Source organism: Pelodiscus sinensis, chromosome 19 (assembly GCF_052426305.1).
Source record: "Pelodiscus sinensis isolate ZL-2025 chromosome 19, ASM5242630v1, whole genome shotgun sequence".
Classification (NCBI taxonomy): domain Eukaryota; kingdom Metazoa; phylum Chordata; order Testudines; family Trionychidae; genus Pelodiscus; species Pelodiscus sinensis.
The window spans coordinates 9,357,450-9,427,057 of NC_143070.1; the positions used below are offsets into that span (position 1 = coordinate 9,357,450).

A 69,608-nucleotide genomic window follows, 5' to 3' on the forward strand; every position below is an offset into this window, starting at 1 on the left:
AAGAGAGTTAGGCAGCAGGTGCAGAATCCAATAGCCTGGACTGGGACCCAGAGTGGCGGGGATCTGGGGGTTGCAATATTGTGAGATACCTGCCCCTCCCCGCGAAATAACTATATTGTGCCACAGCCGAGTCATAAAGAAGACACTGAAAGATCCCTTCTCCCTCGGAGCTTTGCCAGAAAAAAGCGCCAGTCTAGAGACGGATCTTTCGGAAAATAAAGCCTTTTCCAGAAGATCCCTTATCCCTTATTTTAAGAGGGATAAGGGATCTTTCAGAAAAGGCTTTATTTTCCGAAAGATTCGCATCTAGACTAGCGCTTTTTTCCGGCAAAGCTCCGAGCCGGAAAAAAGCGGCAGCCATTTTTATGCTAATGAAGCGGAGGAGATTTAAATCCCAGCTTCATTTGCAATTGCGATATGTCTAATTTGCATCCTTTTATGAGAAAAAGATGCAGTCTAGACACAGCCGTTCTGCTTCTTCCTCTTTCGATTCTTCTGCTGCTGCTACTTCTGCTCCTTCCGCTGCTCTGCCTTCTTCTTCTCCTGCTGCTGCTCTTCTTCTGATGCTCATGCTACTTCTGCTGCTGCTTCTTCCACTGTGTCTGCTTCTTCTGCTTCTGCTTCTTGTTCTTCTGCTGTTTCTTTTCTTCTGTTGCTGCTTGTTTTTCTTCTTCTGCTGCTGCTGTTTCTTCTGTTGTTTCTTTTGTTGATTCTTCTTCTGCTGCTTTTGCTCCTCCTTCCTTTGTTGCTACTACTTATTCTGCTGCTAGTTTTCTTCTTCTGCCACGGCTTCTTCTGCTGAGTTTCTTCCACTGCTGTAGCTGCTACCACCTATTTCTTCTCTCTTTTCCTGTGCTGCTGTTTCTCCTTCTGCTGCTATTTCTTCTTCTCCTCCTGCCACATTTCTTCTGCTACTTCTCCTACTGTTTCTGCTGCTGCTGCTGCTGCTTTATCAGGTTCTGTTCCTGCAACGTTCCCTGCCCCAACTTCTTTTCAGGCTGCTTCTTCTGTTTGTTCTTCTGTTTCTTATTCCGTTGCATCTTCTACTGCTGCTGCTTTTCTGTTGCTGCCACTGCTTCTTCTTCTATTTCTCCTGATGCTTCATCTGCTTCTGCTCCTCCATCCTTTTTTGTTGCTTCTTCTAGTCTTGCTACTGCTGCTGCCACTTTTGCTTCAATCTGCTGCTGTCTCTTCTTCTGCTGCTGCTGATTCTGCGGCTGTTTCTTTCCTGTTTCTGCTTCCTTTTAATCTGCTACTGATTCTTCTGCTACTGATGCTTTTACTGTTCCTCCTTCTTCTGCTTTTTCTCCTGTTGCTGCTACTTTTCTTCTTGTGCCACTGCTGCTTCTTTTAATTTTTCTTCTTCTGCTACTACGTCCTGTTTCTTCTACTATTCTTTTTCTACTACTTCTTCTGCCCCTACTTTTTTCATGCTTCTTCGTCTTTTGTTTGTGCTACTGCATGTTCTTTTCCTGTTGTTCCTCTTTCTGCTGTACCTTCTGTTGCTGTTACTTCTTCTGCTTCTTCCTCTTTTGATTCTTCTGCTGATGCTACTTCTGCTGCTCCGCCGCCTTCTGCTGCTGCTTCTGCTGCTGCTTCTGTTCTTCTTTAGCTGCTGGTTTTACTGCTCTCGGGCTTGTCTACGCTGAGAGGTTTTTGCAGCAGAGAGTATGATAATGAGGGACTGATGTTTTTTGCGCAAGGGGGTTTTTGCACAAAAAGAAGCAGTGTAGTCATTTCTGTTTTGCTCAAAACCTCCTTTTTGCACAAGATCCTTATGCCACTCCGGATCATGTGCAAAAGGGCTTTATGGTGAAAAACGGAAGTGGCTACACTGTTCCTTTTTGCGCAAAAACCCCTTGTGCAAAAAAGCACAAAATATGCTAATGACATCACAACTCATGCTAATGAGTCATTAGCATACTCTCTGCTGCAAAAACTTGCAGCCTAGACTCAGCCTCACTCAATAAGGAGCAGCTAGAGCCCATGACTCAGGGATGCTCCCCATAGCCTGGTCCTACCTCTGTAGTGCAGCTGGCTCCTCAGGGGCTGGGCCTGGGCATCTCCTCTCAGGAGGCAGGGACAGCCCCGTGCCCAGCAGGGAGCTGGTTCCATCCCTGTGGCCGGCCGGGCCCTTGCCCTGCTCTGCCCTGGCAGGAGGAGAGGAGGGGAAATCAGGGGCTGAGGTTATAAGAGAGCATCTCCCTCCCTCCCTCCCATTTAACACATCATTGACAGCAACAGCAGGCTGGGAGGCGCTTCCAAAGAATGTCACAGAACTAGTTTCAGAGGGGCAGCCCTGCTAGTCTGTAACTTTAAAAGACAAGGACTTGTCCTGTAGCACCTTAGGGTGTGTCTACACAGCTCCCTGAACTCAAAATAAGAGATGTGCCAAAGATACAAAGATGCTAATTCCCTTGCCCATTACAATGATAGCTCCCCACTCATCACCCCCTGATTAGCCATTCATTAACAGCTATTCCCTCCCTTCCTCTCCCTCACCCCACCTTCTGTACTTAATCTGATTTGTCAGGTTAATAATGTGTTCACTTTTTTCATTCTGTTCCTTTGGTGTATATGGTAATGCCAATTGTCTTCCAGAATATGATCTGAGGAAGTGGGTCTGGCCCCAAGACAGTGAACACAGAGAACCACCAACCTTAGCGAAACATCTTCTTGGGTCTGACGTACTGGCTCAGACTTGCACAAGGACAAGGACCTGAGACTCCTCCCCATCAATGCCCCTGTCCTGCCAATCGGAGAGACTGAGGGAGGGCGGTGGAACATTCTCACCAAAGAGCCCAAAGCATGGCCCACATAATGGGGGCGATCCCCGTCAGAGCACTATTTCTGCCCCACCTTTTTGGTGTGACCTCCCGGGAGACCAGCTCTTGATGTGGGGTGGGGAGCAGAAGAGGACAAAAGAGGCAAGAAAAGAAGAGAAATGCGGGCGGGACGGAGGGAAAGAGAAACCAAACAGGAGAAACCCCCACGGCCCCAGTGGTTCTAAGGGACAAAGCCCCAGGTGGGGAATAAAATTCCGACCCTTTCACCCAGTGTTCCGTGCCTAGAATCCAGCCAGGACCAGGTGGATCAGACTGAGCAGTTCCCACCCCCTCGGAGGCTCTTACCTTCTCCGCAGGGATGTCTGGGTTGTAGGCAAATCAGGAGAAGGAGGAGGAAGCTCGACAGAGGCTCCTCCAGGCGCTCACGTGCAGGAACCAGGAAGCTCTGAGTCCTCAGAGAGACATCGCGAGACAGAGACTTGCCTTAGCAAGTGCCACAGGGGTCTGCGAGGTCATCCCGGCCTTGCCCCTCTTGTGCCTGGCTGATGTCAGCATCTCTCAGTGAGGTCACCACCTCCCCACCATCTTTGCCTAATATGGGGAGGGCCTGCCAAAGGCCTGTGTGATGTCACTGCTGCCCCCTCCCCCCAAGCTGCAGGATGAGTGTCCTGCCTCTGGCCACCCCTCGGGATGTTTGAGCCATTCCCTGTGCTCCCCCCACTCAATGCCTGTTCCTCCTAGGAAGTCAGCCGGCTGCACAGTCGCACCTCAGAAGTGTCACGTTATTGGATTTTGAGGGGAGCAGCCGGGTCACTGCTGCACCCATGGGGGGGTGTTCGCCCCAAAAGTGGCACAAAGGGGGCCATATGAGGGGGCAAACAAAAGCTTGCTTTCTTCTGATTCTGTATCTGCTCTTCACATATCTGTATAATGTCTGTGTGTGTAGTTAGGAATCTGGAATCTGTATGGAGACTGGAAGTCTCTCTGAATGTGGTTGAGCAGTGGGCAGAGCTCGGCCTATGGACATGCTGATTAGTGAGGCCCTGTGGGACAATAGCACTCAATGGGCCAAGGACACAGCTCGGGAATGGTGACCAACACCTAAGGGCTGCCAGCAGGGAACACAGTGATAGGCCACTGGCCAGGTGACCTGCTGCAGCCAAGAAGAGACCAGGAAGGATGTATAAAGATGCCATGTAGCTGACTCCATCTTGGTAATCAGCTCAGCACTTCATCCCAGAGGCAGCAGTGCAGGGATCGAAGAGCTGGAAAGAACTGAGAACCCGTTTTAACCTAGGATGTACAAGGACTTCCAAGCCAGCAGCTATAACATCTCTGCTAGAGCCTGCATCGAGAGCTGGGAGATGCAATGCATGTAGCGTATGATACTTTAGCACCCTTACTCTCATGATTTCTATCTGTTAGCAATAAATCTTTAGATGTCAGATGCTAAAGGATTGTCTCAGTGTGATTTCTGGTAAGATCCAGACGGTAAATTGACCAGGGATCTGTGGCTGGTTTCTTGGAACCGGACAGAACTTGTTCGGGGTCGGTGAAATTGGGTTCTAAGACCCCTCACCTGAATATGAGGCCCAGGGCCATCTGGGGCACGGATATTGCTGGGATGTTGGAGGGGTTTTGCTCGTGAGGCTTCAGGCAAGCAGCTGAAGCGCTCTGTGGGACTGATTTGCAGCCTGTTTAGGAAGGTCTCCAGTCTGGGGTCTGTAAGGAGCCCCAAAGTTGAGCAATTCGCCCTGAGTGGACACCTTCAACTGTGCCCGGGCCGGTCCAGTATGTCACACCCCCCTTCCTGAGACATCTGTCCGTTTTCAAGCTCCTGCTGCACCTGAATTCCCTCCCAGAGTTTACATCTCTCATCCCTTCTCACACCCAAATCCCCCATTCCCACCTCAGAGCCCGCACCTCCTGTCTCAACCCAGGGAGAGTGTGTAAGGGCCGGGGACAGCAAATGATGGAGAGGAGGGGAATGGACAGGATTGGGCCTCAGGGAAGGGATGGGTGTTTGGGGATGGTGGTGGGTGCTTGGAGTAGATCTTGGCTTACCCTGACATTGAAGAAGGGATCTTTGGTATAAAAAGGTTGGAGAGAACTGATAATGAAACTGAGAGGCTCATTGAATCCCTTGACTCTGGGAGCTGGGGCTGAAAAGCAAATGACAAAGTTCACAGGATGCATGAGAAAAAGACGACAAATGGCCACACAGTGTGCAGGGGGCCAATGCGAGAAGTAAATGCTCCTGTTCCAGTCACAGGCCTCAGGAGGCAGAAGGTGATTCCAAACACACCTAGAATAGCTGAAATTCAAAGCTGGTTCCGGGAAGAATTTCATGTTGAAAAAAAGCCGTTTTTTTCCCACCCGGGTCTCCTCCTGCCTGCCCCAGGAAAGCCAAGTTCACACACTGGGGCGATGTGTTTAGTAGCTGAGAAGCTGTTTAACGGGCTGTGATGCTTCAGGTGCAGGAGCAGTGATCTACAGTCCCCCCCAACTCCTCAGCCAGTTTTCATCTCTGTCCGTGTCAGGTGGTGGGTGCCAGGTAAATGCTGCGGCTGCTTTGTCCAGTGCCAATGGGATTATTTCACTCGGACATCATCAGTGGTGCCAGGGGAGGAGAATCACTTACACAGGGCTAGAGCTATGTCCACACTGGGGGGTTTCCACTGCCCCAGCAACACTTCCTGGTGCGGACCAGGCTGAGGGTGCTGCCTTGGCCCCCACTACCATAGTGATCACCTCCTGGGCATCGCTGTATTGACCCTCTCACCTGCCTGTGAGGCAGGGCAGGGCTATTAGCCCCGTGCTACAGGTGGGGGCAACCGAAGCACAACACGACTGTGGGATTCACAGAGCTGTGTAGGTGCCTGACACTGACTGACCTTAAGGGGAGTTGGGTTGGGAATCCCAGCCCAGTGACTTACCCCGAGTGTCCCAGGAATCAGGCCAGAGCAGGGAGCTGAACCCAGCTCAGTTCTCTAACCACTGAACCAGCCTTCCTCTGTCACCTGTGTCATGAATCATGGGTAGTGTGAATGGTTAGCACGAGTGCATGAGTGAATCAACAGTAAGTGAGCTGAAGAGAGGCCATGCTGAGGTCCAGGCAAGCGCCCCAGAGAAATATGGACTTGTTTGTTCTGGACAAAAACCCTGGAGGATTATGGACGTGTTTACAACTTTAAGAAGAAGGACCGTGGGAAATAAAAGAACTCTGTGTATGTGGCTGAGGCAGCATTTCCAGCATTGCCAGATAAGAAAAGTAACAAGAGAAGAGTCTAACCAAGGACAGGCCATTGTTTCTCACTAGTGGTGAGGCAAGTGGTGCAAAAAACGGATATTTCTGGATCGGTCGTGGACACACCAGTAAGAAGAAGGGGGTGTCGCTAACGGACATCACCCCACCTGGACTGTGGGCAGCCAGTGGATGGCATCCCACTGGCCTGGCCCCTGCCGAGGGAATATATACCACACCATTTCCCCCCAGGAGTTGGAGTCCATCGATTCGGCATATTGGGGTGATGTGCACATTGGACTTCCACCTCAACCAAATTAACCAACATTGCCTGGGGTCTGGCCAGCCCCAGAGGGTGAGTGTGTGTGAGTGTGTTAAATTGAATTAAGAATTAAGCTGCTAAATTGGGTTAAGGAGTAGATATAGATTGTTATTCCATTTAAATATTGCTTTTAATGCCTTTTAATGCTTGTGATGCCTTGTATTGTTGTTTTAATTGCTTAGTACTAAATATACAGGCAGTCCCCGACTTACGTGGATCCGACTTATGTCGGATCCGCACTTACGAACGGTGCTCTCTCGCCCCGGAGGTCGGGGCGAGAAAGCCCCGTTCGTAAGCTGCTCCGGTGCCCCTGGTCTGCTGGAGACCGTCTCCAGCAGACCAGGGGCACCGGGCGGGTTCCCGCGCTTCTGAGGCTTTGCCAGAGCAAAGCCTCAGAAGCGTGGGGAACCGCCGCTGCTGCTGCTTCAGTCTGGGTGCCTGTGGTCTGCTGGGGACCATCCCCAGCAGACCACAGGCACCCAGACTGAAGCGGCAGCAGCGGCGGTTCCCTGCGCTTCTGAGGCTTTGCTCTGGCTGAAGTAGATTCCTTCTACCTCCCTTGTCCGGATCTGTGAGGGGAGGGAGGAGGTTTCAGGGTAATAGAGAGGAGGAGCCAAGGGCTGGGTACAGGGGAGTCCTCCAGGGTCACAGACACTGGGGGGGTATGTCTACACTACAAAGTTAGTTCGAACTAACGTCCGTTAGTTCTAACTAACTTTCATAGGCGCTACACTAGCGCTCCGTTAGTTTGAATTTAATTCGAACTAACGGAGCGCTTAGTTCGAACTAGGTAATCCTCATTCCACGAGGATTAAGCCTAGTTCGAACTTACTAGTTCGAATTAAGGGCTGTGTAGACCCTTAATTCGAACTAGTGGGAGGCTAGCCCTCCCCAGGTTTCCCTGGTGGCCACTCTGGCCAACACCAGAGAAACTCTACTGCTTCCCTCCCGGCCCTGGACCCCTTAAAGGGGCACAGGCTGGCTACAGTGCTCGGGCCAGGTGCAAGCCTGCCAGCACCCAGCCAGCAGACCCTGCACCTGGCATGGCTCGAGCCACCCACCTGATGCCCCCCAGCCCTCCCCCTCTTCCCGGGACCAGGCTGGCGGCTCCCGGGAGCTTGCCTGGGACCGCAAGAGGTGGGCACCCACCTGGGCTAGTGCGGACATCGTGGACCTTGTCCACGATCTCCGCTCTAGGCACAGGAAAGTGGCCAGCTAGGGCAGGAGAGCTGCCAGCCTGGCCACCCAGGAGCAGGTGTGCATGAAAATAAAGGGGGTCCACTGAGACCCCCGACCCTGAGCCCTGAGCTTACAATGGCCGTCCTGGGTCAGACCAAAGGTCCATCTAGCCCAGTAGCCTGTGTGCCGACAGCAGCCAACCCTAGGGACCCTGGAGGGGATGGACCGAAGACAGTGACCAAGCCATTTGTCTCGTGCCATCCCTCTCCAGCCTTCCACAAACCTTGGGCAGGGACACCACTCCTACCCCCTGGCTAATAGCACTCCATGGACCCAGCCTCCATGACTTGATCTCACTTCCCTTTAAACTCTGTTCTAGTTCTAGCCTTCACAGCCTCCTGCAGCAAGGAGTTCCACAGGTTGACTCTTTGCTTTGTGAAGAACAACTTTCTCTTACTAGTTTCAAGCCTGCTACCCATTCATTTCCTTTGGTGTCCTCTAGTCCTTCTTTATGGGAACTAATGAAGAACTTTTCTGTATGCACCCTCTCCACCCAACTCCTGCTTTTAGAGACCTCTATCCTGTCCCCCCTCCGTCTCCTCTTTTCTAAGCTGAAAAGTCCCAGTCTCTTTAGCCTCTCTTCATATGGGACCTGTTCCGAACCCCTGATCATTTTAGTTGCCCTCCCCTCTCCCAGCCTCTCTCTTCCCCTCTCCCACCTCCTTTTCCCAGTCTCCCCCAGTTTTGTTCAATAAAGACAGATTCCATTTTTGAACACAATTGTCCTTTATTTTGTACATCAAGAAAAGGGGCTAGGGAAGGGTAAGTGGGAGGAGGTGAGAGAGGAATGGGGTACGAGCCCCCGATGGGGAGGACTGGGCTGGCTCTGCGGGCTTCTGGGGGTGGAAGCTCTCCTGCAGCCCCCCAATTGCCCCCTCTCCCCAGATGGCAGCCTGCGGCAAGTGCAGCCGGTCTGATGGCCGAGTGCTGTGATGTGCCCAGTGTGGGCACTCCGGGCACTCCAAGCCAGGACTGCTTTGCAAGCCGGGCACCCCTGAGAACTGTCTGTCCCGGGTGGGGGTCGGGACCCTTTAAGTGCAGCTCTCGGCTAGCCTGAGACAGCAGCTCCACGCTCTAAGTCTTCATCTGATGCCCTGCCGGCACTGCTTCCGGCCATCCTTAAGCCCGGTTCAGGGTCCACTTAATGTGGACATGCTAGTTCGAATTAGCAAAACGCTAATTCGAACTAGTTTTTAGTTCTAGACGCGTTAGTTCAAATTAGCTTAGTTCGAATTAACTAATTTGAACTAAGTTAGTTTGAATTAGCGCTGTAGTGTAGACATACCCGGGGTGTGAGGCCAGAGGCTGGTGTCAGGGGGACAGTCGGAGCTCGGTTCCCCCCAACACCCAGATCAATGGTCAGATTCTCTCCCCAGGGAGGGAGCCCGGCGGGAAAGTGAAGATCAGGACCTCGGTAGCAGCATCGATAAATGTCACCTGCCCCCGGTTACAGTCCAGACAAACCCGGATCCTGGGGGGGAGGGGGTGGTTCAGGGGCAGGGGGGTGTGAGGGTCAGTGAGAGCCTGGAATTGATCCTGCCACCACTGCACAGCCCAGACCTCCCTCTGGGGGCTCAGGCTGATCCATCCCTTCCTGCTCGCAGACTCTCTGGACACCCCCACAGCCCATTGGCCATCCCCCACCTCCACCTCCCAGTAATGTCTCCCCGAGGTGAAGCCCTCTCGGCCCAGCACACAGAGCCAAGTGGCAAATCTCGCCGGGGTGTCAGCCACTGGCTGCCATGTGTCTGCCCATGTCACACGTTTCCCATCCTCAGACGGGACGAGCCGGGGATGCGCCATATCTGGATCCAGAGTCACGTTGGCTGTGCGGGGGGGAGAATCAGAGCATGAGGGGCAGAGCTCGGCCCTGGGGGGTCGATGGCATCAGGGACAGAATCTGCCCCAGCTGGGCAGTGACTCAGGGACTCTCCTGCCTGCAGGGGCGCCCGGCTCTGAGTGGGGAGCAGCCCTGAGGTCTCGGCTTTCGCTCCTGAGGTTCATCCCACCGGCCAGTGACAGAGCGAAGAGATTTACTGCCCCCGATCTGAGACTCTTCCCCTCAGGCACCATCTGTCCCTGGGTGGGGATTAGTGGCCAGGGGCAGACTGGCAATCAAAATAGGCCAAGGAAATAGGCCCGGGGGAGGAGAAGAGAGGGTGGAGGTTGGGGGCGGGGGCACACAGGTGGGGGGGGACAGCCAGGCAAGGGGGGGTTCACAGGCAGGGGCGTTGCAGGGGAGAGAACACAGGCGGGGGTGGCTGGCCGCGGGAGGGGGGGCCACAGGCGGGGAAAGGGAGAGTTGCGGGGGAGCACACGGGAAGGGTTGTGGCCAGCTGGAGGGGGCTCACGGGCCAGGGTGTAGTAAAAACTAAGTGTGCTTCTTCCCCTCCATTGCTTAAGCTCGAAACAGCACGTATCATTTAGCTGATTGCGCATGTCTTAGATGCTGCTAAACTTTCTGCCAGGGAACTGAGTAAACTTGCAGTGACCAATCACGTTGCGACACGCTGACCAGAAGGAATGTGAAATCTATAAAAGTTTCAGCTCAGGCGATGCTCAAGGTCGACCTTGCTTTGAGCACTGAGCTCCTCGGCCGAACTTGTTTGCAAACAATAAAATAGAGTTGGACCCAGCCTGAAAGTGTGACTCTCTTCTTGAAGCAAATTGAACTAGCCCCCAGGGGACGAAACTAGCAATTTATGCAACAGGTGTCCCCTTTGGGCCCCGCTCCCAGGTAGAGTCGGCAGCCACAAGGGCTGGGTCAGTGTCTGGGGGTTCCCCTGCTGCTGGGTCCCAGGACAGACCTCCCTCCCCAGCCACACCAGGGCCGGTCCCAGGCTAGGTTGGGCCAGGGGAAGGGACACACCACAGGTGTGAGAAGACCGACCATGGCTGGGTTCAAGCCAGGTAGAGGGGTCTTCCCGGGTAGGTCTGGGCCTGGGGGCTCGGGCTGGGAAGTGGTGACCGGGCCATGGAAGATCCCAGCTACAGCAGGATTGGGTCCAGGGGGTGAGGGAAGGGACATGTCCAGGCACCCACAGGTCCAGGTGTATTGGCTGCAGCTGGGTTCCGGCTGGGAGCCCCCTAGCCCTTCCTCTCTCCTCTCACTCTGCCCAGCTAGGGGAGGGAGGAGACGCTCCCCTTGGAGCCAGAGTCCAGCCAGCCACCGACAGTCACTAGCTGAGCACCCGCTACAGCCCTCGCTCTGCCGGCCGGGCTATGGAAGGGCCTGCGGGGGTTGCCACTGAGCAGACAGCTCAGGTTTAATCCTCAAGCCCCAGCACAAACCCTGCAGCCGGGCACCTTCACTTATCTCCGCAGAAGCTCAAAGGAGGGGGGGGGGAGCCCTGTTAACTCTGGCTGGGGAAAGGAGACAGGAGGCCCCATCTCTCCCATCCTGGCTCTTTTCTTCTGTCACGGGCTGTGGGGGAGTCACCGGCCTGCACCCCCATCCGCAGCCAGACACGACTTTCACCGGCAAGTCGAACTGAAGGTTTATCGGTTCACAGGACACAGCGCAGCGCGGGATCTTTATTAACACAGGGACCAGGAGCAGGCAGGACCATTCCTCTCTGGGAAAAGGGCTCTGGGCCCGGCTCCCCCCTTCCTGCTCAATCCCCCTCCCTCATCCTAACCCAACTAAGACTGACCCTTCCCCCCAGATCCTCGTCACCATCCTGGAGTCAGCCCCGCCCGCCCCTTTGTTCCCCTTCCCGGTCGAAGGTCTTGTCTGCGGCCCCCTGGTCCTCAGGACACGAGACTCAGGACAGGAGAGACACATTCACCTCCACAGTGAGTCATGTCCAGCCTTCCCCTTCCTCGGCCAAGCCGTGTTGCAGTGCCCAGGGAAACTGAGGCATGCACACACACAGAGATATTACAGAACAGCACAGGACAGTAGACTCACATACAGCACCACCAGGCAAACAGAGTGAACACAGACCCCGCAACGTCACATCTTCCCTGCAGGCATCACAGGTGGACATGGTAAGAATCCGCACTTAGAGCCCAAGGCTGGGAACCACGTTCCCTGGAGGGAGGGGGGATCTAGAAAGTTCTCAGAGTGCAGGGGGGTAAACAGGCCGACACTGTGACATGTTAGGATGAGCTAAATCATCCTGCATCGGGAGGAGCAGGGACAGGGGTATCCAGAGGCCCCCAGACTGTGGATGGAGGCAGGAAAACCCACAAAAGTCTCTGCCTCACAGTATATTTTGCAAAGACAAGAAGAGGCAGCGAACAGCCTGGCAGAGGAGGGGAGGCAGGAACTCAGGCTGGGGGGGAGAAGGGACTGAACACTGAGAGGGGAGGGAGAGATGATTTCTGGGTTCCCGCTGTGTGTGTGTCTGCGGGGGCAGGGCTGAGGTTTCCATGCCCGTGATCAGGACAGCAGAGATTTCTCCCTGCCCGCTCCTCTTGGGAATGTCGGGGGAGATTTCGCTGGGGGTCGAGGTTCCGGGAATTCCCCAGCCCCCCTGAGTGCGGCAGCTCCCCACGACCACGGCCCCCTACCCCACTTACTGTCCATGTTCTCCTGGGTGCTTCAGGGAGCGTCTGACCCCCCGGCTCAGCTCCGGCTCAGGGCGGGAGGACTCCAGCCGGGTGTGGCTCCCCCACGGCCTGTGGCTGGACAGGACACAGCAGGGAGCGGTGACCCCTTCGCCCGTCACAGCCTGGCCCTGGGAGCCGGGTCTTATGTGGGAGGGTGCAGGGGGAGCCTCTCACCAACCATGGAGAGAAGCCAGGGGGGAGGGCAAATTAGCCATGAGCCTTGTACACCCTGTACCACCGGGTCTGGCAGGGGGGGCTCTGTCTGTGGGGCACAAACTTACAGATAGTCAGGGACATAGGGCAGAGGCTGGCAGAGAGGGGCTGTTTGTGAGGACAGACTGGCAGTTAGTTAAGGACATGGGGGAAGGGCTGGCAGAGGGGGGCTCTGTCTGTGGGGCTCAGACTGGCAGGTAGTCAGGGATGTGGGGCAGTGGCTGGCAGAGGGGGCTGTGTGTGTGGGGCACAGACTGGCAGTTTTTCAGGTACATGGGGGGTTGGTGACTGATAATAGGAGACTAGCTGGTCTCATGGGGGTGTCTGGGTGGGGAAGTTTCTAGGCTGTGGGAGACGGGGGTGGGGTTTGGACGGGGGGCACAGGCAGTGCTGGGCTGTGTGTGCACTGATGGTTCAGGATGCAGAGTTAACAGGTAGAAAATCTTCACACCCGGTCTGTGTTTCGGGGGCAGCTGGACCAGCCGACGTGGTTTCTGGTGCTTCCTTTGAGCATCCCCCCGGGAGCAGGTCGGGGCTGTTGTGTTCACTAGTCTGATGATGATGGTGGAGGAAATGTTGCCGTTCAGCTGAGTGTGAGCAAAAGCAACACACACGCCCAGGAGAAACCACGTCCTAGTTCCAGTGCCCAGTGCACCCCCCACATCCCTCTTCTAGCCTCTAGGCCTGGTGCGACTGGGAACCTCTCCTGGGACCCCCCTCTCTGCCCCTGTGCAGAGTCCTAGAATCACTGGCCTGGAGGGGCCCTGAGGAGTCAGCTCGTCCTGTTCCTGCTCAGAACAGGGCCCAGCCCAACTCACTCACCCCAGCCAGGGCTTTGTCCGGTCTGGCCTTAAAATCCTCTCAGGACAGAGATTCCCCCCCTTCCCCAGGCCTCCCGCTCCAGCGTTTCACCAGCCTCAGTGAAATCGTTTCCCCTAATACCCACCCCAGAGCTCCCCAGCTGCAACTCGAGACAGTCGCTCCTTGGGATCCCCTCTCTGGCCATGGACAGACCCTCTTAGGCCTCTGCCTGGCCTGCATCCTCTGCCTCACCCACCCCCAGCACAACCGGCTGTGAGCCCCAGGCCGGACCTTCCTCCTCAGCCCTCGCTCTGGTCACACAACAAATGGCCTGGTAGCACTTTACAGACCAATAAAACATGCAGGTGGGATCATGAGCTTTGGCGGGCTCAGCCCCCTGCTTCAGATGACCGGGGGCTGGGGGGGCATCAACCCTGCCCTGAGAATCAGCCCCCCCGTCCTGCTGGGCCTGCCCCCCGAGGGAGCGGAGTAGAAAAGCCTCTGGAGCCGCTCAGGCCAGGCCGACTGCAGGAGGAGGAGGATGCGCAGGGAGCTCCAGGCCCAGGGGAGCCGAGGGGGCAGGAGCCTCCAGCAGCAGCCGTGGCCAGGGAGGCCCTCGGACGGGCCATGCCCACAGGCCGCGTGAGGGGAGAGACGCCAGGGCTGCTAGGAAGGGGCCCAGGGCGGGGATTGTTCCTGGGGGCTCAGCGTGTGGCGGTCGGAGTCCCTGCTCCTCGGCCAGCAGGGCCCAGGGCTTGGGCCCAGGGACACAGGGGCTCAGGCGACGGGGCGGGAATGGGAGCGTTTGTGCTGCCAGCTCCCATCGGCGGCCCTTGGACTGACATGGGTGGGAGGAATTGGACCGGCTGCCCCGCGCTGCGCAGAGGGAAACGTGGGCTCCCCAGTGCTGAGCTGCTCAGACAATTCTTTCCCCGCCGTGTGGCTGGGGGCTCCGGCCAGAACACGCCTGCTCCTACTGACCCCGTGTTGGGGGGGGAAGGGCTTGTCAAGGGGCCAGAGGGGCAGAGCCCGTGGGGGTTGGGTGGATGCGGCTGCTTCCCTCTGCAGAGTCCCGGGCTGGGTTCAAGTTGTGCAATGGGGGATTCTCCATCCCTTGATATGGCTGAGCTGTAATGTGAGGGTGTCAGTAACAGCCAGAGCGAGTGGGGCTGGGGCCGGAGGGGTGGGGGAGGTTCTGGGACCTGCAAGGTGCAGGACCTCAGCCCACATGACCATGATGGTTCCTCTGGCCCTTCAAGTCTGAGCCCATGAGACCGGCCTTTGGGCTGCTCTGGGACTCCTGACCCCAGCTCTGATCCACAGGCCCTGCTCTGACTGCTAGACATGACTGCTCCAGCCAGGAGTCTGGGAGGGTTTTGCCTGGGGAGGGGCGGTTGTGACAGCAACAGAAACACCCCTTCTGTGCCTGTGGGCTGCATCCCAGTGAGGGGCTCTGCTGGCACCGCTCTGTCCCCACAGGCCCTGGGGTGCAGCCTCCCCCTTGGCTGTCATGGTAAAAGTGTTTCAAGTCCTCTGGTTTGCAGGGAATGGCTGAGACCGGCCCGCGCGTGCGCTTAAGGCCGAGAAAGCAAGGCTCATACAAACAATGATCGGTTTATTTCTCTTCAATCTCGTTATTTTAAATCAATCTCACAATTTGTTTACTTGGCTCCTGCTGTTGCTGCACCTGAGCTGGGTGGAGATTTTGGCACTGAAGGAGCATCTCTCGGACACCACGAATCACTTCTCCTCTTCCCGGCAATGCAGGAGAAGGCAGCAGGGACTCCAGAGTCAGTGGGAGGCTGGATACATCTGGGCTGGCCCCAGTGGCTGGCAGACACAGAGTTTTGGGCCTGGCTGAGCAGCAGGTTTCTTTACACACCCGTCGGTTCCCAGGAGTCTCTGGCCACTCCCTGCTGTGGGTGCTGCCGTGTGAGCCCTGCCCTGGCCCTGGGCGTTCCTGGCCAGGCCCTCCCTTTGCTCCTCCACTCTCCATCCAGGCAGATCTCTGAGTTGGGGAAACCTCCCCTGAGAACCTGCCGCCTCCTCCGTGGAAGTGGTGGGAAAGGGGCTGCCGGGAACTCCTGGCCGTGGGGGTCCTCGGGGTCGTAGAGGAATCCCCTAGTGCAGCGTTTCTCCCCCTGGGGGTCCCTGCCCAGAAGGGGGCGGCAAGGCGAGGGCAGGAGGGTCGCTCACAGGGGCACCGGACGTTTGGGCTTTCCCAGCCGTGGCCTCGTGTTCAGTCCCCAGGTCCCCATCCCGGCGGAGTTTGGAAATAAGAAGAAATGTCCCTGATCTCTCCTGGCCTCCCCAGCTGGGCGGCTGGAGGGGCAGCTGCTCTCTGCCCCCAATCTGGCCAGCAGCGGCGCAGACGGATGGGTGGCAACGGCATCGCTGCCTCCACTTCTCCTGCGCTGCTGCTGCTGCTGGCACTGACCCCACAGCTGGGATCCCGCTCGCTCTGGCCACCCAGCTTGGAAGGGAGCGATGCCCCCAGCAGGGGGGCAGAGGGAAGGATGCAATGGCAGCCACACCCCCTTCCTTCTGCGCTGCTGCTGGGAGCGGAGCTGCCCTCCGAGCTGGGCACCTCCCCTGTGGCCCCTGCTCTGTGGTCCCCAGCGGAGAAGGCAGCCCTGCCAGCAGCAGTGCGGAAGGAACGGTGGCAACAACATGCCAGGCCACCCTGCATCTGCGCTGCTGCTGGGGCGGCGTTGACTTCTCAGCTGGGGGACCCGTCAGTGACCACCCCTCACTCGCTGCTCAGTGGGGCCCCCTCCGATCTGGGCCCCACAACAGCAGCCGCTGCTCTGCTGCCGCCCAGGTCCAAAGGCAGCGCCACCGCCTGCAGCAGCACAGAAGGAAGGGCTGAGATACCCGACCAGGCCTCCCTTCCTCCTGTGCTGCTGCTGGCGCTGACTTTGCAGCTGGGAGTCCTGCCAGCATGGGCCACTCGCAGGCCACTCAGGGTGTGTCTAGACTACAGGGTTTTGTCGACAAAAGTGGACTTTTGTCGACACAATTATACCTGCGTCTACACTGCTGCTGAGTTCTGTTGACAACGTCAGAACTCCGCTGTTTTGTCGACAGCTGTAAACCTCATTGTACGAGGAATAACGCCTTTTGTCGAGAGAGTTCTGTCGCCAGAAGGCGCTATTGCATCTCCACTGCCCTTTGCGTCTACACTGTCATGTTGACAAAGCGGCTTGCTCTGTCTACAGAACTGGACGTAGTCTAGATGCTCTTTGTTGACAGAAGCTTTGTCCACAGTATCTGTCGACAGAAATTCTGTGGACAAAAGCCTGTCGTCTAGACGTAGCGTCAGTGTGGCAGGCAGGGCTGCCCCCAGCAGGGGCACGGAAGGGAGGGTGGCTCTGCTGGGTCAGGCGGCCTTGTGCACATGGTGCCTGCGCTCTCTAGCTGCCCAGCTGAGCAGTGAGAGGCACGGCCAGCAGCGGCACAGCAGGGAGGGCGGCGATACCAGACCAGCTTCCCTCCCTCCTGCGTTGCTGCTGGCGGTGGGGTTGCCATCCAGGTTGGGCACCTGACCCCTTATAACTTCCTCAGCCTCCCCATTAGTAGGCAGAGCCTCTGCCCGCAGCAGTGCAGAGGGAAGGGAGGCACCGCCACACCAGGCCGCCCTCCCTTCTGCACTGCTGGTGGTGCTGGCGCTGCCTGCTCATGGGAAAAGGTGTGAAAAGGGGGTTCTCCAAAGGAGCAGAGCCGCATGGACCTCGGGGTTGCCAGGTGTCTGAGTCCCCTGCTGACTCCAGGCTCCATGCAGGTGCTTCCACTCAGAAATGCACAAGAGCCTCCAGGACCCTGAGCCTTTCAAAGCGGAAGGACCCTCGTAAAGCCGAGTCAATGGAACTTCCTGCTGGCCCCGGGCTGCACACGGAGTTCCCGTTTTGAAGTGCACAGGAGGCCCTGCTGGGGCCCTTGTCCAGTTCAAAGTGCAGAAAGTGCCCATCGACTAGTCGAGTAGCCAATGGAAATTCCATCGACTGGAGTGTGAGAGGCAGGAGCAGGCAGCTCCGCAGAACTGGTGCTCACGGAGAACTAGATTCTAAGTCAGCTCCCCTCGAGCAGCCCCCCATCCCCCTCGCCTCTATGTGAGACAGCGAGGGAGGAAAGGGGGCTCATGGAGCTGGCCTGTGTGGAGAGCCGGCTTAGAAGATAGTTCCCCGAACATCTCATCTCATCACTGCCCTGCCCCCACGCTGATAGGGAGGCAGCAGTGGAGGGGGATGGGTGAGACGTGGTTCCATAGGAGCTGATACACATGGGGAGCTGTCTTAAAAGCTGCTTCCCATGTGCACCAGCTCCTGCCTGACTCCCTCACCCTCCGTGTTGCTGCATCTCTATGGGTATGTCTACACTACCCCCCTAGTTCGAACTAGCGGGGTAATGTATGCATACCGAACGTGCAAATGAAGCCCAGGATTTGAATTTCCTGGGCTTTATTTGCATAAGCCGGCCGGCGCCATTTTTAAATGCCGGCTTGTTCGAACCCCGTACCGCGCGTACAGATAGTTCGGAGGCGTACAGATAGTTCGGAATGGCTAGCTAGTTCAAACTATCTAGCCCGTGCCGCGTGTAGCCGCGCGGCACGGGGTTTGAACAAGCCGGCATTTAAAAATGGCGCCGGCCGGCTTATGCAAATAAAGCCCGGGAAATTCAAATCCCGGTCTTCATTTGCACGTTCGGTATGCATACATTACCCCGCTGGTTCGAACTAGGGGGGTAGTGTAGACATACCCTATGAGAGGCAGCAGCCCATGGTGCGGGCCAGGCAGCTCCATGGGATCTGGTGCTCATGGGGAAGCAGCTTAATAGCTGGATCCCCGCAGACACCAGCTCCCACCTTCCCCCTCTCTTGCTGCTTCTGTTCCTGAGGCAGCCGGGGGAGGGGTTTGTGGAGGCGACAGGATTAACCAATAAGCCCAGATGTATCGGTTAATCGTGTAGCCAGCTACACACGTTGACACCCCTAGTTTGTGCTGCTGCTGGTATCGGCGCTGCCCTCTGAGGTAGCCCCTGGCCAGTGGCACCCACTCTCTGGTCACCTGGTTTGGGAGGCAGGGCTGACACCCGCCGCGGTGCTGAAGGAAGTGCTGCAATCCCGCCCCTCCTGCACTTCCTGCTGCACCGCTCTTGGGGCAGCACTGACGGCCGAGCGGGTGACCAGAGAGTCGTGGCTGCTCCTGGGGCGCCCAGCTCGGAACACAGGGCCACCGCCAGCAGTGGTGCAGAAGTAGGAGTGACATAACACGGAGCCACCCTGCTTCTGTGCTGCTGCTGGCAGTGACGCCGTCGTCTAAGCTGGGCCCCTGGCCAGCAGCCACTGCTCTCCAGCCACCCAGCTCAGAAGGCAGCCCCACACCCTGCAGCACTGCCCCCTTCCCTCTGCGCTGCAGCTGGTGGTGGCGCTGACTTTTGAGCTGGGTGACCTGCCAGGGGCCGCTGCTCTGCAGCCACCCAGATGGAAAGGCAGCCCCCCCGCCAGCAGCAGTGCAGAAGGAAGGGTGGCAACACCGGACCAGGCCTCCCTTCCTCCTGTGCTGCTGCTGTCAATGGGGCTGCCCCCAAACCGGATGGCCAGACAGTAGCCGCTGCTCTCCAGCCACTCAGCTGGGAAAGCCGGGAGAAATCCGACAGTTTTTAATATTTCCAAACATCTGCCCAGAGGAAGATTTGTGGCCTGAAGACAAGGTCATGGCTGGGAAAACCCAGGCGGCCAGTGACCCTGCTCGCGAGCCCCCTCCCCTGGCCCTGGGACCCCCTTGTGGGTGGGGAGCCCCAGCTGGAGAAAGGCTGCAATAGGGGATTCCCCAATGACCCTGGAGACCAACAGGGCCAGGAGTTTCTGGCAGACCCTTTCCCACAACTTCCAGGGAATACGCCGGAACTAGGGCCCCATCGCGTCCCCCTGCAACCTCGCCCATTTCACAGCCAGACCGTGTCCACGCTGCTCCCTGGCACACTCCCGGGGGCTTCCGTGGGAAATTTCCCGGCTCTCTGACCGGCTGGGTCCTGGCCCAAACTAGGATTGTGTGCAGTGGGGGTGGGGGCATCCCAAGAGTGCCAATTTCACTTCCCAGTAGCCTGTGGGGCAGAGCTAGAGCCGTTCCACCCTCACTTCTCCCTGCCCCTCAGGGTGGCTCTGATCTGCCCCCTCCGCGAGTGCCCGTGTTTGGACAGGACAACTCCTCTCCCATCCCAGCCAGGTCAGGGAGCAGCTGATGCCCCAGGCCCCTCGCCATGTGGGGAGCTCAGACTCCCCTCGCCATCCCCCCATCCCCTCCTCTCCCCCCCACCATCCCAGCCCCCCAGTGCACGTCTCCTGGCTGTGAAATGGGTGGGGCCCTAGTCAGGTTCCCAGGGATCTTTACCCCCCACAGAGCAGGGGTGGGGAACCTTTGTTGGGTCGGGGCCACTGACCCACAGAAAAATCTATGGGGGGCTGCACACAAGTGAGAAACAGCCCCCCTCCCCTCCCCAGTGTGGGCCCCCAGTGCAGGGGGGAGCCCCGACCTTCAGGGGCCGGATCCCCGCCAGCCGGGGCTGCATCCAGCCCCCACGCCTGAGGTTCCCCACCTCCGCCGTAGGCATCTGCACTGGATGGGAGTCTCCCTGGGAAGGGCCTGGCCAGGTCTCCGACGCCCAGGGCAGGGCTGCAAGGCGCCGCGGTTGCTGGGGCTTCTGTGCCCGGCGTCCTGGCTGAAGGGCACCGGCAGCCCGAGCTCGTGTCTGGGGGAAGCGGCGCGACGGGGAGGCCCTTTCGTCTGTTCCAGCTTCAGCAGGTCCCCGAGGTTCAGCAGGTCCCTCTCTGTCCTGGTCGACCGGTTTCCTCCTCTGCTGCCCTGGTCCCGTGTGTGACCTCGCCTGGTCCTGGCTGCTGGGCGGGTTGTTTAGTCTTCAGTCTGCGCCGTGACACGCCCCGTCTCTGGGCTGGAATCGTCTCCGTCGGGTCGCTGGGTCCAGCCCGCGCCTGGTTCCGAGGGGACGGCAGCTTCTCCCGCCACAAAGCCTGCAGGCTTCCAGCTTCCCTCTGGCAGAGCTTGCCTTAGGGCAGAGCGGCCTAGTGGGTGGAGTCTGTATTGGCCCCTTTTCTCAGGTCAGTTTGGCCCAATGGCCAGAGTCAGTAATTGCCCCTTTTCTAAGGGCAGTGTGGCCCAATGGCCAGAGTCAGTAATTGCCCCTTTTCTAAGGGCAGTATGGCCCAATGGCCAGTGTCAGTACATTGCCCCTTTTCTAAGGGCAGTGTGGCCCAATGGCCAGTGTCAGTACATTGCCCCTTTTCTAAGGGCAGTGTGGCCCAATGGCCAGAGTCAGTAATTGCCCCTTTTCTAAGGGCAGTGTGGCCCAATGGCCAGAGTCAGTACATTGCCCTTTTTCTAAGGGCAGTGTGGCCCAATGGCCAGTGTCAGTAATTGCCCCTTTTCTAAGGGCAGTGTGGCCCAATGGCCAGAGTCAGTACATTGCCCCTTTTCTAAGGGCAGTGTGGCCCAATGGCCAGAGTCAGTACCTTGCCCCTTTTCTAAGGGAAGTTTGGCCCAATGGCCAAGGTCAGTTTCTTGCCCATTTAGTCCAACCAGTGTGGCCCAATGGCCAGTGTCGGTACCTTGCTCCTTTAGTCAGGGCTGTGCAGCCCAATGGCTACAGTCCATAAGCTGGCCCTGACTCACTGGACTGTGCAGGTCCCTGTCCAGGGACAGGAGATGGGGGAGGGGAGGTTCTATCCCCCGCGGGGGGGAGGGGCAGCTCCTCCTTCTCCCCTGGTGCCCGGTCCAGGGCCGGGTCGGGTCTGTGGCTCCAGTCCCGGCGTGAGCAGGAAAAGCTCCGACTGATGCTCCTACTCCCGCTGGCAGCTCCTTCCCTGCAGGCAACACCGGCCCTGGAGCCAAGCTGGGGGTGGGGGAGCTGGTGCATCCCCGTGGCCGGGCTCCTCCTGTCCCAAGACAGCAAGGGCCTGTCATATGCGGGGCCCGGGACCCAGGGGGCAGTGGGGGCTTGGCCCTGGGCGGCGCCTCTCTAGGGCCCCCAGGGCCAGACCCCTCTGGCCTATCACTGCAGGAGCTGCTACCGCCTCCCCCCGCCCATGCCAGCTGTTCCCCCACAGCATCCGGCTGCCCCAGGGCTCCCATTCAGGGTCCCAGGTGTCCAGTGTTCGACCAGACAGTCCAGTTTTTGTGCCCTCTGCCCGGTGAGAACAGTCAGAACTCACCGGGCATGAGCAATGTCGGGACTTTCTGGTTTTCCGGCTGGGCGCCCGACGGAAGCCTGGTGGGGGGGAGGAGCTGGGAGGGGGCGCGATCGGCGCTGGGAGCCTCTGGTTGGTGTGACGCAGCAGAACTCACTGGCGCTGCGCCGGGACCGTGTGCGGAACAGGCAGCGCCCTGGGATCTGCACATGCCCGGCTACGTCCCGCTCCCCGCCGGCCGATTCGCTCCCCCCAACCCTCCCGGCAGCCGGTTCTCCCCACTTCTCCTCCTGATCTTTCCCGGCCAGTCCCGCTGCCCCCGCCAGCCTTGCTTCCGGCAGCCAGTTCTCCCCGCCCCCCCGATGTCCCCCGGCCAGCCCCGCTGCCCCCGCCAGCCTTGCTTCCGGCAGCCAGTTCTCCCCCCCGCCCCCCGATGTCCTCCGGCCAGCCCCGCTGCACCTAACCCACCCAGCCCTGATTCCCATCGACTGGTTCCCCCCCATCTCCCCCGTCCAGTCCCGCTGCCCCCGACCTGTTCCCCCCCCCGTCAGGCCTGCTTCCCACTGGCCGCCCCAACCCCCCTCCCTCCCCCGGCCAGCCCTGCCTCCCTCCCCGCCCGGCCCCCCACCCTCATCTGAGATCAAGTGTGTCCGATATTTTTTTACTCACCTGGTAACCCTACTCCCATTGCAGGTGGGAGCCTGGGCGGGTCATTTCCACAGGGCCCCCGGCCTGGCATCTGCCGGTGTCTGCTCTAGCAGCCCATTGCCCAGCGGGGTCCCTCACCTCTGGCCCAGCAGCAGTGGGCAGAGGGGTCAGCCCCTTCGCTGGCAGGCTGGCCGGTGTCCTCGGCTGGGCCCCCGAGGGACCGTCCCAGCTGGGTCCCGAGCTCCCTACTGGGGGTGTGCTGAGCTGGGATGGAAGGGAGGAGACGGGGCCCATCAGAGTCCTGCTCCCAACCCCCCTGGGCCAGGCGCCTCCCTCCTCACGACCCGTGCCCAGCCTGTGCCAACGAGCCCCCATCCCCATCCCCGGGGCTGGGCCCTGGTGCTCAGGGGAGCGAGTCGGATCCATGGGGCCTGGCTCTTAGGAAGGGCCTTGTCTCTCCAGGCTAGGGCAATGTGGATGGATCCCATAGTAGGGGGAGGGGGGAGTTGTGAGGGGGAGGGGATGGGATTTGAGGTTCTTGTTCCCAGAACCAGCCAGGCCCTGAGATCAACTTCCACTCCCAGCCCTGACCCTGGAGGGGGAAGGGCCCAACACAGCCCTGCCCAAGGGTCCCTGTCTCCCCTTTCCCACCCCCACCCCCAGTGCTGAAGGAAAACAGCCTCCCCCTGCTCGCCCATGCTCACCTCCCCGCTGTCTGCGCGCCCGTGTGGGGCTCTGCCCGCAGGTCCCCCCGCAGGGCCGGCCCGAGGCCAGACCCCGCCGTGCGGAGCCTGCAAAGGAAGAGGAGCCGGGGTCACCGCTGGGAAACCTCCTCCCTCGCCATGGCCCCCTGCTCAGCCAATCAGCAGTGAGACTGGGAGAGGGGGCGGCCGAGAGGTCTCAGGGGATGTCCCAAGGGCTGGCCCAGGTCACCCCCGAGGGGTCGGTCTCAGAGCGATTCCAGCCCCGCCTCTTTGGGGGCTCCCACACAGCAAGAAAGGGCTGGGGAGGGGGGGATATTTCTGAGGCTGCCCTGCCTTGCAGCTGATGTCAGGGAATCTCCATGAACTCAGCCCCCCCCAGCTCCTTCCCCCCCAGGCCTTTGTGGCATCACCGTCCCCTCCCCCCACACGGCTGGTGTCCTGCCCCCAGCCAGCACCTTGGGACACTTGAACAATCAGAGCCCAGAGCTGTACAACCAGCCACAGCCCAGCCACTGCTCATGGGCACCGCCAGCAAGTGTGTGAGCAGCCCTGGCCCTTAGAGAGACTCGGGAACTGCCCAGAGATAGGTAGGTAGAGAAACAGCTTGATCACTCCCCCTCCTGCCGACACGCACACACCTCCCCCGCAAGCCCTGCTGCTCTGGGACTGATCCGTCTGGTCTGGGAATCACAGAACAGTAGAATGGGAAGGGACATTGAGAAGCCATCAAGTCCAGTTCCCTGCCCTCACGGCAGGACCCAGCTCCGTCTAGATCATCCCTGACAGGTGTCTGTGCAACCTGCTCTGAAATATCCCCAGTGATGGAGATTCCGCAGCCTCCCCAGGCAATTTGTTCCAGTGTTTCACAACACTGACAGGAAGTTTTCCCAACAGGCAGAAACATTTTCCAAATGTCCAACCTAAACCTCCCTTGCTGCAGTTTCAGCCCATTGCTCCTTGTCCTGTCCTCAGAGGCCAAGGGGAACAGTTTGTCTCCCTCCTCCTTGTGACACCCTTTTGGGTACGTGAAAACCGCTCTCATGTCCCCTCTCAGTCTTCTCCTTTCCAGACTAAACAAGCCCAGTTCTTTCACTCTCATGTTTTCTAAACTGTTCCACATTTTTGTTGCTCTTTCCCGGTCCTTCTCCAGTTTCTCCAATTCATTCCTGAAACATGGTGCCCAGAGCTGGAGACACGACTCCAAGTGAGGCCTAATCCGCGCAGAGTAGAGCGAAAGAACGACTTCTCCTGTCTTGCTCACCACACTCCTGTTAGTGCCTCCCAGAATCATAGTTGCTTTTTTTTGCAAGTGTCACACTTTTGACTCCTGTTTACCTTGTGGTCCACTCTGACCCCTAGATCCCTTTCTGCAGGACTCCTTCCTAGACAGTCACTTCCCGTTCTGTGTGTGTGACGTGGATTGTCCCTTCCGAAGGGGAGCACTTTGCATTTGTCTTTATTAAGCTTCATCCTATTTACCTCAGACCATTTTTCCGGTTTGTCCAGATCACTTTGAATTCTGACCCTTCCTCCAAAGCACTTGCCACCCTCCCAGCTTCGTATCATCTACAGACTTAATAAGCGTCCTCTCTATGCCAAGATCTCAATCACTGATGAGGATTGAACAGAACCGTCCCAGAACAGACCCCTGCAGAGACCCACGTGTTAGGCCCTTCCAGCATGGCTGGGAACCATTAATAACGACTCACCGAGAACAGTTTTAAAGAGAACAAAAGGCCGCGAGTCTCCCCTGTCAGTAACCACCCACTTGACCAATCCGCAGCGAGACTTGGAGCTCCGAGGCAGTAGGGGGAGGGGAGAGGGCTCAACAGATGTCCGAAAGGACGGGCCAGGTCACCTCTGGCTCCCAGCGCTCTGCCAGCTCAGCTCTGAGTGAGGCCTCCGACTGCCCCAACACCCACCCACCCTGCTTGGTGGGGCAGGGAAAGGGGGGGAAGACGCAGAAGAAGGCGAGGCAGAGGGAGGGGAGGGGCAAAGGGGAACCAGACTGAGCAGGCTCCAAACCTCTCTGAGGCTCCGACCGTCTCTCCGGGTCCGACACTGCCGGCCGCAGGGAAGTAGAAAACGCCGACGAGGCTCCTCCTGCCCCCGCCCCTCAGTCCCAATTCTCCATCCTGGCCCCGCAGAGACCCTGGGAAGGGGCCGCGCTGCTGCCAAACCGCGGGAATCTCTGAGCTTGACCCGGCCTTGCGCCTCTGTCCTGAGTGGCTGTTGTCAGAGTCTCTCTGTGAGGTCATCCCTGTCCCCCAATAGGCTGAGGTCCTGCCACAGGCCTTTGTGATGTCAGTGCTCCACCTACCCCTCCCCTGCAAGGCTGATGACCTGGCCCTGGCAGGCCCCTCTGGGTGTTTGAGGGGTTCCCCTGGAGCCCCACTGAATGGCAGCTGGGTCTGGGGCCGAGCGGGCTGGTCAGTAACGCCCCCGGGGCTGCTCCCTCGGCCCCACCCAGCTTGTCAGTCCTTAGCAGAGTGTAAGGCCAGACAAGCCCATTCGTGGGTCAATAAAGGTTGCCCCTCCCTCAGCACCTCAGACATTAGGCCACTGTAACAAGAGGTGGGTGTGGGGGAGGGGGGATTGTTAACAGGACTGGTGTAAGCACTAGCATGGACACTATAAAGGACCCTTCTCTTCCTAGACTTTAATGTTGGTCCTGAGCTGGAATCAGCTCCTGCTAGAAACTCTTTCACACAGGTGGGACCGACTCCCTGGTAGTTTTTTCCTTCCCCCACATTAACGACAGTTGATACATTGGCAAAGCGCCTCTAGCTTGTCTCATCTGCAGCGCTCAACCTACTTTCCAAAGGAAAGAAGGTTCATTATCCCCATTCTGCAGATGGGGAAACTGAGGCACAGAAAGGGACAGTGTCTTGCCCAAAGTGACCCCACTGGAAAGTGGTAGACCCAGGTCTGTTGAATCCCAATCCAGGGCTGGACATGTACCCCTCGATCAGTAAGGACCATATTAGTGACCCTCTGAGCATGGGTTCTTCAGGATCTAGAGGCTGGTGACTTAGAGTGAAGGGCCCTGGAGGAACAGGAAAACATTCAGAGCCAGGGGCCAGAGATGACAAAGCCCAGGCAATGGGACCAGAGGAGGAGCAACTAAGAGCATCAGGCTGCCCAGCTTAGGGATGAGGCAGCTGCCAGGGATCTGAGGGGCGTCTAGCAAAGAACGAAAGGTGCAGAAACACGTGGCTAGAGAAGTGGGATTGACCTGTTCCTACAATATAAACCAACAGCACAGAGGGAGCTGGGGTGTCAGCAGATGAAGCTAGTTATGCTTATAAGAAGGACACGGGATCTTTTTCAGGGGAGAAGGCAACATACTGTGTTGAGAATATACTAGAGAAGCAGTGAGCATCTAGCCAGACACATACACTGTGGCCATGTCTACACTACCAGTTTTCTTTGCAAAAAATATACTAATGAGGGATTCATTTGCATGATCCACAATCTCATTTGCATATTTCCCTGCAGATCTTGGTATTCCTCATAAAGAAAATGTATTGTTTGATGTTTCTCGGTCTTAAAAAGTTTAAGAAACACTGATCTAGACTTACGGCAGCAAATGTGTTCTTCAAAAGAGCGGGTCCACATGGCCAAAGTGCACCAAAACAACCATCTGATTTTTCGACAGAGAGCGTCCACACTGATTGGACACTCTGTAGCATTTCATTTGGGATTACTGTGGACGGGGTGGCCACCAGGGCATCTGTGCTTTTTCCCGGATGCCTCTTCTTTCAAAAAAAAAATCCCTCTTTCTTGTCCACACACGTCTTTTTCTGAAAAAGGCATCTTCCTTTAGAATGAGGTTTACTACTGTCAGAAAAAACCCTCTGTTCTTTTGATTACCTGTCACAAGAACACAATTGCAGTGTGGACGTAAGTGTCATTTTTCCAGAAAAACCCTGCCATGTAGATGCACCCTGAGGCTGCTGGAATGGGGTGGGGGATGGGTTGGGTTGTTACTTTCCCTTCTGGCTCCAAAGTTTCAAAAAGTTTAAACCTAAAAATGTTCCCTCCAGCTCTGAGCTGGGTGTGTTGAAAGGGTGGGGCTGGGCCCTTGGACTGCAAAGTCCCAAAGCTGGCCTGCCCATGAAAACACCCTGCCGCTCACGGCTTGTTGCTGATTGAGGGGCTGCTGCCATTTCCAGGCCTCATCACCAGCTGCTGTGACCTTAACCCTGGGAGCCTGTGTAGCTCAGCTGGTCCCAGCCAGGTGGTTAGATACCCGTCGAGACACAGCCACGCCGAGGCTCCTCTGCACACACAGTGTCACTGAAAGAACTCAAGGGGGTTGGTTCCCATCTCTTGTCTCAGTCTAAATCCTTTTGTGTCTGTGGACCCCCTCACTGCGAATTAGTGTAAACTGCCAGTGGGAGTCAGGAACCACAAGGGCTGGCTTACTGTGGCCACAGGCTAGGCCTGTCCCCGGAATAGGGGGGCTCCTGGGAAATGTCCATCCATCCCTGTTCACAGCCAGTGCGGGCCTCTGTGAACAGGTGCTGCTTGGTGGGAGCAGCCCCTGTCCATGGGGGAGACCAGCTCCCTGCTGGGACCCCTGCAGACAAGGGGCTGACTGACAGCAGCCTCCCCTCTCCCGCCCACTGCTCTTACTAGAGGTAGCAGGAGTGGGGGCATGTGGCACCACAGAGACAGGGCTGGTAGGAACAGAGTGCTAAGCTGGCTCCCCCAGCACTGGCTCCAGTTTCCCCTGACCCCTCTTGCTGCCTGTCATAATGAAGCAGCAAAGGGTGGGGGAGGGGAGCGAGTAAGCTTATGCTTACTGGTAGTCGACTCCTTGCTAACATCCTTAACTTGGGAAGCGCAGGGCCCCGCAGCGCTAGTGACTCTCCTGACCATGCCGGGAGTGGCTGTCCCCTGTGCATGGGAGCTCGGCGTGTAGCCACAGGCAGGTAGTTCGAACTACGGGCATTTAAACACGGCGCCCGCCTGGGAACATGCAAATGAAGCCCGGGATATTTAAATCCCGGGCTTCATTTGCAAGTTCGAATGCCTACATTAGCCACCCTAGTTCGAACTAGGGTGGCAGTGTAGACATACCCAGAGAGAGAGAGTGTGTGTGTATAATAAAAATATGTATGTTCTACAAAAAAACCCTTCAAAACTAGATTATAAAGAGAAACCGCAGAACCGCAATTCATTTGCAATTTCAATACAATCCAAATAGGACAGAATGATGATTTAAATTTGTTATCTTACTATAAAGACTATTTCCTCTCTTGGTAGTTTTACCTCCCTCTCAGCTGCTGTGAATGAGCCAACTTTTATACCCCTGTCCTCTGGAAAAACTTAAATGACTAGTCGTGCAGCACCTTGGAGACTAACAAAACATGTAGATGGTCTCATGAGCTTTCATGGGCACCATCTGAGAAGTGGGTTGTCCCCACAACAGCTCATGAGAGCCTCTAAAGTGCTTCAGGACTGTCCATTGTTTTTTAAAGTTTTTTCAGTTGCTTTCATCTGTTATTCGCCTTTTTGTCACACATTCAACAGAGGGATACCTTTGTGCCTGGGCTGCTCTGAGCTGTCCCTGCCCCCGGGCTGGGCGTGTCCCTTCCTGCCCTGCAAACATCTCCCGCCAGGTGTCTTCCTCACCCTGCATCTGGCTGCGCTGGGAGCTCCGGGCAGCGGGCGCTCAGCCTGGAGAAGGGCAGGGAGTTTGTTCCATCCTCCCCTCAGCCCCCTCCTGGGCAGCCCGGCAGCCCAGGCGAGTGGAGCAACTTGGGGAACTGGCCTGGCCAACCCTGCTGAACCCGCCTCCTACCCATCGTCGCTCTCCTGCTGGCTGCCAGCCCTGACCTTGGCCCCCGCCCCCTGCCCTGCTCACCTCCTGCTCTGACCCGCAGCCTGGGGGGCTACACGAGCCCTTGGTCATCTGCTTCCCTGTTGAACGTGAACTGAGACAGTGGCCCAGTGAGACCAGAGACAGGTAACGCCCTTGGGGGCTGGATTCCCAGCATTCCCCTGGCTCCTTCATGTCCCCTCTTCCTGCCCTCCCCTGCACTGCCAAGGTCAGAGGAGTCTCAGCAGCCTGGGGCGCAGGTCCCCTCTCACTCCACCTGTTCTTGTCTCATTTCAGTGTCGTTATCTGGCCGCTCTCCAGCTGTGCAGGGCCCCGCGTGCCTGGACACCTGGGTGGGCTACCAGGGGAAATGCTTCTATTTCTCCGAGGGGGAAGGGAACTGGACCTACAGCCGGAGCCGCTGCTCTGCCCTGGGGGCTTCCCTGGCTGGGATCGACAACAAGCAGGAAATGGTGAGAGACTCATCACACTGGCCAGGCCTGGGCTCTGCCCTGCGTGGGAGGAGCAGCCCAGAGCCAATGGACTTTCCAGCCACTGACTGCCCGGCCGGGCTGGGCCCAGGGCCCTCTGGTGTCAGTGACCGGTGGAGGGGGGGAGAGGATCAGCCACTGTCAGGCCTCTCAGCAGGAGACGCCCCTCTGGGGCTGGGCTGCCCCAGTGTCTGCTGGGCTGCCTGGGGCTGGAGGGGGCTGAGACCCCAGAGCGGCTGGAAGAGCCAGTGCCCCTGGGTAGGGGAAGAGCAGCCAGCTGAGGGTGGGGGAAGGGTCCTCTTAGGCCTGGCCCCTCCCAGCATCCCTTGCACTGATCAGCTGGGCCTTTCCTTTCCCTTCCCTGGGGAGGGCTGGAGGGAGCCCAGTTGCCCTGTCAGGGGAGGGTTTCACACAGAGCCTGGCCCGGCATGGGAGGTTGGGGGAGCTTGGACCCAGCAGTTCCCAAGAGCAGCCCCAGCCCTGGGGAGGTCGGGGTGGGGGGAGCTGGATTTGGTGGGGGGTTAATACTGAATTACCTAGAGTTGGGCAAGGGGGAGGGGCAAATCCCCAGCCACCCCCTGGGAACACTCAGACCCCTTTGTGCTCCCCTGGGATTCCCTGCCCAGAGCTGGGGAGCAGCAGGTTCAGGCCCTGACACCCCCCCCCCCTCCGCTCTTCTAGGATTTCCTGCTGCGCTACAAAGGCAAATTCGACCACTGGATCAGCCTCTGGAGGGACCCAGGACAGCCCTGGAAATGGGCCAATGGCACCGAATTCAACAACTGGTGAGTCTTTGCCCCCCTCCCCTCTCTGTGAGCTCCCTGGGCTTTGGGTCCCCGGTGTGTGAGGTGCCCAGTTCAGGCCGAGCCGCCAGCTGGTGCTGTGGGAGCAGCCCAAGAGCACTCGGGGTGATAGTGACGGGTGCCAGCCGGTGTCTCTCGCTTGGTGATGGGCCAAAGCCTCCTCGTCTGTCTGACTCTAACCAGGCATCAACATGGAAAGGGCTGGACAGTGTTAAGTTCTGGGTGCCTGAGAGTCTGATTTCAGTGGGAGCTGGGTGGGTTCAAATACCCAACCCCCACCTGAGCCAATCGCAGGGTGTGAATCCTAGAATGGCAGATTAGGCCACACTGCTGGGGGTGAGGTGGGGAGTGAAAATCTCACCACAAGCTGCACCATGAAATCTCTAGATAGAAATTCCCTGCTTGACCCCGAGAGCACAGCAATAGGGAAGTGCCACCAACCTCCCCATGCTGGTCAGGTGTGTGATTGTGAGAAGCCCAGCGAGATGAGAGGGGCTACAAAGGCAGAAAACCCAATAATGCTGGAGGGTTTCAGCTCTCCCCGTGTTGCCTGGGTACGTGTCACTTCAGGAGGGAGTTCTGAAGGAACACGGCAATGAAAGTGCAGCACAGCCAACAGTGTGTAACCCAGTGCTCACATTTACCTCTGCACCACGTGACTGGAGGGTCGCTCGTGCTTTCTGAGGCTCATGGATGTTAGACGGCTAGAATCAACTTCAATGCCAGGCAAACCGTGGTAATGACCAGAATTAACCGACACAATTGCAAGTGAAATCACTCAGCTCAAAGCAAGTTACTAAGACAAAGCAAAACACGCCAGCTAATCCTAATACGCAAAGAAACATGCTCCATGCAAATTCTTATGCCAGTAGTTGTTCTGCTCGTCCCTTTCACAAGTTAAGCAGCCTCCTCTCTATTGGGCCTGATTATTCCCCCTGTTCAGTCTTAGATAAGCAGGAGAGGTGGGCACATGGCAGGAGGCCCCCACTCACCACCCACGATGCTCTGGGTTACCTCCTTGCCATCCCAACCCAGCTCTGCTGGCAGGGTGCTGGTGGCTCCCCGCCTGCTCCCTCAGCCATGTGATCAGGTGGGTGGGGGCTGGGTTAGCCTGGCTCTGGGACACGTCTTGGCCCACCCAGAGCCAGAGGCTGGAGGTCTGGGGGTGGGGAGATCCCAGCTTGCCCAGAGTGGTGCTGGGCCTCCTCCCAGCCCGGCACCTGCCACTGAGTAGCCAGGATGGGTCAGTGGGGGAGGGTTTGCCTGTGGGCCGGGATCCCGCCCTGTGCCCTGGTGGGTCGTGCTGGGTCCAGCTCTGGTGGGAAGCTGGGTGTGAGCGGCTGGGTCACGCCATGGCCCCGGGGTCTGTGCTGCTGCAGTTTAGCTCCAGCCTCCCCAGCGCAGCCTGGTCTGCTGGGCGCCTGGCCTGAGAGCTGATGGCAAGTGCTGGATGAGCCCTGGCCCCAGCTCTTCTGTGCGGTGTCACTGCTGCTCCCCTGGAGCCAATGCTCAGGGCAGTTTGGGTGCTGGGGCAGCTGGGTGGGGAGCAGGAACTGGGGTTAAAACATCCCCTCGGCGTAAATGCTTCAGGGAGGCCAGTTCCTCTTAGAACCTCGCCTGGCCCCACTGCCCCCTGTGGAACTGCCCCCTTCGGCTGGGGGCAGGACTGGCGCCTGCTGCGGGTGCAGGAAGGGATCTGAGGGGCTGGGAATGTGCGAGTGTCGCCCCCTGTCTGTGACCAACGGGAAACACCCGGCTCCTGCCTCACACCCGCTCCCTGGCTTCTGCCCTGCAGGTTCGGGATCGGAGGAGATGGCGACTGCGCGTATCTGAACGAGAACAGGGTCAGCAGCCTGCGATGCGCCAGTGAGGGACACTGGATCTGCAGCAAACCCGATGCACTTACAGCAGCTAAGGAGACTCCAGCAGGAGGAGTTTTGTAACAGGAGTGTTGGACAATTGGCCCTGGGGAAGCTGGACTGGTCTTTTTTCAGCATCGTACCTGAGCCTTTCCAGAGTGTCAGGGGCTGCTCTGAGCCTCTCTAGGTGAAAGGCAGAAAAGCGGTTTGCACATTTCGTCCTCTCCCCACGGCTGCCTGTTTTCCCTGCCAGTGGAACTGCTCAGATCAGCCTTTCCCACCTCGCTCGTCCCTGAGTCAAGAGCCACGGCACCAGCCTCAGTGCTTCCTGCCCGAGCGCTCCCTGCAGAAGCTTTTTGCTTCCGAGAACTCTCAGTGGAGCCCACAAGGTCTGGGCTAGTGCGGGGTTCGTCTGCAGCCAGCAGCCACGTGGAGCAGCACAGCAGGCGAGAGCTCTGCCCACGCCGCCTCCTCCAGCTGCACACTGCAGTGCATGTGGTGGGAGGCATCAAAGAGGGGCCTGGTGGGTGCACGCGGGGGCTCAGCCGCCTGCGGTCGTAGAGGGGGCATAAGGCAGCCTGGCCCAGAATGGTGCAGGCTGGTGCAGGGTGGCGGAGAGCGTGGCCGCTTCAGGGTAGCTGCATTGTGGTCCAGGTAGCGGTGCAGGCTCCGCGCATCATAGGCTGCCCTGATCAGTGCCATGTAGCACCAGTTGGCAGCAATTCACAAATGGACTTTCGGAAAACAAGTCATTTCACCTTGGGACTTCCTGTGCAGAGGCAGCAACAGGATGAGGGGGGCAGGCCAGAGCTCCCCAGGCAACCAGGCAACCGGGCCGCCTCTCCCCCACATGTAAATGTGTCAGCAGTGACACGTTCCCCTGAACACACAAATGGTCACATCCCCAGTGGGTTTAGATCAATATTTGATCACTAGCCGACTTCCCCGTCATTTTCTGGGTCCTTCAGGGCAGGGACTTGAGGAAGGGGGGGGGGGTGAAGCAGGCTGGGGGCCTGTTCTCTCTCCCCCAGCCGGCCCTGCAAGTGCCTGTTCTTTCTACCTCCAGGTTCCCTCCCCCCTCCCAGCCAGGGTCTGTTCTCTCTCCTCCAGGACAACCCCAAGAGGGGCCTATTCTCTTCCCCGACTCTGGCTCTGCAGCCAAGGCTGAGGGAGGAAAGGGTTTGGGGAGGGGGCGGGGAGGAGAGGGAACGTATCTGATGGGCTGGCAGACAAAATGGCTTGATTTAAAATGGGCGCACATATTTCTACCTTATTTGTACCTGCCGTAAGGAACATTTCACTTCTGCAAAACACGGGTAGGGACTTAGATAGTTTGAATATAATTTGAACTTTTAATCGTGAATGTTTCAATACGTAATAAAATACATTGTCTAAATCTGGCTGGGGGATCCCTGATAGGGGAGGCCAGGGGCTGGGGGGCTACTTACCTGGTCTGGTGGCAGGCCAGATGGTGGAGCCCCAGCCTTACTGGCTACGTTTTTGGTGGTGCGTCTGGCCCCAGTGGTCTCTTTGCAATATAGCTGTTCCTTGTGGGCTCGCTGCCCCTCTGTGGCCACTCTCGGTATCGCGTCCCTCTTTCTGTGCCCCTCCCTTTCCATGTTATGGTGGAAAACAGTCCTGGTCCTGACACTCCCTGTTTTCCTTGAACAAAGAAACCCTGAACTTGCTTTAAGCCAGGATAAGAGGAAGCTGCTGAAGGATAACAAATCTTGTGGCTCTACCTCTTACTGCTTAGGAGGAGTTGTTGAATAGATGACTTGCAGACAGACACGCAGACAGCCTCACAGGCACACAAATCTCGACTATATCTATAGATATGTTAAAGACATAGTGAGAAAAGTGATTGTTGAAGGGGTTTCATATCAACAGTCATGGATTAGAGAGGAAAGGGAATCAAATCGGAGATGATTTTATGTCAGTATTTGATTATTAGTGAGAAAAGGGGCTGAGGGCATTTTCGATGAGTTTTTGGACATTAGATAGAAAAGATACTAGGCAGAAAGTATTTCAGATCAGTAACTAAGAACTGAAGGAGAAGAAGGGATTTAATCACATATGGTAGCTGGTCAGAGGCCGTTTAATCCCTAACACACCCTCAAATCCAGTATGTGGGGAAATTATGCAGGGCAACTGTTTCCTACCAAAAGCAGAGGTGGCAGGACTTAATGGGGTCAGCTCCCAAACCATCCATGTTTGTGAATTACAGGGTATGTCTACACTACAGCGCTAATTCGAACTAACATCGAATTAGTTAATTCGAACTAAGCTAATTCGAACTAACGCGTCTAGAACTAAAAACTAGTTCGAATTAGCGTTTTGCTAATTCGAACTAGCATGTCCACATTAAGTGGACCCTGAACCGGGCTTAAGGATGGCCGGAAGCAGTGCCGGCAGGGCATCAGAGGAGGACTTAGAGCGTGGAGCTGCTGTCTCAGGCTAGCCGAGGGCTGTGCTTAAAGGGACCCGACCCCCACCCCGGACAGACAGTTCTCAGGGGTGCCCCGCTTGCAAAGCAGTCCTGGCTTGGAGTGCCCGGAGTACCCACACTGGGCACATCACAGCACTCGGCCATCAGCCCGGCTGCACTTGCCGCAGGCTGCCATCTGGGGAGAGGGGGCAATTGGGGGGCTGCAGGAGAGCTTCCACCCCAAAAGCCCGCAGAGCCAGCCCAGTCCTCCCCATCGGGGGCGCGTACCCCATTCCTCCCTCACCTCCTTCCACTTACCCTTTCCTAGCCCCTTTTCTTGATGTACAAAATAAAGGACAATTGTGTTAAAAAATGGAGTCTGTCTTTATTGAACAAAACTGGGGGAGACTGGGAAAAGGAATGGGAGAGGGGAAGAGAGAGGCTGGGAGAGGGGAGGGCAACTAAAATGATCAGGGGTTGGGAACAGGTCCCATATGAAGAGAGGCTAAAGAGACTGGGACTTTTCAGCTTAGAAAAGAGGAGACGGAGGGGGGACAGGATAGAGGTCTCTAAAAGCAGGAGTTGGGTGGAGAGGGTGCATACAGAAAAGTTCTTCATGAGTTCCCCTAAAGAAGGACTAGAGGACACCAAAGGAAATGAATGGGTAGCAGGCTTCAAACTAGTAACAGAAAGTTGTTCTTCACAAAGCAAAGAGTCAACCTGTGGAACTCCTTGCTGCAGGAGGCTGTGAAGGCTACAACTAGAACAGAGTTTAAAGGGACGTGAGATCAAGTCATGGAGGTTGGGTCCATGGAGTGCTATTAGCCAGGGGGTAGGAGTGGTGTCCCTGCCCAAGGTTTGTGGAAGGCTGGAGAGGGATGGCACGAGACAAATGGCTTGGTCACTGTCTTCGGTCCATCCCCTCCAGGGTCCCTAGGGTTGGCCGCTGTCAGCAGACAGGCTACTGGGCTAAATGGACCTTTGGTCTGACCCAGTACGGCCATTGTAAGCTCAGGGCTCAGGGTCGGGGGGTCTCAGTGGACCCCCTTGATTTTCATGCACACCTGCTCCTGGGTGACCAGGCTGGCAGCTCTCCTGCCCTAGACGGCCACTTTCCTGTGCCTAGTGCTGAGATCGTGGATGAGGTCCACGATGTCCGCACTAGCCCAGGCGGGTGCCCGCCTCTTGCAGTCCCGGGCAAGCTCCCGGGAGCCGCCAGCCTGGTCCCGGGAAGAGGGGGAGGGCTGGGGGACATCGGGTGGGTGGCTCGATCCGTGCCAGGTGCAGGGTCTGCTGGCTGGGTGCTGGCAGGCTTGCACCTGGCACGGGCACCGTAGCCAGCCCGTGCACCTTTAAGCGGTCCGGGGCCGGGAGGGGGGCAGAAGAGTTTCCCTGGTGTTGGCCAGAGTGGCCACCAGGGAAACCTGGGGAGGGCTAGCCTCCCACTAGTTCGAATTAAGGGTCTACACACCCCTTAATTCGAACTAGCTAGTTCGAACTAGGCTTAATCCTCGTAAAATGAGGTTTTCCTAGTTCGAACTAAGCGCTCCTTTAGTTCGAATTAAATTCGAACTAACGGAGCGCTAGTGTAGCGCCTATGAAAGTTAGTTCGAGCTAACGTCCATTAGTTCGAACTAACTTTGTAGTGTAGACATACCCACAGAGAAAAGGGAAAAAGTTTGAGTGGGTTTTTTGGGTGATATATAAAAATTTAAAAAGTGTCATTATCTGAAGAAATATTTGATTGGTATTTTATAGTTAGAGAGAATGGGTCAAAATCGGAGAGATTTGAAAGCAATATTCAATGCTATGAATGAAAGGATCCAATTGGAAAGGCTTTTATATCCATATTTGTTCATGAGAAAGAAAATCCCCTCCTGTTTAATAAAAAGGAAGGAATTTAATTTCCCATAACTAAGGGAAAAGATGATCATTGGAGAATTTCTGTAGCTGATAATGAGAGAGGAAGGCTTTAAGATTTGAGGATGTCTTAAATACTACTGGATAATTAAGCAGAAAGGGCCAGATTTGTAAAGATTTTTGGGCACTTACAGATAGGGGACTAGTGACTTTGAAAAGTGTCCAGTGTCCAGATCCACAAAAGTTTTGGTCTCCCAATCGCCACTGAAATCAATGGATGGTAGGAGCACCAATCTGACTTTTCAGACATAAGACCTCAAACATCTGGTCCAGAATTATTTTCTTCCCCTTGTCTAGATGATGCTTTAACAAGAAAATGGAAGAAGGGCTGGTCCCTCTTTCCTTCTAAATGATCCAGGGCTGAACTAAAGTTCTCTTAGATTCCCGCCCCCCTCCCCTCCCTTCTGGCTTTTGTACTTGAATATGGAGAAAGACATTGCCTCCGTCTGGGGGCTCATTTCTCTATCCATTTTCAGCTATAGCCACTTCCTCTTTTGGAGGGAAACCATTGGGCTACGTCTACACTGGCATGATTTTCCGAAAATGCTTTTAACAGAAAAGTTTTCCGTTAAAAGCATTTTCCTAAAAATCGCGTCTAGATTGGCAGGATGCTTTTCCGCAAAAGCACTTTTTGCGGAAAAGCGTCCGTGGCCAATCTAGACGCGGTTTTCCACAAAAAAGCCCTGATCACCGTTTTCGCAATCAGGGCTTTTTTGCGGAAAACAGTACTATGCTGTCTACACTGGCCCTTTTGCGCAAACGTCTTTCGGAAAAAGACTTTTGCCCGAAGGGGAGCAGCACACTATTTCTGGAAAAGCACTGATGATTTTACATGAGATCGTTAGTGCTCTTCCGGAAATTCAAGCGGCCAGTGTAGACAGCTGGCAAGTTTTTCTGATTTTGTGGAAAAACTTGCCAGTCTAGACACAGCCTTGGGGTGAGCGGATGAGGGAAGGCAAAGGAAGCCATTAACTCTTCACTGGCAAATTTCTCCTCAGATTTGACTTGTCCCCAATTCTCAGCTCTGGCTCTCCCACCCTCTCTGGCTATGTCTACATTGCCATTTTTGGCGGTAGAAGATATGCAAATCGCATTCTCATTTGTATATCTTCTGCTGATCCTCTTTGCAGGAGCGGTTTTGCCACTAAAAGCCCCATGTGGACGGGAACATTTGTCGGAAAAAGAACCTTTTGTGCAAGAACCTGTAAACTCATAAGGGATCTTGTGCAAAAGGGGGCGTTTTCCGACAATGACCCAGTCTACACCAGGCCTCTTACAAGCAAAACCTCTTCTGCAAAAAGGACTGGAAGAAGATATGCAAATTGCGCTCACTGTGCAAAAAAAAAAAAAAAAAAAAAAAAAAAGTCAGTGTAGACGTAGCCTCAAATATTAAACCTTTCTCTGTATTACGGAGTATTGCTCTGACATTGCCTCAGCGCTTCAGGCCCCCTTTCCATGTTCTGCTCCAGGGTGTTCATGTTTCAGAAGGAGGCATCAGTGTGTCTTATTACCCTGTGGTGTGAAGAACGCAGTCAAGGGAGAACCTAAATTCTCCAATAAGCAACTCTCATAATCAAATTCATAAGAATCAAATTCTCTCCTCACAGGTTAAGAAAAACCAACGTGTTTGGGCAAGTCACTCTGAGCGACTCTTTGAAAGAAATGTTGCCCCTGCAGCTGGTGATGGAGCTAAGCGAGGCTGCCCACTCACGGTTGCCCACCCGAAACCCATCCCCCGCTGCTGCCCTCTCCTATTTTCCTTGACCCCACTGGGCACAGTCTGGTTCCAACCTCCCCTGCCAAGGCAGAAAGTCTCGGCTCCTCACGATTATTTAGGCTCCACGGAAACCAATGGATCTTTGAAGATGCAGGCCAAGATTCGTGGGGCTCATGGGCGTGGTAGACTGGGCAGCAGGGCAGGCTGGTGAGTGGGGCCCTCACTAGCCAGAGCTCAGTCACAGTCTGTGCAAAAATATCAGCCGGCTTGTTTTATTTAGGGTCCACATTTTGGACAGAGCAGGCTACTGAGCACCTCACAGGTGCTATGGGAACACACTCAGGCCCCGCTGTGGCTGGGGTGTTCCATGCCGGGCTCCAACCTGCCATGGCCACAGGAGGGGTCCAAACCCAGCCCCAATCTCTTGTGGCCAGAAGCCCCCCCCCCAACTTTGCTGCAGCTCAAACACAGCCATGACTGGGGTGCCCCTCCCCCAGCTACATCTCTGCTGCAGGTGGGGTACCCCAGCCCAAACCCAGCTGGAGTGCCCAGACCTGTGGGGTGGCTGGAGGTGCCACAAACCTCCATCCCTGGTCCCTGTCCTGCTGTGGCTTAGACCAACTGCAACTAGGGCCCCGCTCCCTGGCCTGAACCTAGCCCAGGACTAGACCTGCCAGGGCTGGTGCACCCCATCCAGTTTGAACCCAGCCATGGACAGTCTTGCCGACCTGCCATGCTGCCCCCCCTCCTGCTACTGAGGTACCCCCCTCCCCAGCCCACAACCAGATCTGCTGCAGCACCCTTTGCCTGGCCTGTACCTGGCTCCTGCCCAGAGCTGCTGGGACGGGGACAGGCCTAGCCTGTGGCCACAGTGAGCCAGCCCTTGTGGCTCCCGACTCCCACTGACAGTTTACACTAATTCGCAGTCAGGGGGTCCATAGACACAAAAGGATTTAGACTGAGACAAGAGATGGGAACCAACCCCCTTGAGTTCTTTCAGTGACATTGTGTGTGCGGAGGAGCCTCGGCGTGGCTGTGTCTCGATGGGTATCTAACCATCTGGCTAGGACCAGCTGAGTTACACAGGCTCCCAGGGTTAAGGTCACAGCAGCTGGTGATGAGGCCTGGAAATGGCAGCAGCCCCTCAATCAGCAACAAGCTGTGAGCGGCAGGGCGTTTTCACGGGCAGGCCAGCTTTGAGACTTTGCAGTCCAAGGGCCCAGCCCCACCCTTTCAACACACCCAGCTCAGAGCTGGAGGGAACATTTTTAGGTTTAAACTTTTTGAAACTTTGAAGCCGGAAGGGAAAGTAACAACCCAACCCATCCCCCACCGCATTCCAGCAGCCTCAGGGTGTATCTACATGGCAGGGTTTTTCTGGAAAAATGACACTTACGTCCACACTGCAATTGTGTTCTTGTGACAGGTAATCAAAAGAACAGAGGGTTTTTTCTGGCAGCAGTAAACCTCATTCTAAAGGAAGATGCCTTTTTCAGAAAAAGACGTGTGTGGACAAGAAAGAGGGATTTTTTTTTTTTTGAAAGAAGAGGCCTCCAGGAAAAAGCACAGATGCCTGGTGGCCACCCCGTCCACAGTAATCCCAAATGAAATGCTACAGAGTGTCCAATCAGTGTGGACGCTCTCTGTCGAAAAATCAGATGGTTGTTTTGATGCACTTTGGCCATGTGGATGCTCTCTTTTGAAGAACACATTTGCTGCCGTAAGTCTAGATCAGTGTTTCTTAAACTTTTTAAGACCGAGAAACATCAAACAATACATTTTCTTTATGAGGAACACCAAGATCTTCAGGGAAATATGCAAAGGAGATTGTGGATCATGCAAATGAATCCCTCATTAGTATATTTTTTGCAGAGAAAACTGGTAGTGTAGACATGGCCACAGTCTTCAAAGTAAGAATAAGAGCCTCCGGAAAAGGGCGCTTTTTCCGGAGGATCGGGGCCAGTCTAGACGCTCTTTTCCGGCTTTTTTAAAAGCCGGAAAAAAGCGGCGGCCATGTTTATTTAAATGCCGCGGGGGATATTTAAATCCCCCGCGGATTTCCCTACGACGACTATTGAAATTTACATGCCCCTTCCGGAAGAGGGGCCAGTGTAGACGTAACCTTATGTGTCTGGCTAGATGCTCACTGCTTCTCTAGTATATTCTCAATTAACACAGTATGTTGCCTTCTCCCCTGAAAAAGATCCCGTGTCCTTCTTATAAGCATAACTAGCTTCATCTGCTGACACCCCAGCTCCCTCTGTGCTGTTGGTTTATATTGTAGGAACAGGTCAATCCCACTTCTCTAGCTACGTGTTTCTGCACCTTTCGTCCTTTGATAGACACCCCTCAGATCCCTGGCAGCTGACTCATCCCTAAGCTGGGCAGCCTGATGCTCTTAGTTGCTCCTCCTCTGGTCCCATTGCCTGGGCTTTGTCATCTCTGCCTCCAGGGCCCTTCACTCTAAGTCACCAGCCTCTAGATCCTGAAGAACCCATGCTCAGAGGGTCACTAATATGGTCCTTACTGATCGAGGGGTACATGTCCAGCCCTGGATTGGGATTCAACAGACCTGGGTCTACCACTTTCCAGTGGGGTCACTTTGGGCAAGACACTGTCCCTTTCTGTGCCTCAGTTTCCCCATCTGCCAAATGGGGATAATGAACCTTCTTTCCTTTGGAAAGTAGGTTGAGCGCTGCAGATGAGACAAGCTAGAGGCGCTTTGCCAATATATCAACTGTCGTTAATGTGGGGGAAGGAAAAAACTACCAGGGAGTCGGTCCCACCTGTGTGAAAGAGTTTCTAGCTGGAGCTGATTCCAGCTCAGGACCAACATTAAAGTCTAGGAAGAGAAGGGTCCTTTATAGTGTCCATGCTAGTGCTTACACCAGTCCTGTTAACAATCCCCCCCCCCACGCCCACCTCTTGTTATAGTGGCCTAATGTCTGAGGTGTTGAGGGAGGGGCAACCTTTATTGACCCACGAATGGGCTTGACTGGCCTTACACTCTGCTAAGGACGGACAAGCTGGGTGGGGCCGAGGGAGCAGCCCCTGAGGCATTACTGACCAGCCCGCTCGGCCCCAGACCCAGCTGCCATTCAGTGGGGCCCAGGGGAACCCCTCAAACACCCAGAGGGGCCGGCCAGGGCCAGGTCATCAGCCTTGCAGGGGAGGGGTAGGTGGAGCACTGACATCACAAAGGCCTGTGGCAGGACCTCAGCCTATTGGAGGACAGGGATGACCTCACAGAGAGACCCTGACAACAGCCAATCAGGACAGAGGCGCAAGGCCGGGGCAAGTTCAGAGATTCCCGCGGTTTGGCAGCAGCGCGGCCCCTTCCCAGGGTCTCTGCAGGGACCAGATGGAGAATTGGGACCGAGGGGCGGGGGCAGGAGGAGCCTCGTCGGCGTTTTCTACTTCCCTGCAGCCGGCAGTGTCGGACCCGGTGAGACAGTGGGAGCCTCAGAGAGGTTTGGAGCCTGCTCAGTTTGGTTCCCCTTTGCCCCCTCCCCTCCCTCTGTCTCGCCTTTTTCTGCGTCTTCCCCCCTTTCCCTGCTCCACCAAGCAGGGTGGGTGGGTGTTGGGGCGGTCGGAGGCCTCACTCAGAGCTGAGCTGGCAGAGCCCTGGGAGCTGGAGGTGACCTGGCCCGTCCTTTTGAACATCTGTTGAGCCCTCTCCCCTCCCCCCGCTGCCTCCGAGCTCCCAGTCTCGCTGCGGATTGGTCAAGTGGGTGGTTACTGACAGGGGAGACTCACGGCCTTTTGTTCTCTTTAAAACTGTTCTCGGTGAGTCGTTATTAATAGTTCCCAGTAATGCTGGAAGGGCCTAACACGTGGGGCTCTGCAGGGGTCTGTTCTTGCACAGTTCTGTTCAATCTCCATCAGTGATTTAGATATTGGCATAGAGAGGACGCTTATTAAGTTTGCAGATGATACGAAGCTGGGCGGGGTGGCAAGTGCTTTGGAGGAAGGGTCAGAATTCAAAGTGATCTGGACAAACTGGAAAAATGGTCTGAGGTAAATAGGATGAAGCTTAATAAAGACAAATGCAAAGTGCTCCACTTCGGAAGGGACAATCCACGTCACACACACAGAACGGGAAGTGACTGTCTAGGAAGGAGTCCTGCAGAAAGGGATTTAGGGGTCAGAGTGGACCACAAGCTAAACAGGAGTCAAAAGTGTGACACTTGCAAAAAAAAGCAACCATGATTCTGGGAGGCACTAACAGGAGTGTGGTGAGCAAGACAGGAGAAGTCGTTCTTTCGCTCTACTGTGCGCGGATTAGGCCTCACTTGGAGTCGTGTCTCCAGCTCTGGGCACCATGTTTCAGGAATGAATTGGAGAAATTGGAGAAGGACCGGGAAAGAGCAACAAAAATGTGGAACAGTTTAGAAAACATGAGAGTGAAAGAACTGGGCTTGTTTAGTCTGGAAAGGAGAAGACTGAGAGGGGACATGAGAGCGGTTTTCACGTACCCAAAAGGGTGTCACAAGGAGGAGGGAGACAAACTGTTCCCCTTGGCCTCTGAGGACAGGACAAGGAGCAATGGGCTGAAACTGCAGCAAGGGAGGTTTAGGTTGGACATTTGGAAAATGTTTCTGCCTGTTGGGAAAACTTCCTGTCAGTGTTGTGAAACACTGGAACAAATTGCCTGGGGAGGTTGCGGAATCTCCATCACTGGGGATATTTCAGAGCAGGTTGCACAGACACCTGTCAGGGATGATCTAGACGGAGCTGGGTCCTGCTGTGAGGGCAGGGAACTGGACTTGATGGCTTCTCAATGTCCCTTCCCATTCTACTGTTCTGTGATTCCCAGACCAGACGGATCAGTCCCAGACCAGCAGGGCTTGCGGGGGAGGTGTATGTGTGTCGGCAGGAGGGGGAGTGATCAAGCTGTTTCTCTACCTACCTATCTCTGGGCAGTTCCCGAGTCTCTCTAAGGGCCAGGGCTGCTCACACACTTGCTGGCGGTGCCCATGAGCAGTGGTTGGGCTGTGGCTGGTTGTACAGCTCTGGACTCTGATTGTCCAAGTGTCCCAAGGTGCTGGCTGGGGGCAGGACACCAGCTGTGTGGGGGGAGGGGACGGTGATGCCACAAAGGCCTGGGGGGGAAGGAGCTGGGGGGGGCTGAGTTCATGGAGATTCCCTGACATCAGCTGCAAGGCAGGGCAGCCTCAGAAATATCCCCCCCTCCCCAGCCCTTTCTGGCTGTGTGGGAGCCCCCCAAAGAGGTGGGGCTGGAATCGCTCTGAGACCGACCCCTCGGGGGTGACCTGGGCCAGCCCTTGGGACGTCCCCTGAGACCTCTCGGCCGCCCCCTCTCCCAGTCTCACTGCTGATTGGCTGAGCAGGGGGCCATGGCGAGGGAGGAGGTTTCCCAGCGGTGACCCCGGCTCCTCTTCCTTTGCAGGCTCCGCACGGCGGGGTCTGGCCTCGGGCCGGCCCTGCGGGGGGACCTGCGGGCAGAGCCCCACACGGGCGCGCAGACAGCGGGGAGGTGAGCATGGGCGAGCAGGGGGAGGCTGTTTTCCTTTAGCACTGGGGGGTGGGGGTGGGAAAGGGGAGACTGGGGACCCTTGGGCAGGGCTGTGTTGGGCCCTTCCCCCTCCAGGGTCAGGGCTGGGAGTGGAAGTTGATCTCAGGGCCTGGCTAGTTCTGGGAACAAGAACCTCAAATCCCATCCCCTCCCCTTCACAACTCCCCCCTCCCCCACTATGGGATCCATCCACATTGACCTAGCCTGGAGAGACAAGGCCCTTCCCAAGAGCCAGGCCCCATGGATCCGACTCGCTCCCCTGAGCACCAGGGCCCAGCCCCGGGGATGGGGATGGGGGCTCGTTGGCACAGGCTGGGCTCGGGTCTATTGACCTGCCCCCCCTCTCTCCCCCCAGCGTGTCAGCTCCTGCATCGCGCCCAGAGTGTCCCAAAGGAGCCAGGGCCCCAGGGAGCAGCAGAGCCCGGTTGTAATTGCCCCCCCGCACCGGCATGGGAGGTGAGTGACCTCTGAGCCTCTCTGGCCCCGGGGTGAGCAGGCAGCTCCCACAGGTCGCAGGGCCGGCAGCGGCAGGGCTGTGGGCTGGGAGTGACCCCTGGGGAGGGCAGAGTCAGAGCCGGGCCTGAGCCAGACTTGGGCCCAGCTCATCTTCTCCTGGCTCAGGGGAGACCCGGGGACGATAAGGTTCCTTCTGGCCATGGGCCCCTCCTTGTCCCCTGGTAGGGTTACCAGATGGGTTTGAAAAACCTCCCAGACACACGTGATCTCAGAACGGGAAGGGGGGGACCGGCTGGGAGGGGAGTGAGGCTGGGATGGGGCTGGGGGAACGGGGCTGGTGCGGGGAGATCGGGGGTGGGGGAGACCGGCCAGCGGGAAGCAGGGCTGGCTGAGAGGAGGTCGGGAGGAGCAGGGCTGACGGTGAGGAGGGAGAAGTGGGAGCGGGGAGGAGAGGGAAGGGACCAGCTGGCGGGAAGCAGGGGCCTAGCCGGGATGGAGTTGGGGGGAGCGGGTCTGGCCAAGGGAGGAGCGGCCAGTGGGGGGGGGGGCTGGCCTGGGCACATGCAGATCCTGGGGCGCTGCCTGTCCCACGCACGGTCCCAGTGAAGCACGAGCGAGTCCGGCCCCAGGATTCCCTCTCTCCCCGGACCCCCTCCCGCCCCGCTGTGTAGCTACGTACGGCCTGGCTGGTACTGCCCAGTCCAAACCCTGCAAAACCAGCTGGGGGTGCAAGTCCCCATGGGGGGCCCTGGCCACCGCCCTTCACCCCAGGAGCTGGGGGGCCCATTAGCTCCTCTCCCCAGTGGCTCCAGCAGGGGGACGTGGGGAGGGAGGCTCCTGGCCCAGGGGGGTTGGGAGCAGAACACTGATGGGCCCCGTCTCCTCCCTTCCATCCCAGCTCAGCACAGCCCCCCTTAGGGAGCTCGGGGCCCAGCTAGGACGGTCCCTCGGGGGCCCAGCCGAGGACACCGGCTGGCCATCCAGGGAGGGGCCTGACCCCTCTGCCCACTGCTGCTGGGCCAGAGGTGAGGGACCCCACTGGGCAATGGGCCTCTAGAGCAGACACCGGCAGATGCCAGGCCGGGGGCCCTGTGGAAATGACCCGCCCAGGCTCCCACCTGCAATGGGAGTAGGGTTACCAGGTGAGTAAAAAAAATATTGGACACACTTGATCTCAGATGAGGGTGGGGGGCCGGGCCGGGAGGGAGGCAGGGCTGGCCAGGGGAGGGAGGGGGGTCGGGGCAGCCAGTGGGAAGCAGGCCTGACGGGGGGCGGAACAGGTCGGGGGCAGCGGGACTGGACGGGGGAGATGGGGGGGAACCAGTCGATGGGAATCAGGGCTGGGTGGGTTAGGTGCAGCGGGACTGGCCGGGGGACATGGGGGGGGGGGAGAACTGGCTGCTGGAAGCAAGGCTGGCAGGTGCAGCGGGGCTGGCCGGAGGACATCGGGGGGAGGGGGGGAGAACTGGCTGCTGGAAGCAAGGCTGGCAGGTGCAGCGGGACTGGCCGGGAAAGATCAGGAGGAGAAGTGGAGAGAACCGGCTGCCGGGAGGGTTGGGGGAGCGAATCGGCCGGCCGGGAGAGGGACGTAGCCGGGCATGTGCAGATCCCAGGGCGCTGCCTGTTCCGCACACGGTCCTGGCGCAGCGCCAGTGAGTTCTGCTGCGGCTGCACAAGGCGCTTGCCCAGCGCTCAGGAGCACAGACAGGGCTTCCCCTCCCCCCCAGGCGTCACTCCAACCAGAGGCTCCCAGCGCCAATCGCGCCCCCTCCCAGCCCCTCTCCCCACCAGGCTTCCGTCGGGCGCCCAGCCGGAAAACCAGAAAGTCCCGACATTGCTCATGCCCGGTGAGTTCTGACTGTTCTCACCGGGCAGAGGGCACAAAAACTGGACTGTCTGGTCGGACACTGGACACCTGGGACCCTGAATGGGAGCCCTGGGGCAGCCGGATGCTGTGGGGGAACAGCTGGCATGGGGGGGGAGGGAAGGGGTAGCAGCTCCTGCAGTGATAGGCCAGAGGGGTCTGGCCCTGGGGGCCCTAGAGAGGCGCCGCCCAGGGCCAAGCCCCCACTGCCCCCTGGGTCCCGGGCCCCGCATATGACAGGCCCTTGCTGTCTTGGGACAGGAGGAGCCCGGCCACGGGGATGCACCAGCTCCCCCACCCCCAGCTTGGCTCCAGGGCCGGTGTTGCCTGCAGGGAAGGAGCTGCCAGCGGGAGTAGGAGCATCAGTCGGAGCTTTTCCTGCTCACGCCGGGACTGGAGCCACGGACCCGACCCGGCCCTGGACCGGGCACCAGGGGAGAAGGAGGAGCTGCCCCTCCCCCCCGCGGGGGATAGAACCTCCCCTCCCCCATCTCCTGTCCCTGGACAGGGACCTGCACAGCCCAGTGAGTCAGGGCCAGCTTATGGACTGTGGCCATTGGGCTGCACAGCCCTGACTAAAGGGGCAAGGTACCGACACTGGCCATTGGGCCACACTGCTTGGACTAAAGGGGCAAGAAACTGACCTTGGCCATTGGGCCAAACTTCCCTTAGAAAAGGGGCAATGTACTGACTCTGGCCATTGGGGCACACTGCCCTTAGAAAAGGGGCAATTACTGACTCTGGCCATTGGGCCACACTGCCCTTAGAAAAGGGGCAATGTACTGACTCTGGCCATTGGGCCACACTGCCCTTAGAAAAGGGGCAATGTACTGACACTGGCCATTGGGCCACACTGGTTGGACTAAAGGGGCAAGAAACTGACCTTGGCCATTGGGCCAAACTTCCCTTAGAAAAGGGGCAATTACTGACGCTGGCCATTGGGCCACACTGCCCTTAGAAAAGGGGCAATTACTGACTCTGGCCATTGGGCCAAATTGCCCTTAGAAAAGGGGCAAGGTACTGACTCTGGCCATTGGGCCACACTGCCCTTAGAAAAGGGGCAATTACTGACTCTGGCCATTGGGCCAAATTGCCCTTAGAAAAGGGGCAAGGTACTGACTCTGGCCATTGGGCCACACTGCCCTTAGAAAAGGGGCAATTACTGACACTGGCCATTGGGCCACACAGCCCTTAGAAAAGGGGCAAAGTTCTGACTCTGGCCATTGGGCCACACTGCCCTGAGAAAAGGGGCCAGTACAGACTCCACCCACTAGGCCGCTCTGCCCTAAGGCAAGCTCTGCCAGAGGGAAGCTGGGAGCCTGCAGGCTTTGTGGCGGGAGAAGCTGCCGTCCCCTCGGAACCAGGTGCAGGCTGGACCCAGTGACCCGACAGAGACGATTCCAGCCCAGGGACGGGGAGTGTCGTGGCGCAGACTGAAGACTAAACAACCCGCCCAGCAGCCAGGACCAGGCGAGGTCTCACACACGGGACCAGGGCAGCGGAGGAGGAAACCGGCCGGCCAGGGCAGAGAGGGACCTGCTGAACCTCGGGGACCTGCTGAAGCTGGAACAGACGAAGGGGCCTCCCCGTCGCGCCGCTTCCCCCAGACCCGAGCTCGGGCTGCCGGTGCCCTTCAGCCAGGACGCCGGGCACAGAAGCCCCAGCAACCGCGGCGCCTCGCAGCCCTGCCCTGGGCGTCGGAGGCCTGGCCAGGCCCTTCCCAGGGAGACTCCCATCCAGTGCAGATCCCTACGGCGGGGGTGGGGAACCTCAGGCGCGGGGGCCGGATGCAGCCCCGGCTGGCGGGGATCCGGCCCCTGAAGGTCGGGGCTCCACCCTGCATTGGGGGCCCACGCTGGGGAGGGGAGGGGGGCTGTTTCTCACTTGTGTGCAGCCCCCCATAGATTTCTCTGTGGGTGAGTGGCCCCGACCCAGCAAAGGTTCCCCACGCCTGCTCTGTGAGGGTATGTCTACACTACCCCGCTAGTTCGAACTAGCGGGGGTAATGTAGTCATCCGCAATTGCAAATGAAGCCCGGGATTAATCCGAACTAGCTACTCCATGCCGCGTGTAGCCGCGCGGCACGGGGTTCGAACTAGCCGGTATTTAAAAATGGCGCCGGCCGGCTTTATGCAAATGAAGCCCGGGAAATTCAAATCCCGGGCTTCATTTGCAATTGCGGATGACTACATTACCCCTGCTAGTTCGAACTAGCAGGGTAGTGTAGACATACCCTGGGGGGTAAAGGTCCCTGGGAACCTGACTAGGGCCCCACCCATTTCACAGCCAGGAGACGTGCAATGGGGGGAGAGAAGGGGATGGGGGAATGGCGAGGGGAGTCTGAGCTCCCCACGTGGCGAGGGGCCTGGGGCGTCAGCTGCTCCTTGACCTGGCTGGGATGGGACAGGAGTTGGGGACTGGGATGGGTCAGGAGTTGGGGGTCCCCCGTCTTCTGCACCCCGAAATGGCACAGACTGCCCCAACTGGTGGAATAGAGGACGTTTATTGCCTCTCCAGGATACAGCACAGCACAGATGGAATCTGGTCACAGAGCTGGGCTAGGATGCCTCAGGCCCCCTTGAGATGGGGGAGACTGGGCCCCTAAACTCCAGCCCCTTTCCCTAGGCTGTCTCCTCCATGCTCCCAGCCCGCCACTAAACTCCCTCTCCTCCAGCCCTGCCCCCCAGCCAGGGCAGCCTCCACCTTCCTTTGTTCCTCTCCATGGGGGGTATCTGGTTCAACCAGTTTGGCATCACCTTTGCATAGTGAGGTTGAGGTCACCACAGCCCAGCAAGTACCCCCACTACGTCACATCCTGCCCCAACACGGGCACTCGTGGAGGGGGCAGATCAGAGCCACCCTGAGGGGCAGGGAGAAGTGAGGGTGGAACGGCTCTAGCCCTGCCCCGCAGGCTGCTGGGAAGTGAAATTGGCACTCTTGGGACGCCCCCAACCCCATTGCACACAATCCTAGTTTGGGCCAGGACCCAGCCTGTCAGAGAGCCAGGAAATTTCCCACGGAAGCCCCCGGGAGTGTGCCAAGGAGCAGCGTGGACACGGTCTGGCTATGAAATGGGCAAGGTTGCAGGGGGACGCGATGGGGCCCTAGTTCCGGCGTATTCCCTGGAAGTTGTGGGAAAGGGTCTGCCAGAAACTCCTGGCCCTGTTGGTCTCCAGGGTCATTGGGGAATCCCCTAGTGCAGCCTTTCTCCAGCTGGGGCTCCCCACCCACAAGGGGGTCCCAGGGCCAGGGGAGGGGGCTCGCGAGCAGGGTCACTGGCCGCCTGGGTTTTCCCAGCCATGACCTTGTCTTCAGGCCACAAATCTTCCTCTGGGCAGATGTTTGGAAATATTAAAAACTGTCGGATTTCTCCCGGCTTTCCCAGCTGAGTGGCTGGAGAGCAGCGGCTACTGTCTGGCCATCCGGTTTGGGGGCAGCCCCATTGACAGCAGCAGCACAGGAGGAAGGGAGGCCTGGTCCGGTGTTGCCACCCTTCCTTCTGCACTGCTGCTGGCGGGGGGGCTGCCTTTCCATCTGGGTGGCTGCAGAGCAGCGGCCCCTGGCAGGTCACCCAGCTCAAAAGTCAGCGCCACCACCAGCTGCAGCGCAGAGGGAAGGGGGCAGTGCTGCAGGGTGTGGGGCTGCCTTCTGAGCTGGGTGGCTGGAGAGCAGTGGCTGCTGGCCAGGGGCCCAGCTTAGACGACGGCGTCACTGCCAGCAGCAGCACAGAAGCAGGGTGGCTCCGTGTGGTGTCACTCCTACTTCTGCACCACTGCTGGCGGTGGCCCTGTCTTCCGAGCTGGGCGCCCCAGGAGCAGCCACGACTCTCTGGTCACCCGCTCGGCCGTCAGTGCTGCCCCAAGAGCGGTGCAGCAGGAAGTGCAGGAGGGGCGGGATTGCAGCACTTCCTTCAGCACCGCGGCGGGTGTCAGCCCTGCCTCCCAAACCGGGTGACCAGAGAGTGGGTGCCACTGGCCAGGGGCTACCTCAGAGGGCAGCGTCGATACCAGCAGCAGCACAAACTAGGGGTGTCAACGTGTGTCGTCGGCTACACGATTAACCGATACGTCTGGGCTTATTGGTTAATCCTTTCGCCTCCACACACCCCTCCCCCGGCTGCCTCAGGAACAGAAGCAGCAAGAGGGGGGGAAGGTGGGAGCTGGTGTCTGCGGGGATCCAGCTATTAAGCTGCCTCCCTGTGACAGACCGGGCCATGTCTGGGCACAGCTAAGGGTGTCCGCTCAGGGCGAATTGCTCAAATCCGGGGTTCCTTACAGCCCCCGACTGGCGACCTCTCCACACAGGCCACGAACCAGTCTCACAGAGCGCTTCAGCTGCCTGCCTGAAGCCTCCCGAGCAAAACCCCTCCAACATCCCAGCAATATCCGTGCCCCAGATGGCCCCGGGCCTATACACAGGTGGGGGGTCCTAGCACCCAATCCCACCTACCCCGAACAAGTCCTGTCCGGTTCCAAGAAACCAGCCACAGATCCCTGGTCAATTTACCCTCTGGATCTTACCCACAAATCACGCTGGGCCAATCCTTTAGAATCTAAAACTAAAGGTTTATTAACACAAGAAAGAAAAGCATGAGAGTGAGGTTATTAAAGTACAGTACGTTACATGCACCGAATCTCCCAGTCCTCGATGCAGGCTCTAGCAGAGATGTTGCAACTGCTGGTTTAAAAGTTCTTATTGCACATCCTAGGATCAGGATGGGTTCACAGGTCTTCCGGGCTCTTCAATCCCTGCAGTGCTGCCTCTGGGATAAAGTGCTGAGCTGAGAACAAAATGGCATCGACCACATGGCCTCTTTATACTCCTTCCTGGCCTCTTCTAGTCTGCAGCAAGTCACCTGGTCAGAGGCCAACCTCTGTGTTTCCTGCTGGCTGCCCTCAGGTGACACATCCCATTCTTTGGGTGTGTCCATAGCCTATTGAGAGTCATTGTTCCACAGGGCTTTGCTACTCAGCCTGTCCATAGCAATGCTTAACCACATTCACAGAAATATTCAGCTTCCACACAGATTACAGATTCCTACCTACACACACAGACATTATATACTCACATAAATATTGTACATAAGATTAACAAACAATAATCTCCCATTCAATACCCCACATGGCTCCCCCCATACCAATTTCTGGGGCCAACATCCCCACCTAGGGGTGCAGCAGCGATCTGGCTGCTTCCCTCCAATTCAGCAACGTGACACTCCCCATGAGCACCAGATCCCATGGAGCTGCCTGGCCCGCACCATGGGCTGCTGCCTCTCATAGAGATGCAGCAACACGGAGAGTGAGGGAGTCAGGCAGGAGCTGGTGCACACGGGAAGCAGCTTTTAAGACAGCTCCCCATGTGTATCAGCTCCTATGGAACCACGTCTCACCCATCCCCCTCCACTGCTGCCTCCCTATCAGCGTGGGGGCAGGGCAGACATGAGATGAGATGTTCGGGGAACTATCTTCTAAGCCGGCTCTCCACACAGATCAGCTCCGTGGAGCCCCCTTTCCTCCCTCGCTGTCTCACATAGAGGCGAGGAGGATGGGGGGCTGCTCGAGGGGAGCTGACTTAAAATCTAGTTCTCCGTGAGCACCAGTTCTGCCTCTCACACTCCAGAGGAGGCTGCTGCAGAGCAGCCTCTGTCCGGGGCTGGCACAAGCTCTCGTCGCACAGAGGCTGCTGTGTGGGATGCCGGTGCAGCCTCTGTCTGCTGTGTGGGATGCCGGTGCAGCCCCTCATTGCTGACTCAGGCACCAGGGACTATCGAATAATCGTGGAATTGCTACAGTTTGATGCAGTGACATGATTGTTCAGTGACTCCCTGTCTGACATCCCTAGCAAAAAGGGAGGGTGGCCCTGGACAGTGCTCCTCTTGTCCTTCTCTGCCATCGCTGGCAACAGCGCCACCACTCCTGCCGGGCAGCTGGACAGTCCGTGCTGTCTCCGGTAACAGTGCAGAAGGCAGGTGGGCTGCTGCAGCTTTGCCTCCCTGCCTTCCGCGCCGCTGCTGCTGGGTAAGGATGTTAAATAACGATTCATGGACAAGTTGAGGAGTCGATGGAATTTCCATTGGCTACTCGACTAGTCGATGGGCACTTTCTGCACTTTGAACTGGACAAGGGCCCCAGCAGGGCCTCCTGTGCACTTCAAAACGGGAACTCCGTGTGCAGCCCGGGGCCAGCAGGAAGTTCCACTGACTCGGCTTTACGAGGGTCCTTCCGCTTTGAAAGGCTCAGGATCCTGGAGACTCTTGTGCATTTCTGAGTGGAAGCTCCTGCATGGAGCCTGGAGTCAGCAGGGGACTCAGACCCCTGGCAACCCCGAGGTCCATGTGGCGCTGCTCCTTTGGAGAACCCCCTTTTCACACCTTTTCCCATGAGCAGGCAGCGCCAGCACCACCAGCAGCGCAGAAGGGAGGGAAGCTGGTCTGATATCGCCATTCTCCCTGCTGTGCCGCTGCTGGCCGTGCCTCTCACTTCTCAGCTGGGCAGCTAGAGAGCGCAGGCACCATGTGCACAAGGCCGCCTGACCCAGCAGAGCCACCCTCCCTTCCGTGCCACTGCTGGGGGCAGCCCTGCCTGCCACACTGACGCTACGTCTAGACGACAGGCTTTTGTCCACAGAAGTTTTGTCGACAGATACTGTGGACAAAGCTTCTGTCAACAAAGAGCATCTAGACTACGTCCAGTTCTGTAGACAGAGCAAGCTGCTTTGTCAACATGACAGTGTAGACGCAAAGGGCAGTGGAGATGCAATAGCGCCTTCTGGTGACAGAACTCTCTCGACAAAAGGTGTTATTCCTCGTAGAATGAGGTTTACAGCTGTCGACAAAACAGCGGAGTTCTGACGTTGTCAACAGAACTCAGCAGCAGTGTAGACGCAGGTATAATTGTGTCGACAAAAGTCCACTTTTGTCGACAAAACCCTGTAGTCTAGACACACCCTGAGTGGCCTGCGAGTGGCCCATGCTGGCAGGACTCCCAGCTGCAAAGTCAGCGCCAGCAGCAGCACAGGAGGAGGGGAGGCCTGGTCTGGTATCTCAGCCCTTCCTTCTGTGCCGCTGCAGGTGGTGGCGCTGCCTTTGGACCTGGGCAGCAGCAGGGCAGCGGCTGCTGTTGTGGGGCCCAGATCGGAGGGGGCCCCACTGAGCAGCGAGTGAGGGGTGGTCACTGATGGGTCCCCCAGCTCAGAAGTCAACGCCGCCCCAGCAGCAGCGCAGAGGCAGGGTGGCCTGGCATGTTGTTGCCACTGCTCCTTCCGCACTGCTGCTGGCAGGGCTGCCTTCTCCGCTGGGGACCACAGAGCAGCGGCCACAGGGGAGGTGCCCAGCTCGGAGGGCAGCTCCGCTCCCAGCAGCAGCGCAGAAGGAAGGGGGTGTGGCTGCCATTGCATCCTTCCCTCTGCCCCCTGCTGGGGGCATCGCTCCCTTCCAAGCTGGGTGGCCAGAGCGAGCGGGATCCCAGCTGTGGGGTCAGTGCCAGCAGCAGCAGCAGCGCAGGAGAAGTGGAGGCAGCGATGCCGTTGCCACCCTTCCGTCTGCGCCGCTGCTGGCCAGGTTGGGGGCAGAGAGCAGCTGCCCCTCCAGCCGCCCAGCTGGGGAGGCCAGGAGAGATCAGGGACATTTCTTCTTATTTCCAAACTCCGCCAGGATGGGGACCTGGGGACTGAACACGAGGCCACGGCTGGGAAAGCCCAAACGTCCGGTGCCCCCGTGAGCGACCCTCCTGCCCTCGCCTTGCCGCCCCCTTCTGGGCAGGGACCCCCAGGGGGAGAAACGCTGCACTAGGGGATTCCTCTACGACCCCGAGGGCCACCACGGCCAGGAGTTCCCGGCAGCCCCTTTCCCACCACTTCCATGGAGGAGGCGGCAGGTTCTCAGGGGAGGTTTCCCCAACTCAGAGATCTGCCTGGATGGAGAGTGGAGGAGCAAAGGGAGGGCCTGGCCAGGAACGCCCAGGGCCAGGGCAAGGCTCACACGGCAGCACCCACGGCAGGGAGTGGTCAGAGACTCCTGGGAACCGACGGGTGTGAAAAGAAACCTGCTGCTCAGCCAGGCCCAAAACTCTGTGTCTGCCGGCCACTGGAGCCAGCCCAGATGTATCCAGCCTCCCGCTGACTCTGGAGTCCCTGCTGCCTTCTCCTGCATTGCCGGGAAGAGGAGAAGTGATTCGTGGTGTCCGAGAGATGCTCCCTCGATGCCAAAATCTCCACCCACCTCAGGGGTAGCAACAGCAGGAGCCAAGTAAAAAAATTGTGAGACTGGTTTAAAATAAAGAGATTGAAGATAAATCAACCAATAATGGATTGTATGAGCTTTGATTTCTGGGCCTTAAGCGCACGTGCGGGTGGGTCTCAGCCATTCCCTGCAAACCGAAGGACTTGAAACACTTTTCCCATGACAGCCGAGGGGGCGGCTACACCCCAGGGCCTGTGGGGACAGAGCGGTGCCAGCAGAGCCCCTCACTGGGACGCAGCCCACAGGCACAGCCCCCTCCCCAGGCAAAGCCCTCCCAGACTCCTGGCTGGAGCAGTCATGCCTAGCAGTCAGAGCAGGGGCTGTGGGTCATAGCTGGTGTCAGGAGTCCCAGAGCAGCCCAAAGGCCGGTCTCATGGGCTCAGACTTGAACGGCCGAAGGAACCATCATGAACATCTGGTCTGACCCCCTGCACCTTGCAGGCCTCAAAACCTCCCCCACCCCTCCGGCCCCAGCCCCACTTGCCCTCCAGCCCCACTTGCCCCCCAGCCCCACTTGCCCTGGCTGTTACTGACGCCCTCACGTCACGGCTCAGCAATGGCAAGGGATGGAGAATCCCCCATTGCACGACTTGGTCTCTGCAGAGGGAGGCAGCCGCATCCACCCAACCCCCACAGGCTCTGCCCGTCTGACCCCTTGACAAGCCCTTCCCCCCCCAACACGGGGTCAGTCGGAGCAGGCGTGTTCTGGCCGGAGCCCCCAGCCACACGGCGGGGAAAGAATTGTCTGGAGCAGCTCAGCACTGGGGAGCCCCCGTTTCCCTCTGCGGAGCGCGGGGCAGCCGGTCCAATTCCTCCCACCCATGTCAGTCCAAGGGCCGCCGATGGGAGCTGGCAGCACAAACGCTCCCATTCCCGCCCCGTCGCCTGAGCCCCCGTGTCCCTGGGCCTCCTGCCCCCTCGGCTCCCCTGGGCCCGGAGCTCCCTGCGCATCCTCCTCCTCCTGCAGTCGGCCCGGCCTGAGCGGCTCCAGAGGCTTTTCTACTCCGCTCCCTCGGGGGGCAGGCCCAGCAGGACGGGGGGGCTGATTCTCAGAGCAGGGTTGATGCCCCCCAGCCCCCGGTCATCTGAAGCAGGGGGCTCTGGGGTGGGTATTAGGGGAAACGATTTCACTGAGGCTGGGGAAACGCTGGAGCGGGAGGCCTGGGGAAGGGGGGGAATCTCTGTCCTGAGAGGATTTTAAGGCCAGACCGGACAAAGGCCTGGCTGGGATGAGTGAGTTGGGCTGGGCCCTGCTCTGAGCAGGAACAGGACGAGCTGACTCCTCAGGGCCCTTCCAGCCCAGTGATTCTAGGACTCTGCACAGGGGCAGAGAGGGGGGTCCCAGGAGAGGTTCCCAGTCGCACCAGGCCTAGAGGCTAGAAGAGGGATGTGGGGGGTGCACTGGGCACTGGAACTAGGACGTGGTTTCTCCTGGGCGTGTGTGTTGCTTTTGCTCACACTCAGCTGAACGGCAACATTTCCTCCATCGTCATCATCAGACTAGTGAACACAACAGCCCCGACCTGCTCCCGGGGGGATGCTCAAAGGAAGCACCAGAAACCACGTCGGCTGGTCCAGCTGCCCCTGAAACACAGGCCAGGGGTGAAGATTTTCTACCCGTTAACTCTGCATCCTGTATCACCAGTGCACACACAGCCCAGCACTGCCTGTGCCCCCCGTCCAAACCCGACCCCCCATCTCCTGCAGCCGAGAAACTTCCCCACCCAGACACCCCCATGAGACCAGCTAGTCTCCTATTATCAGTCACCAACCCCCCATGTACCTGAAAATTGCCAGTCTGTGCCCCACACACACAGCCCCCTCTGCCAGCCACTGCCCCACATCCCTGACTACCTGCCAGTCTGAGCCCCACAGACAGAGCCCCCCTCTGCCAGCCCTTCCCCCATGTCCTTAACTAACTGCCAGTCTGTCCCCACAAACAGCCCCTCTCTGCCAGCCTCTGCCCTATGTCCCTGACTATCTGTAAGTTTGTGCCCCACAGACAGAGCCCCCCCTGCCAGACCCGGTGGTACAGGGTGTACAAGGCTCATGGCTAATTTGCCCTCCCCCCTGGCTTCTCTCCATGGTTGGTGAGGGGCTCCCCCTGCACCCTCCCACATCAGACCCGGCTTCCAGGGCCAGGCTGTGACGGGCGACGGGGTCACCGCTCCCTGCTGTGTCCTGTCCAGCCGCAGGCCGTGGGGGAGCCACACCCGGCTGGAGTCCTCCCGCCCTGAGCCGGAGCTGAGCCGGGGGGTCAGACACTCCCTGCAGCACCCAGGAGAACATGGACGGTAAGTGGAGTCGGGGGCCGTGGTCGTGGGGAGCTGCCGCACTCAGGGGGGCTGGGGAATTCCCGGAACCTCGACCCCCAGCGAAATCTCCCCCGACATTCCCAAGAGGAGGGGGCAGGAAGAAATCTCTGCTGTCCTGATCACGGGCATAGAAACCTCAGCCCTGCCCCCGCAGACACACACACAGCGGGAACCCAGAAATCATCTCTCCCTCCCCTCTCAGTGTTCAGTCCCTTCTCCCCCCCAGCCTGAGTTCCTGCCTCCCCTCCTCTGCCAGGCTGTTCGCTGCCTCTTCTTGTCTTTGCAAAATATACTGTGAGGCAGAGACTTTTGTGAGTTTTCCTGCCTCCATCCACAGTCTGGGGGCCTCTGGATGCCCTGTCCCTGCTCCTCCTGATGCAGGATGATTTAGCCCATCCTAACATGTCACAGTGTCGGCCTGTTTACCCCCCTGCACCCCTGAGAACTTTCTAGATCCCCCCTCCCTCCAGGGAACGTGGTTCCCAGCCTTGGGCTCTAAGTGCAGATTCTTACCATGTCTACCGGTGATGCCTGCAGGGAAGTTGTGACGTCACGGGGTCTGTGTTCACTCTGTTTGCCTGGTGGTGCTGTATGTGAGTCTACTGTCCTGTGCTGTTCTGTAATAACTCTGTGTGTGTGCATGCCTCAGTTTCCCTGGGCACTGTAACACGGCTTGGCTGAGGAAGGGGAAGGCTGGACATGACTCACTGTGGAGGTGAATGTGTCTCTCCTGTCCTGAGTCTCGTGTCCTGAGGACCAGGGGGCCGCAGACAAGACCTTCGACCAGGAAGGGGAACAAAGGGGCGGGCGGGGCTGACTCCAGGATGGTGACGAGGGTCTGGGGGAAGGGTCAGTCTTAGTTGGGTTAGGATGAGGGAGGGGGATTGAGCAGGAAGTGGGGAGCCGGGCCCAGAGCCCTTTTCCCAGAGAGGAATGGTCCTGCCTGCTCCTGGTCCCTGTGTTAACAAGGATCCCGCGCTGCGCTGTGTCCTGTGAACCGATAAACCTTCAGTTCGACTTGCCGGTGAGAGTCGTGTCTGGCTGCGGATGGGGGTGCAGGCCGGTGACTCCCCCACAGCCCGTGACAGAAGCAAAGAGCCAGGATGGGAGAGATGGGGCCTCCTGTCTCCTTTCCCCAGCCAGAGTTAACAGGGCTCCCCCCCCCCTCCTTTGAGCTTCTGTGGAGGTAAGTGAAGGTGCCCGGCTGCAGGGTTTGTGCTGGGGCTTGAGGCTTAAACCTGAGCTGTCTGCTCAGTGGCAACCCCTGCAGGCCCTTCCATAGCCCGGCCGGCAGAGCGAGGGCTGTAGCGGGTGCTCAGCTAGTGACTGTCGGTGGCTGGCTGGACTCTGGCTCCAAGGGGAGCGTCTCCTCCCTCCCCTGGCTGAGCAGAGTGAGAGGAGAGAGGAAGGGCTCGGGGGCTCCCAGCCCGAACCCAGCTGCAGCCAATACACCTGGACCTGTGGGTGCCTGGACATGCCACTTCCCTCACCCTCTGGATCCAATCCTGCTGTAGCTGGGATCTTCCATGGCCCGGTCACCACTTCCCAGCCCGAGCCCCCAGGCCCAGACCTACCCGGGCAGACCCCTCTACCTGGCTTGAACCCAGCCATGGTCGGTCTTCTCACACCTGTGGTGTGTCCCTTCCCCTGGCCCAACCTAGCCTGGGACCGGCCCTGCTGTGGCTGGGGAGGGAGGCCTGTCCTGGGGCCCAGCAGCAGGGGAACCCCCAGACACTGACCCAGCCCTTGTGGCTGCCGACTCTACCTGGGAGCGGGGCCCAAAGGGGACACCTGTTGCATAAATTGCTAGTTTCGTCCCCTGGGGGCTAGTTCAATTTGCTTCAAGAAGAGAGTCACACTTTCAGGCTGGGTCCAACTCTATTTTATTGTTTGCAAACAAGTTCGGCCGAGGAGCTCAGTGCTCAAAGCAAGGTCGAACGTGAGCATCGCCTGAGCTGAAACTTTTATAGATTTCACATTCCTTCTGGTCAGCGTGTCGCAACGTGATTGGTCACTGCAAGTTTACTCAGTTCCCTGGCAGAAAGTTTAGCAGCTTCTAAGACATGCGCAATCAGCTAAATGATACGTGCTGTTTCGAGCTTAAGCAATGGAGGGGAAGAAGCACACTTAGTTTTTACTACACCCTGGCCCGTGTGCCCCCTCCAGCCGGCCACAACCCCTCCCGTGTGCTCCCCCGCAACTCTCCCTTTCCCCGCCCGTGGCCCCCCCTCCCGCGGCCAGCCACCCCCGCCTGTGTTCTCTCCCCTGCAACGCCCCTGCCTGTGAACCCCCCCTTGCCTGGCTGTCCCCCCCCCACCTGTGTGCCCCCGCCCCCAACCTCCACCCTCTCTTCTCCTCCCCCGGGCCTATTTCCTGGGCCTATTTTGATTGCCAGTCTGCCCCTGGCCACTAATCCCCACCCAGGGACAGATGGTGCCTGAGGGGAAGAGTCTCAGATCGGGGGGAGTAAATCTCTTCGCTCTGTCACTGGCCGGTGGGATGAACCTCAGGAGCGAAGGCCGAGACCTCAGGGCTGCTCCCCACTCAGAGCCAGGCGCCCCTGGAGGCAGGAGAGTCCCTGAGTCACTGCCCAGCTGGGGCAGATTCTGTCCCTGACGCCATCGACCCCCCAGGGCCGAGCTCTGCCCCTCACGCTCTGATTCTCCCCCCCCCCCAGCCAGCGTGACTCTGGATCCAGACACGGTGCATCCCCGGCTCGTCCCGTCTGAGGATGGGAAACGTGTGAGATGGGCAGACACATGGCAGCCAGTGGCTGACACCCCGGAGAGATTTGACACTTGGTCCTGTGTGCTGGGCCGAGAGGGCTTCACCTTGGGGAGACATTACTGGGAGGTGGAGGTGGGGGATGGCCAATGGGCTGTGGGGGTGGCCAGAGAGTCTGCGAGCAGGAAGGGATGGATCAGCCTGAGCCCCCAGAGGGGGGTCTGGGCTGTGCGGTGGTGGCAGGATCAATTCTAGGCTCTCACTGACCCTCACACCCCCCTGCCCCTGAACCACCCCCCCCTACAGGATCCGGGTTTGTCTGGACTGTGACCGGGGGCAGGTGACATTTATCGATGCTGCTACCGAGGTCCTGATCTTCACTTTCCCGCCGGGCTCCCTCCCTGGGGAGAGAATCTGACCATTGATCTGGGTGTTGGGGGGAACCGAGCTCCGACTGTCCCCCTGACACCAGCCTCTGGCCTCACACCCCGGGTATGTCTACACTACAGCGCTAATTCAAACTAACTTAGTTCGAATTAGTTAATTCGAACTAAGCTAATTTGAACTAACGCGTCAGAACTAAAAACTAGTTCGAATTAGCGTTTTGCTAATTCGACCTAGCATGTCCTCATTAAGTGGACCCTGAACCGGGCTTAAGGATGGCCGGAAGCAGTGCCGGCAGGGCATCAGATGAGGACTTAGAGCGTGGAGCTGCTGTCTCAGGCTAGCCGAGGGCTGCGCTTAAAGGGACCCGACCCCCACCCCGGACAGACAGTTCTCAGGGGTGCCCCGCTTGCAAAGCAGTCCTGGCTTGGAGTGCCCGGAGTGCCCACACTGGGCACATCACAGCACTCGGCCATCAGTACGGCTGCACTTGCCGCAGGCTGCCATCTGGAGAGAGGGGGCAATTGGGGGGCTGCAGGAGAGCTTCCACCCCCAGAAGCCCGCAGAGCCAGCCCAGTCCTCCCCATCGGGGGCTCGTACCCCATTCCTCCCTCACCTCCTTCCACTTACCCTTTCCTAGCCCCTTTTCTTGATGTACAAAATAAAGGACAATTGTGTTCAAAAATGGAATCTCTCTTTATTGAACAAAACTGGGGGAGACTGGGAAAAGGAGGTGGGAGAGGGGAAGAGAGAGGCTGGGAGAGGGGAGGGCAACTAAAATGATCAGGGGTTGGGAACAGGTCCCATATGAAGAGAGGCTAAAGAGACTGGGACTTTTCAGCATAGAAAAGAGGAGACGGAGCGGGGCCAGGATAGAGGTCTATAAAAGCAGGAGTTGGGTGGAGAGGGTGCATACAGAAAAGTTCTTCATTAGTTCCCATAAAGAAGGACTAGAGGACACCAAAGGAAATGAATGGGTAGCAGGCTTCAAACTAGTAACAGAAAGTTGTTCTTCACAAAACAAAGAGTCAACCTGTGGAACTCCTTGCTGCAGGAGGCTGTGAAGGCTACAACTAGAACAGAGTTTAAAGGGAAGTGAGATCAAGACATGGAGGCTGGGTCCATGGAGTGCTATTAGCCAGGGGGTAGGAGTGGTGTCCCTGCCCAAGGTTTGTGGAAGGCTGGAGATGGATGGCACGAGACAAATGGCTTGGTCACTGTCTTCGGTCCATCCCCTCCAGGGTCCCTAGGGTTGGCCGCTGTCGGCAGACAGGCTACTGGGCTAGATGGACCTTTGGTCTGACCCAGGACGACCATTGTAAGCTCAGGGCTCAGGGTCGGGGGTCTCAGTGGACCCCCTTGATTTTCATGCATACCTGCTCCATACTTTCCTGTGCCTGGTACAGAGATCGTGGACGAGGTCCACGATGTCCGCACTAGCCCAGGCGGGTGCCCACCTCTTGCGGTCCCGGGCAAGCTCCCGGGAGCCGCCAGCCTGGTCCCGGGAAGAGGGGGAGGGCTGGGGGGCATCGGGTGGGTGGCTCGAGGCATGCCAGGTGCAGGGTCTGCTGGCTGGGTGCTGGCAGGCTTGCACCTGGCATGGGCACTGTAGCCAGCCTGTGCCCCTTTAAGGGGTCCGGGGCCGGGAGGTAGGCAGTAGAGTTTCCCTGGTGTTGGCCAGAGTGGCCACCAGGGAAACCTGGGGAGGGCTAGCCTCCCACTAGTTTGAATTAAGGGTCTACACACCCCTTAATTCGAACTAGTAAATTCGAACTAGGCTTAATCCTCGCGGAATGAGGATTACCTAGTTCGAACTAAGCGCTCTGTTAGTTCGAATTAAATTCAAACTAATGGAGCGCTAGTGTAGCGCCTATGAAAGTTAGTTCGAACTAACTTTGTAGTGTAGACATAACCCCCAGTGTCTGTGACCCTGGAGGACTCCCCTGTACCCAGCCCTTGGCTCCTCCTCTCTATTATCCTGAAACCTCCTCCCTCCCCTCACAGATCCGGACAAGGGAGGTGGAAGGAACCTACTTCAACCCCAGGGAGCAGACAGGCCCTCAAGGGCAGAGGTGGGGGCTGGGCAGGGACAGAACTAACAGCTGGACTGGGGACAGGCAGAGGTGAGGGCTGGGTAGGTATCTCCCCAACAGGCACCAGGGGGAGAGACTGGGACGCCGGCCACCACGTCCCCCTGGCACACCAGGGGTTGTGGCCATGTTTGGTGCAGCGGTGTCATGGCGCAGCCTCCAGCTGCCAGTGCAGAGCAGCCAACAGGTGTCACTAGAGGGCGCTGTGATCCGGTTGATCAAGCCATGTCACACAAGGCATTTGGTTCATTATTCCCAGAGCAAAAGAGTCTTCCTCAGTATCTCAGACATCCCTGTAACGAGTTTTACTGCGCTCAGTTCAGGAGCAGTTTGAAAAGCTCTCTATGTATGTGGATGGAACCCCAAGGAGATCACCTGGATTCCTGGGGCTCTGTCTGCTGGCAGCTCAGGGACAGGCGCAGGGAGTTTGCCTTGGCTCCCCCTCCCTACCAGGGACAGAGTCTGCCCAGCAACCCATAGGGAGTGAGATGCCCCTCCCAGGGAGTTCAGGAGGGGAAGGAGGAGCCATTGGTTGGAGAGTCTGGAGCCAGCCAGGGAAGGGGAAGCTGGCTGTGTGGGAGCTAGTGAACCCCAGGCCTGCATGCAGGGTTCCCCCTGAGAACTAGCCTCTAGGGACAGGAAGGCAGGATCCCTCAGCTGGGTGTTATGTCTCCACTGTTGATTCCCAGTTTGTGGAGTTTGCTGGGAGGCTTCCCCAGCGAGGCAGAGCTGGCTCTCCCACTCCCTGGGTGAGACCAGCCACCATGGTCAGCTCTGCCCTGTCTGCTGGTTCGGGGCTGCTGCCGGCTGTGTGTGTGTCTGAATGCTGGGCTAGGAGGTTATAGTTTGAATTTTGGTGCAGTTGTGTGGCCTGCACCTTGAGCCCAGCACCCCTTTGTGGTGAGGGGAAATTCCGGGATTGAAGCAGCCTGATTCTTGCCTGAAGAGGATCCCTGCCAGAAGAGAGCAGCCCCTCTGCAGTGACCGAGTCATCTCTGAACCTGAGGCTCATCCATGGAGTGTGCGAGTGCAGCATCTTTTAGTTAGTAAGTCAGGGAATTTGTTTGGGGATTTTATTACCTGCTGCATATTAAACCTGTGGAGGGATTTACCACCTTCTCCCGCTTGTGAGTCCTTTGGGCTGTACTGGACCCAGTCAGTCCCACTGCTAACCCACTGCAGAGAAGAATTTTGTGGTCAAAAGTCATCAAGGGCCCCAACAAAGTGCATGTACCAACGGGACACTGACCTTACAGTTGTTGGGCACCGGTGAACTTAAAAATAGTGTTTTACCCTGTTCTGTTCTATTTGTCTCCTGTTTAATATAACTGTGTTTATTATAGTGTATGTGTTTGTGTTATTTTCTGGGAGTTTCCAACTACCTGGCAAGTATGTGGGGATTCCCCTGGGTTAGAATTTTTCTCCCAAGCTGCCCTGGTGACCCTGCCAGGAAGGAGTGAGGGGGGGGTGGAGGCACCGCCAAATAAATCCATCGGAAAAAATAAAGTTGAGTGGGTGGCAGGATCCAGAAGAACCCAGACCTCTCCATCAAAACCTGTAAGGAGATTGGCCTTAAAGAAGGAAACCAGGTGGAGAGGGGCGCTACATGTATATTTAGTACTAAGCAATTAAAACAACAATACAAGGCATCACAAGCATTAAAAGGCATTAAAAGCAATATTTAAATGGAATAACAATCTACATCTACTCCTTAACCCAATTTAGCAGCTTAATTCTTAATTCAATTTAACACACTCACACACACTCACCCTCTGGGGCTGGCCAGACCCCAGGGAATGTTGGTTAATTTGGTTGAGGTGGAAGTCCAATGTGCACATCACACCAATATGCCATATCGATGGACTCCAACTCCTGGGGGGAAATGGTGTGGTACATATCCCCTCGGCAGGGGCCAGGCTAGTGGGATGCCATCCACTGGCTGCACACAGTCCAGGTGGGGTGATGTCCGTTAGTGACACCCCCTTCTTACTGGTGTGTCCACGACCGATCCAGAAATATCCGGTTTTTGCACCACTTGCCTCACCACTAGTGAGAAACAACGGTCTGTCCTTGGTTAGACTCTTCCCTTGTTACTTTTCTTATCTGGCAATGATGGAAACGCTGCCTCAGCCACATACACAGAGTTCTTTTATTTCCCACGGTCCTTCTTCTTAAAGTTGTAAACACGTCCATAATCCTCCAGGGGTCTTGTCCAGAACAAACAAATCCATAATTCTCTGGGGCGCTTGCCTGGACCTCAGCATGGCCTCTCTTCAGCTCACTTACTGTTGATTCACTCATGCACTCATGCTAACCATTCACACTACCCATGATTCATGACACAGGTGACAGAGGAAGGCTGGTTCAGTGGTTAGAGAACTGAGCTGGGTTCAGCTCCCTGCTCTGTCCTGGTTCCTGGAACACTCGGGGTAAGTCACTGGGCTGGGATTCCCAACCCAACTCCCCTTAAGGTCAGTCAGTGTCAGGCACCTACACAGCTCTGTGAATCCCATAGTCGTGTCGTGCTTCGGTTCCCCCACCTGTAGCACGGGGCTAATAGCCCTGCCCTGCCTCACAGGCAGGTAGAGGGTCAATACAGCGATGCCCAGGAGGTGATCACTATGGCAGTGGGGGCCAAGGCAGCACCCTCAGCCTGGTCCGCACCAGGAAGTGTTGCTGGGTGTCACGTTGCTGAATTGGAGGAAAGCAGCCAGATCGCTGCTGCACCCCTAGGTGGGGGTGTTGGCCCCAGAAATTGGTGTGGGGGGAGCCATGTGGGGTATTGAATGGGAGATTATTGTTTGTTGATCTTATTAACGCTATTTATGTGAGTGTATAATGTCTGTGTGTGTAGGTAGGAATCTGTAATCTGTGTGGAAGCTGAATATTTCTGTGAATGTGGTTAAGCATGGCTATGGACAGGCTGAGTAGCAAAGCCCTGTGGAACAATGGCTCTCAATAGGTTATGGACACACCCAAAGGATGGGATTTGTCACCTGAGGGCAGCCAGCAGGAAATATAGAGATTGGCCTCTGACCAGGTGACTTGCTGCAGACTAGAAGAGGCCAGGAAGGAGTATAAAGAGGCCATGTGGTCGATGCCATTTTGTTCTCAGCTCAGCACTTCATCCCAGAGGCAGCACTGCAGGGATTGAAGAGCCCGGAAGACCTGTGAACCCATCCTGATCGTAGGATGTGCAATAAGAACTTTTAAACCAGCAGCTGCAACATCTCTGCTAGAGCCTGCATCGAGAACTGGGAGATTCGGTGCATGTAACGTACTGTACTTTAATAACCTTACTCTCATGCTTTTCTTTCTTGTAATAATAAACCTTTAGATATAGATTCTAAAGGATTGGCCCAGCGTGATTTGTGGGTAAGGTCCAGAGGGTAAATTGACCAGGGATCTGTGGCCGGTTTCTTGGAACCGGACAGAACTTGTTCGGGGTAGGTGGGATTGGGTGCTAGGACCCCCCACCTGTGTATAGGCCCGGGGCCATCTGGGGCACGGATATTGCTGGGGTGTCGGAGGGGTTTTGCTCGGGAGGCTTCAGGCAGGCTGCTGAAGCGCTCTGTGAGACTGGTTTGTGGCCTGTGTGGAGAGGTCGCCAGTCAGGGGGACTGTAAAGAGCCCCGGATTTGAGCAATTCGCCCTGAGCGGACGCCCTAAGCTGGGCCCAGACACGGCCGGTCCGTCACACTGGGGCAGTGGAAACCCCCCAGTGTGGACACAGCTCTAGCCCTGTGTAAGTGATTCTCCTTCCCTGGCACCACTGATGATGTCCCGAGTGAAATAATCCCATTGGCACTGGACAAAGCAGCCACAGCATTTACCTGGCATCCACCACCTGACACGGACAGAGATGAAAACTGGCTGAGGAGTTGGGGGGGACAGTAGATCACTGCTCCCGCACCTGAAGCATCACAGCCCGTTAAACAGCTTCTCAGCTACTAAACACATCGCCCCAGTGTCTGAACTTGGCTTTCCTGGGGCAGGCAGGAGGAGACCCGGCTGGGAAAAAAACGGCCTTTTTTCAACATGAAATTCTTCCCGGAATCAGCTTTGAATTTCAGCTATTCTAGGTGTTGTTGGAATCACCTTCTGCCTCCTGAGGCCTGTGACTGGAACAGGAGCATTTACTTCTCGCATTGGCCCCCTGCACACTGTGTGGCCATTTGTCATCTTTTTCTCATGCATCCTGTGAACTTTTTCATTTGCTTTTCAGCCCCAGCTCCCAGAGTCAAGGGATTCAATGAGCCTCTCAGTTTCGTTATCAGTTCTCTCCAACCTTTTTACATCAAAGATCCCTTCTTCAATGTCAGGGCAAGCCAAGATCTACTCCAAGCACCCACCACCTTCCCCAAACACCCATCCCTTCCCTGAGGCCCAATCCTGTCCATTCCCCTCCTCTCCATCACTTGCTGTCCCCAGCCCTTATGCACTCTCCCTGGGTTGAGACAGGAGGTGCGGGCTCTGAGGTGGGAATGGGGGATTTGGGTGTGGGAAGGGATGAGAGATGTAAACTCTGGGAGGGAATTCAGATGCAGCAGGAGCTTGAAAACGGACAGATGTCTCAGGAAGGGGGGTGTGACATACTGGACCGGCCTGGGCACAGTTGAAGGTGTCCATTCAGGGCGAATTGCTCAACTTTGGGGCTCCTTACAGACCCCAGACTGGAGACCTTCCCAAACAAGCTGCAAATCAGTCCCACAGAGCGCTTCAGCTGCTTGCCTGAAGCCTCATGAGCAAAACCCCTCCAACATCCCAGCAATATCCGTGCCCCAGATGGCACTGGGCCTCATATTCAGGTGAGGGGTCTTAGAACCCAATTTCACCTACCCCGAACAAGTTCTCTCCGGTTCCAAGAAACCAGCCACAGGTCCCTGGTCAATTTACCGTCTGGACCTTACCACAAATCACACTGAGCCAATCCTTTAGCATCTAACATCTAAAGGTTTATTGCTACCAGAAAGAAAAGCATGAGAGTAAGGGTGCTAAAGTATCATACGCTACATGCATTGCATCTCCCATCTCTCGATGCAGGCACTAGCAGAGAAGTTATAGCTGCTGGCTTGGAAGTCCTTATTGTACATCCTAGGTTAAAACGGGTCCTCAGTTCTTTCCAGCTCTTCGATCCCTGCACTGCTGCCTCTGGGATGAAGTGCTGAGCTGATTACCAAGATGGAGTCAGCTACATGGCATCTTTATACATCCTTCCTGGTCTCTTCTTGGCTGCAGCAGGTCACCTGGCCAGTGGCCTATCACTGTGTTCCCTGCTGGTAGCCCTTAGGTGTTGGTCACCATTCCCAAGGCGTGTCGTTGGCCCATTAAGTGCTATTGTCCCACAGGGCCTCACTAATCAGCATGTTCATAGCCCGAGCTCTGCCCACTGCTCAACCACATTCAGAGAGACTTCCAGTCTCCACACAGATTACAGATTCCTAACTACACACACAGACATTATACAGATATGTGAAGAGCAGATACAGAATCAGAAGAAAGCAAGCTTTTGTTTGCCCCCTCATATGGCCCCCTTTGTACCACTTTTGGGGCGAACACCCCCCCATAGGTGCAGCAGTGACCCGGCTGCTCCCCTCACAATCCAATAATGTGACACTTCTGAGGTGCGACTGTGCAGCCGGCTGACTTCCTAGGAGGAACAGGCATTGAGTGGGGGGAGCACAGGGAATGGCTCAAACATCCCGAGGGGTGGCCAGAGGCAGGACACTCGCCTTGCAGCATGGGGGGAGGGGGCAGCCGTGACATCACACAGGCCTTTGGCAGGCCCTCCCCATATTAGGCAAAGATGGTGGGGAGGTGGTGACCTCACTGAGAGATGCTGACATCAGCCAGGCACTAGAGGGGGCAAGGCCGGGATGACCTCGCAGACCCCTGTGGCATTTGCTAAGGCAAGTCTCTGTCTCGCGATGTCTCTCTGAGGGTTCCTGCACGTGAGCGCCTGGAGGAACCTCTGTCGAGCTTTCTCCTCCTTCTCCTGATTTGCCTACAGCCCAGACATCCCTGCGGAGAAGGTAAGAGCCTCCGAGGGGGTGGGAACTGCTCAGTCTGATCCACCTGGTCCCAGCTGGATTCTAGGCACGTAACACTGGGTGAAAGGGTCGGAATTTTATTCCCCACCTGGGGCTTTGTCACTTAGAACCACTGGGGCCGTGGGGGTTTCTCCTGTTTGGTTTCTCTTTCCCTCCGTCCCGCCCGCATTTCTCTTCTTTTCTTCCCTCTTTTGTCCTCTTCTGTTCCCCACCCCACATCAAGAGCTGGTCTACCGGGAGTCAAACCAAAATGGTGGGGCATAAATAGTGCTCTGACTGGGATCTCCCCCATGATGTGGGCCATGCTTTGGGCTCTTTGGTGAGAATGTTCCACCGCCCTCCCTCAGTCTCTCCGATTGGCAGGACAGGGGCATTGATGGGGAGGAGTCTCAGGTACTTGTCCTTGTGCAAGTCTAAACCAGTACGTCAGACCCAAGGAGATGTTTCACCACGGTTGGTGGTTCTCTGTGTTCACTGTCTTGGGGCCAGACCCACTTCCTCAGATCATATTCTGGAAGACAATTGGCATTACCATATACGCCAAAGGAATACAATGAAAAAAAGTGAACACATTATTAACCTGACAAATCAGATTAAGTACAGAAGGTGGGGTGAGGGAGAGGTAGGGAGGGAATAGCTGTTTATGAGTTAATGAATGGCTAATCAGGGGGTGATAAGTGGGGAAGCTATCATTGTAATGGGCAAGGTAATTAGCATCTTTGTATCTTTGGAACATCGCTTATTTTGTGTGCAGGGAGCTGTGTAAATACTCCCTAAGGTGCTGCGGGACAAAGTTACTGACTAACAAGGCTGCCCCTCTGAAACTAGTTCTGTGACATCCTTTGGAAGTGCTTCCCAGTCTGCTGTTGCTGTCAATAATGTGCTAAATGGGAGGGAGGAAGATGCTCTCTTATAACCTCATCCTCTGATTGCCCCTCCCCTTTTCCTGCCAGGGCAGAGCGCGGCAAGGGCCCGGCCCCGCCCACTTCTCTGCACAGGTGCAGACATGACAGTTCTCTGGAGACTTCCAGCAGGCTCCTGATTTCTGTGCGTCACCCCCCACCCTTCCTGCCAGCTGCACTACAGGGGTAGGACCAGGCAATGGGGAGCATCTCTGAGTCATGAACTCTAGCTGCTCCTTATCGAGTGAGGCTGTGTCTAGGCTGCAAGTTTTTGCAGCAGAGAGTATGCTTTGTGATGTCATTAGCATATTTTGTACTGATGCTTTTTGCATAAGGGGTTTTTGTGCAAAAAAGAACAGCGTAGCCACTTCTGTTTTTTGCCAAAAAGCTGTTTTGCACAAGATCCGGAGAGGCATAAAGATCTTGTGCAAAAAGGAGGTTTTGAGCAAAACAGAAACAACTACACTGCTTCTTTTTGTGCAAATACCCCCTTGCGCAAAAAACATCAGTCCCTCATTAGCATACTCTCTGCTGCAAAAACCTCTCAGTGTAGAGAAGACCGAGAGAAGTAAAAGCAGCAGCCGAAGAAGAACAGAAGCAGCAGCAGCAGAATCAAAAGAGGAAGAAGCAGAAGAAGTAACAGCAACAGAAGATACAGCAGAAAGAGGAACAACAGAAAAAGAAGCTGCAGTAGCACAAACAAAAGAAGAAGAAGCATGAAAAAACCAGGGCAGAAGTAGCAGAAAAAGAATAGTAGACGAAACAGGAGGAAATAGCAGCTGAAGAAGAAAAATTAAAAGAAGCAGCAGTGGCACAAAAAGAAAAGTAGCAGCATGAGGAGAAAAAGCAGAAGAAGGAGGAACAGAAAAAGCATCAGTAGCAGAAGAATCAGTAGCAGATTAAAAGGAAGCAGAAACAGGAAAGAAACAGCCACAGAATCAGCAGCCGCAGCAGAAGAGATAGCAGCAGATTAAAGCAGAAGTGGCAGCAGCAGCAGCAGCAATAGTAGAAGAAGAAACAGAAAAGGATGGAGCAGCAGAAGCAGATGAAGCAGCAGGAGAAATATCAGAAGAAGAAGTGGCAGAAAAAAAGTAGCAGCAGCAGAAAAGCAGCAGCAGTAGTAGATGCACCGGAATAAGAAACAGCAGAACAAACAGAAGAAGCAGCCTGAAAAGAAGTGGGGCAGGGAAAGGTGCAGGAACAGAAGCTGATGAAGCAGCAGCAGCAGCAGAAACAGTAGGAGAAGTAGCAGAAGAAAAGAGGCAGGAGGAGAAGAAAAAATAGTAGCAGAA

At 57.0% G+C, this 69,608-nt stretch overlaps 1 protein-coding gene across 1 annotated transcript; it reads left to right on the top strand.

Moving 5' to 3' along the window:
- Positions 1-10,482: 10,482 nt before the first annotated feature.
- Positions 10,483-33,379, top strand: LOC149522155 (C-type lectin domain family 2 member D-like). Its single transcript, XM_089771488.1, has 4 exons — positions 10,483-10,519; positions 28,836-29,011; positions 29,711-29,814; positions 31,628-33,379. Exons 1-4 carry the CDS (start codon positions 10,483-10,485, stop codon positions 31,773-31,775), a joined length of 465 nt encoding a protein of 154 aa, XP_089627614.1. The 3' UTR covers positions 31,776-33,379.
- The last annotated feature ends 36,229 nt before the right edge of the window (positions 33,380-69,608 follow it).

Coding starts and splice junctions, on each gene's coding strand:
- LOC149522155 (XM_089771488.1), top strand. CDS start 10,483: ATGGCTGGGTTCAAGCCAGGTAGAGGGGTCTTCCCGG. Junction 10,520..28,835: donor AGGTAGAGGGGTCTTCCCGG/GTAGGTCTGGGC, acceptor GTCTCATTTCAG/TGTCGTTATCTGGCCGCTCT. Junction 29,012..29,710: donor TCGACAACAAGCAGGAAATG/GTGAGAGACTCA, acceptor CCGCTCTTCTAG/GATTTCCTGCTGCGCTACAA.